We start from the raw sequence: 72089 nt of genomic DNA, 5'->3' as shown, positions 1-72089 counted from the left end.
CAATTTACATATGAAAATGTGAGTGTCACATGATTACCTTTAAATTATGTGCCCAGTGCAAATGTTCCACAGTTGGAAACTTAGTTAACACAGATATGAGTGCACAGCCTTGAGGCCATGGCGTACATATATCCATGCTGGAATCGAGATTTGGTATGAGTGAAATCCCTAAGCATACCACTGTATCATGCATCACTTATTATACATGAAACATATCTTTTCACACACAGACATGTCACATACATACCTACAATTACACTTCTGCACACCATCTCCAACATTTTGCATGCCTGGGGAACTATACGTTACACATGTTGCTTTGCATCATGAAGTCTGGCAAGTACAGCACACCAGTGTGAACATACTTAGACACACATTGTCATGGCTTACTGGATCTTAAGCCAGCCTTAGTCAACAGAATCCTTTGTTAGAGATTTGTGAAGGGTATATTATGCATGAACATGTATTGCACATGGCCCATCCTATCGTATGGGGTGTTGTCAAATGTACAGTCAGAATTCTGACATGAAAATGTGGTAGACCCACAATGTGAGTACCTTCACATATGTACACCCAGTACACATATGTAAACATGTATGGGGCTAACAGTCTTCAAACACATCTGAAAACAGTAGCAGTACTCCCATGCATCAAACACACCTACAAATATATGGTAACACATTCCTATGTTACCAGTATACAGTGAAATACACATGCATACACATATTGCCATACCATATAAACAATAAAGATGCATAGCCCCTGTAACTATGTATGTGAATCTGGGTGCTGTGTCAGCCTACTCTCCAAAATCCATGCATGCCTGTCATGCATCAAACAAAAGGCGCATATGGTAGTTCTCTATACATCGCTAATCAATAAAATGATGCGTCGCACCATGCGTGTCTACTCTAAATCGTCATGCCTTGTCAGCCTTCAAAGATAAATCTACGCATGACCATCATGCATCAAAAAAGATGCATATTTTAGGCCTTCAACCACTGCATATGACAAAAATGACGCCTCGCACCATGCGCATCCCATCCAAGTCAACAGGACTTGTCAGCCTTCATAGAAAAATCCGTAAAAAAAGACGCATACTGAAGTCTTTTATACATCGCAAGTAGCATAAAAGACACCTCGCACCTGCGCGTCGAATCTAAATCGACAGGCCTTGTCAGCCTTCATAGAATAATCCACGCGTGGCCGTCATGCATCAAAAAAACAACGCATATCAGAAAACATGACGCATACGCCCAGGAAATGATGTAATGTGTCTTCCTTACTGTACACATGGAAAACTGAAATTTCTTTCACTTTTACTTTTACTTTACAGTCTTGTAGTTTGTGTTAGAGAGAGGTTGTGTGGTGCTTGTGCTGGTGTGAGGGTGTTGGTTTTAGAGTGTTTTGTGCTGTGTCCTGTCTACGTCCAGTCCATTTTGTAAATTTTGCACTTTTTTTGTACATTGCTGTCCTGTTATTGTATAAGTATTGTTGGGTGTCTGTCTTGGGGTAGTTAAGTTTGTTGGGGTATTTTGGGTTAGGTTGGGTATATTTTTATTATTTTTGAGGTAAATATTTTGCAATGGAGGGAAACTGCTAGATGTCAGGGAAGGGCACATAGGATGAGATGTGATGAACTGGGAGGGTTCATATAGCTGGTGTGCCACTACCTCCTCAACATGGTGGCTATGGGTGGCCCGGTCATCATGTGCTACCCAACAGAGACAAGGAAGCTGCGGTGGGTCAAGGTGCTCTGCCAGCTTCATGGGATCTTCTTGGTGGAGCGTACAGACCACCAGCTGAAACACCAGTGGGTAGACCTCATGGCCCATGAAGGGGATTTCCTGGATCGCATGGTGATTCGGATTTGCCGACCTGTTGGTAAGTACCCCTTTTACATAGCAACATCCTCATTTCCATAGGCAACACAGTAGGACATAAGGATGACTGCAGCATGTCATGACAAGGGTGAGGATAGCAAGTTTTGTGTCTCAACCAACCTGCATTCATGAGAGATCAGCAATGCACCGGTTGCAGACAATTTGCAAATTCCTCCATGTGTACATTGTGTATTGCATATACATATTGAAGCGCTGAAAACGGTACACACATGTGCAATGGTGCAAGGGTTCATGTTTCCCAAGCACAAATGTACATCTCCATCATAAGCTTTGCAATTGTGGAAATGTGCTAAGTAATGTTTAAGAGATGACAAACATGACACAGGAGTATTAGCATTCATGGGTGTGTGTGTTCCTTGAGTTATGTATGTGCAGAGTGACACAAGAACACAAATGTAAGAAGGACTAATTAGCTCCTACTGCAACATCAGTGTCATAGTTTGTAGGAGGCTGGCCTGGCTTATAGTGGGTACCTTCTGGTACTTACACCTTGTACCAGGTCCAGTTATCCCTTATTAGTAGATTAGAAGTGTTCTAGCAGCTTAGGCTGATAGAGGTAGCTATAGCAGAGCAGCTTAGGCTGAACTAGGAGACATGCAAAGCTCCTACTATACCACTTATATCATATAGCACTATATCATAAGAAACACAATACTCAGAGTTACTAAAAATAAAGGTACTTTATTTTAGTGACAATATGCCAAAAGTATTTCAGAGGATATACTCCCATAGGAGGTAAGTAAAATACACAAAATATACACACAAACAAAAATCAGGTAAATAAAGCACTTAGAAAAGTAGTGCAAACACTGTAGAACACAATAGAATGCAATAGGAGACAATAGGCCTAGGGGCAACACAAACCATATACTCCAAAAGTGGAATGTGAACCACGAATGGACCCCAGGCCTAGTGTAGTGTTTAGAGGGTTGCTGGGAGTGTAAGAAAACACTAAGGGTGTCTAAGATACCCCACCTCAAGACCCTGAAAAGTAGGAGTAAAGTTACCCTACTACCCAAGAAAGACAGTAAAGTCGAGATAGGGGATTCTGCAAAGACAACAACTGACTCCAAAGCACTGAAGACGGATTCCTGGACCTACGGACCTGCAAAGGAAGGGAACCAAGTCCAAGGGTCACGCAAGTGTCCTGGGGGGCAGGAGCCCACTAAACCCCGGATGAAGTTGCAAAAGGGCTGCCTCTGGGTGGAAGATGCTGAAGATTCTGCAACAACGGAAGGTGCCAGGAACTTCTCCTTTGGTCAGAAGATGTCCCACGGCGTGCTGGAGGATGCAGAGTTGTTTTCACGCAGAAAGACCGCAAACAAGTCTTGCTAGCTGCAAGAGTTGCGGTTAAAGATTATGGGTGCTGCCAGGGCCCAGGAAGGACCAGGATGTCGCTCCTTGGAGGAGGAGACAGAGGGGGCACTCAGCAACATAGAGAGCCCACGCAGAAGCAGGCAGCACCTGCAGAAGCACCTCGAACAGGCATTCAGGTAATCTGAGCGTGGCAGTCGTCTCAGCACAACAAAAGAGGGTCCCACAAAGTTAGAGGTCAACTCAGCGAGTTGGGCAATGCAGGACGGAGTGCTGTGGACCTGGGCTGTGCTGCGCATGAAGGAAGTCTTGCAAAAATGCACAGAAGCCCTAGCAGCTGCAGATCACGCAGTACACAGGATTACTGTCTGGCGTGGGGAGGCAAGGACTTACCTCCACCAAATTTGGACAGAAGGACCACTGGACTGTCTGGGTCACTTGGATCCAGCTCCTGTGTTCCAGGGACCATGCTCGTCAAGATGAGAGGGGACCCAGAGGACCGGTGATACAGAAGTTTGGTGCCTGCGTTAGCAGGGGGAAGATTTCATCGACCCACAGGAGATTTCTTCTTGGCTTCCAGTGCAGGGTGAAGGCAGAGAGCCCTCAGAGCATGCACCACCAGGAAACAGTCGAGAAAGCCGGCCGGATTAGGCGCTACAATGTTGCTGGTAGTCTTCTTGCTACTTTGTTGCGGTTTTGCAGGCGTCCTGGAGCAGTCAGCAGTCGATCCTTGGCAGACGTTGCAGAGAGGAGTGCAGAGGAACTCTGTTGAGCTCTTGCATTCGTTATCTGAAGAGAAACCCACAGGGGAGACCCTAAATAACCCTCAGAGGAGGATTGGCTACCTAACCAGGTAAGAGCCTATCAGAAGGGGTTTCTGACGTCACCTGCTGGCACTGGCCACTCAGAGGTCTCCATTGTCCCCTCACATCTCTGCAGTCAAGATGGCAGAGGTCTGGCACACACTGGAAGAGCTCTGGGCACCACCACTGGGGTGGTGATGGACAGGGGACTGGTCACTCCCCTCTCCTTTGTCCAGTTTTGCGCCAGAGCAGGGGCTGGGGGATCCCTGAACCGGTGTAGACTGGTTTATGCAAAGAGGGCAACATCTGTGCCCTTCAAAGCATTTCCAGAGACCAGGAGAGGCTACTCCTCTCAGGCCCTTTACACCTATTTCCAAAGGGAGAGGGTGTAACACCTTCTCTCAGAGGAAATCCTTTGTTCTGCCTTCCTGGGACTGGGCTGCCCAGGCCCCAGGGGGGCAGAAACCTGTCTGAGGGTTGGCAGCAGCGGTACCTGCAGAGAAAACCCCAGAGAGCTAGTTTGGCAGTACCCAGGGTCCATGCTGGAGCCCCGGGGATGCATGGGATTGGCACCCCAATACCAGATTTTGCTTTGGGGGGACAATTCCATGATCTTAGACATGTTACATGGCCATGTTCGGAGTTACCATTGTGAAGCTACACATAGGTATTGACCTATATGTAGTTCACGCATGTAATGGTGCAGTGGCAGTCCTGTGTAAGAATTGTCTGAGCTCCCTATGGGTGGCAAAAGAAATGCTGCAGCCCATAGGGATCTCCTGGAACCCCAATACCCTGGGTACCTAAGAACCATATACTAGGGAATTATAAAGATGTTCCAGTGTGCCAATCAGAATTGGTAAAATTAGTCACTAGCCTGCAGTGACATTTTAAAAGCAGAGAGAGCATAACCACAGAGGTTCTGGTTAGCAGAGCTTCAGTGATACAGTTAGGCACCACACAGGGAACATATACAGGGCACAACTTATGAGCACTGGGGTCCTGGCTAGCAGGATCCCGGTGACACAGGCCAAAAAAACATACATACAAGTAAACATGCCAGGCAAGATGGTACTTTCCTACACAACCCCCCCCCCCCCAAACAAGGGACAATAAGGCTAACCTTGCTCAGATGAGTGGAAATATCTGGAGAGTCCATCTGCATTGGACTGGGTACTCCCAGGTCTATGTTCCACTGTATAGTCCATTCCCTGTAAGGAGATGGACCACCTCAACAAATTAGGGTTTTCACCTTTCATTTGTTTTAGCCAAAGTAGAGTTTTGTGGTCTGTCTGAACAATAAAGTGAGTACCAAACAGGTATGGTCTCAACTTTTTCAGTGCCTCCCTCTCTATGGCAGACCAACGCTTTTCTCTAGGGGTCAACCTCCTGCTGATAAAAGCAACAGGTTGATCCTGGCCCTAAGTATTAAGCTGTGATAGCACTACCCTAACCCCCAATTCAGAAGCATCAGTCTGGACTATGAACTTTTTGTAGTAGCAAGAGCTTTTTAGGACAGGTGCCGAGCAGATGGCCTGTTTGAGCTCATCAAAAGCTTTTTGACAGCTAGCTGTCCACATTACCTTTTTAGGAATGTTCTTACTAGTGAGGGCATTAAGAGGAGCTGCAATGGAGCCATAATCCTTAATAAACCTCCTATAGTACCATGTGAGGCCTAGAAAGGCTCTCACCTGGGTTTGAGCTGTAGGGGAGCCCATTCCATAATGGTCTGGAGCTTCCCCTGCAGTGGTGCAATCTGTTTCCCATCGACCAGGTGGCCCAGATAAACCACTTCCCCCTGCCCTATCTGGCACTTTGAGGCCTTGATAGTGAGGCCTGCCTTTTGCAGGGCCTCCAAAACGTTCCACAGGTGGACCAGGTGATCATCCCAGGTGGAGCTAAAGACAGCTATATCATCCAGATATGCTGCACTAAAAGCTTCCAACCCTTGCAGGACTGTGTTAACCAACCTTTGAAAAGTGGCAGGTGCATTCTTCAGACCAAAGGGCATCACAGTGAATTGATGGTGCCCTCCAAAGGTTGAAAATGCAGTCTTGGGTTTAGCATCTTCTGATAATTAAATCTGGCAATTCCCTGCAGTTCAATCAAAAGTGCTTAGCTGCTTGGCAGAAGCCAGTGTATCTATCAGCTCATCTGCCCTGGGTATAGGGTGAGCATCTGTCTTGGTTACTTGGCTGAGCCCTCTATAGTCAACACAAAACCTCATCTCTCTTTTACCATCCTTATTGTGAGGTTTTGGAACAAGTACCACTGGGCTAGCCCATGGGCTTTATGAAAGCTCAATCACTCCTAAGTCTAACATTTATTTTCTGAGCCTCTTGTTTTATGCAGTCCCTGACATGGTCAGGCTGCCTATAAATCTTACTTTTGACAGGTAAACTGTCTCCAGTATTGATTGGATGCTCACACCAAGTAGTGGTACCTGGTATTAGTGAGAAGAGTTCAGAAAACTGATTTAAGAGATTTACACAGTTGTCCTTCTGCTCTGCAGTAAGACAATCTGCAAGTACTACCTCCTCCACTAAGCCATCAGCTTCAGTGGTGGAGAAGAGATCAGGGAGAGGGTCACTCTCTTCTTCCTGTCCCTCATCAGTTGCCATGAGCAGGGTGAGATCAGCCCTGTCATAGTAGGGTTTTAGGCGGTTGACATGGAGCACCCTAAGGGGACTCCTGGCAGTGCCCAAGTCTACCAAGTAGGTAACCTCACCCTTTTTCTCAACAATTAGATGGGGTCCACTCCATTTGTCCTGGAGTGCTCTTGGAGCCACAGGCTCCAATATCCACACCTTCTGTCCTGGGTGGTACTGGGTCAGGACAGCCTTATGATCATGCCATTGCTATTGCAGCTCCTGGCTGGCCTGAAGGTTTTTACTGGCCTTTTTCACTCAGCCATTCTTGATCTTAGGCCAAGTACATAATCCACAATGTCCTGTTTAGGAGCTTATAAAGATTGTTCCCAACCATCCTTAACAAGTGCAAGGGGATCTCTCACAGGGTGCCCAAAGAGGAGTTCGAAGGGGCTTAAGCCCACTCCTTTTTTGGGGTACCTCCCTGTAAGCAAAAAGGAGGCAAGGTTACAGGACATCCCATCTCCTTCTGAGTTTTTCAGGGAGTCCCACTATCATACCTTTGAGAGTTTTATTAAACCTCTCAACTAGACCATTTGTTTGTGGATGATAAGGAGTAGTGAAGTTGTATGTTATACCACACTCCTTCCACATTGCTTTGAGGTATGCAGACACAAAGTTACTACCTCTGTCTGACACCACTTCCTTAGGGAAGCCCATCCTGAAAAAGATTCCCAGGAGGGCCTTTGCCACTGCAGGAGCTGTAGTGGTCCTTAAGGGGATAGCTTCAGGATACCTAGTGGCATGGTCCACTACCACAAGGATAAACCTATTGCCTGAAGCTGATGGAGGGTCAAGAGGGCCAACTATGTCAACCCCTACCCTTTCAAAGGGCACCCCAACAACAGGGAGTGGAATTAAGGGGGTCTTTCGAGTGCCACCAGTCTTGCCACTGGCTTGGCAGGTCACACAAGAGCAACAAAACTCTTTGGTGTCCTCTGACATATGAAACAGGGGAACAAGCCTGTCCCAAGTTTTACTTTGCCCCAAATGTCCAGCCAAAGGAATGTCATGTGCCAAGGTTAGAAGAAACTCTCTGTATTGCAAAGGGAGGACCAATCTCCTGGCAGCTCCAGGTTTAGGGTCCCTTGGCTCAGTATCCAGGAGACTGTCTTCCCAATACTCCTGATGGCTATCACTGACATCCCCATTCTGCTGTTTGACAGCTTGCTGTCTCAAACCCTCTAGTGTGGGACAGGTCTGCTGTGCCACACTCAGCTCTTCCCTAGCAGGCCCCCTTGCACCCAAAAGCTTAGCAGTGTCTGCTGCCAGCTCATCTGGTGTAGGTTCTGCAAAGGGAGAGGATTCCTCTTCCTCAAAAGGGGAATCTTCTGGTGAGGGAGGGATAGAGGGCAAGGATTTACCCTTCCTACCCCTAGCTTTTGAGAGCACTTGGTCCATTGTTCCAAGATCCAAGTTTCTCTGTCCTTTTTGCTTTTTGGCCTGAGCCCTGGTTAAAGCACACATATGCCCAGGAATGCCCAGCATTGCTGCATGAGCCTCCAACTCCACTTCAGCCCAAGCTGATGTCTCCAAATCATTACCTAGTAAGCAATCTACAGGTAATTCAGTGGCTACCACAACTTTCTTTGGACCAGTTACCCCCCCAGTTGAGATTCACAACAGCCATGGGGTGGCTAAGTGTGTTATTGTGAACATCAGTCACTTGGTACTGCTGACCAAGTAGGTGTTGATCAGGGTGAACCAGTTTCTCTATAACCATAGTTACACTGGCTCCCGTGTCCCTGTAGGCCTCAACCTCAACACCATTAATTAGGGGTAGTTGCTTGTACTTACCCATATTAAGGGGACAAGCAACCAAGGTGGCAAAGTCAATGCCACCATCAGAGACTAAAACAGCCTCTGTGATCTCCCTAACAAGACCAACCCCAACTACACTGCCAATAGTGAGCCCAGCTACACCCTTGGATTGGCTATTTGTGGTAGACTTCCCACCACCACTGCTATTACTAGGGGCACTAGAAGTTGCAGTTGGGGATTGTGGTAGTGGGAGCCTTAGTGTTTTTATTTGGACAAGTGGCATCACTTGCCCAATGGCCTTTTACTTTACATAAATAACACCATGGCTTTTTCTGATTGTGAGAAGATGATTTGGACCCACCACCCCCAGAGGATTTTTGTGGGCATGATGAAGACTCAGAATGTTTTTCATCTTTGTCCCCACACTTGTCAGAAGACTTACCATCCTTTTTCTTGCCATCCTTGTCACCCCTATATGAACTTTTCTGTTCACTCTTGTTCTGACCCATTTGTCTGCCATCTTTCCCAATTCTTGGGGAGAGGTCAGATCTGAGTCTACCAAGTACTGGTGCAACAAATCAGATACACAATTGTTCAAAATATGCTCTCTCAGGATTAGATTATACAGGCTTTCATAGTCAGTCACCTTAATGCCATGTAACCAACCCTCCAAGGCCTTCACTGAACAGTCTACAAAGTCTGTCAAGTCTTGAGAGGACTCTTTTCTGGTGTCTCTGAACTTAATCCTGTATTGTTCAGTGGTTAAGCCAAATCCATCCAATAGTGCATCCTTCAAAACTCTGTAATAGTTAGCATCACTTTCTCTGACAGTAAGGATCCTAGCCCTACCCTTACCAGTGAAAGATAGCCACAAGATAGCAGCCCACTGCCTTTGAGGGACCAACTGTACCATACAGGCCCTCTCAAGTGCAGCAAACCACCTGTTAATGTCATCCCCCTCCTTGTAAGGGGGGACTATCTTATGTAGGTTTCTGGAATCTTGTTCTCTCACAGGATTACTATCAAAACACTGCTGCTGCCACCATGGGGAACTAACCCCAACCTCTGCCTTTCCCTTTCCACATCCAGAGATTCCCTGTCTATGGTCAGCTGCTGCTGTTTAAGCTTCAGCCTGGCCTCTTCCAACCTCAGCTTTCTGAGTTCCCTGTCCATTACGTTATCCTCAGGGTGGGATGCTTAGGAATTGTGAGACACAGAAGAAATGTGGGAATTGGCAGAGTTGGACCTGTCCCTAACTGGCTGGACCCTAGTAACCTGGCCTTTAGGAGTGAAAGGTGCCCTACTAGTGTGTAACCCCCTCCCACTACCAGTGTCACTAGGTGGCCTGTTAGGTGGCAGGTCCTTGGAAGAACCCTCCCCAGCATCCTCAGGGGACTTCTATGAGTCTGGCTGGGTACCCCCCTCCTCTACCTCCTGATCCTGGGGTGGGCCAGACTGGTTCTGGTCACTTTCTAGGAGAAGGCTAAGGAGAAGGTCTTTTGTAGGATTCTTATCAATTGCTAAACCTCTTTCAATGCAGAGATCCCTCAAACGTTTAAAGTATAGATTCACATATGTTGCCTGGACAACCGTGGGAGTAAGCTCTACTGCAGATATGTCAGAAAAGGTTTAGAACAGAGAGAAAACAAGTTATTAGAACTTTTTAAAGAACAGAGAAAAACTTTTTCAAACCTTTGAAAACTTTTGAAAGTTTTCGGAAACTTTTCAGAAACTTTTTAGAAAGTTTTAGAGAAGGAAAGTTAAACTGTTTAGGTTTCTGTGTATATTCTGATGTATTTGGTATATGTTTTTCTTATGAAAAGCACCAATGACAAAGTGGTAAAGCAGTTACAAGTACTTATCCCACCGCTGCACCACCAATGTAGGAGGCTGGCCTGGCTTATAGTGGGTACCTTGTGGTACTTACACCTTGTGCCAGGTCCAGTTATCCCTTATTAGTAGATTAGTAGTCTTCTAGCAGCTTAGGCTGATAGAGGTAGCTATAACAGAGCAGCTTAGGTTGAACTAGGAGACATGCAAAGCTCCTACTGTACCACTTATATCATATAGCACTATATCATAAGAAACACAATACTGTACTCAGAGTTACTAAAAGTAAAGGTACTTTATTTTAGTGACAATATGCCAAAAGTATCTCAGAGGATATACTGCCTTAGGAGGTAAGTAAAGTACATAAAATATACACACAAACCAAAATCAGGTAAGTAAAACACTTAGAAAAGTAGTGCAAACGCTGTAGAACACAATAGAATGCAATAGGAGACAATAGGCCTGGGGGCAACACAATCCATATACTCCAAAAGTGGAATGCGGACCACGGATGGACCCCAGGCCTAGAGAGAGAGAAGTGCAGAGGAACTCTGGTGAGCTCTTGTATTCATTATTTGAAGAGAAACCCACAGGAGAGACCCTAAATAGCCCTCAGAGAAGGATTGGCTACCTAACAGGTAAGAGCCTATCAGGAGGGGTCTCTGACGTCACCTGCTGTCACTGGCCACTCAGAGGTCTCCATTGTGCCCTCACACCTCTGCATTCAAGATGGCAGAGGTCTGGGACACACTGGAAGAGCTCTGGGCACCACCCCTGGGGTGGTGATGGACAGGGGAGTGGTCACTCCCCTTTCCTTTGTCCAGTTTCACACCAGAGCAGGGTCTGGGGGATCCCTGAACCGGTGTAGACTGGTTTATGCAAGGAGGGCACCATCTGTGCCCTTCAAAGCATTTCCAGAGGCCAGGAGAGGCCACTCCTCTCAGGCCCTTAACACCAATTTCCAAAGGGAGAGGGTGTAGCACCTTCTCTCAGAGAAAATCCTTTGTTCTGCCTTCCTGGGACTGGGCTGCCCAGGCCCCAGGGGGGCAGAAACCTGTCTGAGGGTTGGCAGCAGCGGTAGCTGCAGAGAAAACCCCAGAGAGCTAGTTTGGCAGTATCCGGGGTCCATGCTGGAGCCCCGGGGATGCATGGGATTGGCACCCCAATACCAGATTTGGCTTGGGGGGACAATTCCTTGATCTTAGACATGTTACATGGCCATGTTCGGAGTTATCATTGTGAAGCTACACATAGGTATTGACCTATATGTAGTTCACGCATGTAATGGTGTCCACGCACTCACAAAGTCCGGAGAAATTGCCCTAAACAATGTGGGGGCACCTTGGCTAGTGCCAGGGTGCCCTCACACTTAGTAACTTTGCACCTAACCTTCACTAAGTGAGGGTTAGACATGTAGGTGACTTATAAGATACTTAAGTGCAGTGTAAAATGGCTTTGAAATAATGTGGACGTTATTTCACTCAGGCTACAGTGGCAGTCCAGTGTAAGAATTGTCTGAGCTCCCTATGGGTGGCAAAAGAAATGCTGCAGCCCATAGGGATCTCCTGGAACCCCAATACCCTGGGTACCTAAGTACCATATACTAGGGAATTATAAGGGTGTTCCAGTGTGCCAATCAGAATTGGTAAAATTAGTCACTAGCCTGCAGTGACAATTTTAAAAGCAGGGAGAGCATAACCACCGAGGCTCTGGTTAGCAGAGCCTCAGTGATACAGTTAGGCACCACACAGGGAACACATACAGGGCACAACTTATGAGCACTGGGGTCCTGGCTAGCAGGATCCCAGTGACACAGGCAAAAACAAACATACATACAAGTAAAACATGGGGGTAACATGCCAGGCAAGATGGTACTTTCCTACATAGTTGTTTAAGGTAATGTGGCTGATGGAGACAAGTATTACCACACCATATGTCAAAAGTTACACAATGAAAGCATTGTGACAGCTGTAAATCCTGGTGCCACATAATGGCAGTGCCAGGCCTGAACAATGCAAGGTGTGTATTCCTGTGGTAGGTGGCTGTGACAGATTGAACAATATACAAATGATGACGAGATATGCGTTTAGTTTATTGTGGGATTTATTCTAAGATTAAGGTCGAATACAGAAAAAAAACTTGAAGTATATAACCAGGCGGGCGGGGTTTCCTTAGAGTTTTCAGTGTTGTTGTTCAGTTTCCTGTATTGTTGATTTAGTCTCAATGTTTCTTGCTTCTTTTTCAGGGTGACTTCTGGCGGGTCCCCTCAGGTGGATTCCCGGATACCGGAAAACAAAGGAAAACAACACCCGGGTAAGTATGGGGTTTCACCAAGGTTATTTCAGTCTTTCTCTGCAGTCTGACTGGGTATGGGTAGGAATGATATGGAGGGGTGGGTGTCTGTGCGGAGTTGGGGAATAAGTGTTCTCAATCTCTAGTTATAGAGTTGTGGGGTGCTCATATGTGCTCGTTATCGTGCCCCTTTCGGTTCCCTCCCTTTCCTCCTCTAGATTCCCTCCCCCCCCCTCCCTAGTCTGGTATGGCCTTTGTTTTGGTCCACAAGGACCGTACCTTGGTGAGCCACGACCCTCCTGGGTCGTGGCTGGCGTTGCGGCGTTCCTCTGCTGCGGTTTCTTCTCCTGCGGTCTTTTCTGAGGTCTCCCTCTCCTGGGCTCTCCTCTCCTGCTCCTCCGGTCTCCTCTCCTGGGCTCTCCTCTCCTGCTCCTTCTCCTGGGCTCTCCTCTCCTGCTCCTTCTCCTGGACTCTCCTCTCCTGCTCCTTCTCCTGGGCTCTCCTCTCCTGCTCCTTCTCCTGGGCTCTCCTCTTCTGCTCCTCTGGTCTCTTCTCCTGCTCCTCCGGTCTCTTCTCCTCGGCTCTCCTCTCCTGCCCCTCCTCTGGTCTCTTCTCCTGCTCCTCCGGTCTCTTCTCCTCGGCTCTCCTCTCCTGCCCCTCCTCTCTTGCTCCGGTGCCGTCTTCCCTTTTGTTTACGCCGCGCCGGGAAACCCATCCGGTTTCCCAGGCAACGGCCCTCCCCCTGCCTCGCTCGGATCGCGTCGCCCCGGCAACGAGGAGACGCGGACATGACGCATCGGCCTGGTCCGATACGTCATGTCGAGCCGCGGCTGCCGGGGACGCCCGGTCACACACCCCTTCCCAAGAACGGTCCTGATCGAGGACCGAGGTAGAGTCTGGGTATCTGGAGAGATAATCAGCCGGGGCCTGCTGGGGACCAGGGATGTGACGGACCTGAAATGAAAAGGGTTGGAGTTCAAGGAACCACCTCAAGATCCGTGAATTCGTATCTTTATGAGCCGATAACCAAGTGAGGGGAGCATGATCTGTATAGAGAATAAAAGGGCGACCCAAAAGGTAATACTGCAAGGTGTCTACAGCCCATTTGATGGCCAAACACTCCTTTTCGATCGTGGGATAATGGCGCTCCCGAGGAAACAGTTTCCTGCTAATATACACTATCGGGTGATCCCTACCGTCCTCATCGGGCTGGGTCAGTACCCCTCCTAGCCCGACATCAGAGGCATCTGTATAGAGGTTGAACGGTTTCGAGAAATCTGGGCACCGTAGGATGGGCTCCCTAGTCAGAAAGGATTTTAGCTGGTTAAAACTAGTCTCCTGTTGATCCGAAAAAGGGGCTAATTGATTAGGACGAGACTTAGCCAGGAGATCCGTAAGGGGGGCGGCTAGTGTAGAATAATTGGGAATGAATCTTCGATAGTAGCCGACCAACCCTAGGAAGGAACGCAAATCTTTCTTTGTTGCAGGGCTAGGTGCATTGAGAATAGCTTCTACCTTCTTAGATTGGGGTTGGAGGTTCCCTTGACTGATTTTGTATCCTAAGTATAATATGTCAGGCTGTCCGATAACGCATTTTTTTGGATTGGCAGTTAACCCTGCCTGTCTCAGTGTATGGAATATCTGTTGCAAATGCCGTAGATGATCATTCCATGTTTCACTGAAAATAACTACGTCATCTAAGCAGCTGAAAACTGTCGGAAGGGGTTTAGGAGGCTGTCCATTAACCGTTGAAATGTCGCTGGGGCTCCATGCAGTCCGAACGGCAACACTGTGAAGTGGTACAGACCGGACTGCGTGGCAAAGGCCGTTTTCTCTTTATCTTCTGCGGCTAGTGGAATCTGCCAATATCCTTTAGTTAAATCTAGGGTGGACATGTATTTTGCTTTTCCTAATTTTTCTAATACATCATCCACCCTGGGTATCGGATAAGTATCGAACATGGAATGTTCGTTGAGTTTCCTGAAATCGATGCAGAACCTAATAGTTCCATCAGGTTTTGGTACCAGGACAACTGGGGAGCACCAGGGACTAGTCGAAGGCTCTATTACTCCTAATTCTAGCATCTTTTGGACCTCGTCCTCCATAATCTGTTTCCTGGCTTCTGGGATACGATATGGTCGTAACCGGACAATTGTACCTGGTGCAGTCCGTATTTTATGGGCAATCAAAGAGGTTTTGCCTGGCACTATGGAAAAAAATGATCTGAAATGTTCCAGTAAACTGTATACCTGTTCCCTCTCTAATTTTGTTAAGGAGGCGTTCACTGTGGGCAGACTCTCCTCGATAGTGGTCTCGGTCGGGCAAAATTAAATTTGAACCCTCCCATTGGGACATAGGAACCGGCCTATGGCTTCGTTCGAGTTAGAGCTCTCGGGTTCTTCCCATTTCTTTAAGAGATTTATGTGATAAATCTGGGTTTTCTGCGGCGTGGTCGAGATTTCAATTAGGTAAGTGACCGGGGAAACGGCTCGTAGTACTTTATGTGGACCCTGCCATTTTGCAACCAATTTGTGTTCAGACGTGGGGCGCATTATAAGTACCTGATCTCCTGGTAGTAGAACCCTTAATTTACTCCCTCGATCGTAATACTGTTTTTGGTTCTGTTGGGCATGTTCCATATTTACTCGGACTGTGTCCCATAACCCTTGCAACTGAGACCGTAAGTCATGGGCATATTCTAACAGGGGTTTCCCCCCTTCCTCCGCCTCCTCTTCCCACGCTTCTATGGCCATGTCCAGCAGGGATCGGGTCTTCCGAACACGAGTTCAAAAGGACTGTGTCCGGTGGACGCCTGTTCATGTGTACGTATAGCATACAATACCAGGGGCAATTTTTGATCCCAGTCTCTACCTGACTCCTCTACTACTTTCCTTAGCAGGGTTTTTATGGTACGGTTGTACCGTTCCACCAGTCCATCGGTCTGTGGATGGTACACCGAGGTGCGAATTTGGGAAATGCCTAACGTTTTGCACACCTGCTTCATGAGTGTAGACATGAAAGGAGTTCCCTGGTCCGTGAGTATTTCATGTGGAAATCCTACTCGAGAAAATACATTAATCATTGCTTGGGCTACTGTTTTGGTTTTTATACTTTTTAAAGGAATGGCCTCTGGGTATCGGGTGGCATAATCCACCATGACTAGGATATATGTGTGTCCTTTCGTGGAGGGTACTATGGGACCTATCAAGTCCATTCCCATCCTACTAAATGGAACGTCTGTGATGGGTAATGGCATGAGAGGCGCTTTTCTAGGTCTACCGGGTTCGGTAAGTTGGCACCTGGAACATTGGGAGCAAAATTTTCGTATGTGGGCGAAAACCCCCGGCCAATAAAACCGCCGGAGGAGATACTCCTCTGTTTTTTCCCTTCCGAAATGACCTCCCCCGGGTTGACAGTGGGCTAAGGTTAGAACATGTTCTCTATAGTGCTCGGGCACTAACAACTGTTGCTTACGGTCCCCGGAGCGATTAGTGGTTATGCGATATAAGAGGTTTTTTCTAATTAAGAAGTAGGGACCCACCTCTTCGGTTTCTTCTGATTTTGCCGACTTCCAAGCTTGGGCAAGAGAAGGATCTTCTCTCTGTCTTTGGGGAAACCCGACAGGTACCTCATGTGTCTCGGCAATCAGACCTGAGGGTGTGTTATGTGCCTCTTTCTCCCGGTGGTTTGCTTTTTCTACACGCTTCTCCCTACGTGACAGTTTCCTACGGGTAGAGGGGGGCTCTAGGTCGCTGTCAGAAAAAGGGGCACCCCTCCACCAATCCTGGGTCAGGGTTGGTTGTCGAACGTGGTCCAGGATCTCCTGAAAATGTTCGTAATCCGTCCCAATAATACATTCCTCTATCAGATCTGACATTATACCCATAGGAAGGATGTCCCTGTAATTCCTCCACTCTACTGTCAGGGCCTGTAAGGGGTATCTCTCCTTATCCCCATGAATGCAGCAAATAGTCACCCAATGTTCGACTTCCTGGTCTGCTAGGGCTAGGAGATCTTTTCTTATCACGGATTGACTGCATCCGGAATCTATAAGGGCGCAAACCACTCTACCATTGACGTTTAAGGACTGTTTAAATTTGGGGTTGCCCCGGCCTGTACACAGCACCCGTCGTCGGGTAACTCCAACCTCCATGGGTTCACTAGTGTCTTGTTTTCTTGGACACATACGGGCAATGTGCCCCCATTCCCCACAGTTATAACACTGAGGACCTGGTACTGGTGGATGCTCGTAGGTTCTGCGAGGTATGGGTTCTTCGGGAAGGACTCTGGGAGTGCTTTTCGGGTTGGGGAGCCCCGGTTTTATGCTGGGGCGGGTTGGCATATTTCGCACATCCACCGAACGATGGTAGGCACATGCTAAGTCAATTGCCATCTCCGTATTCACCTTGGGATGTTGACGGATCCAGTGTTTTGTAGCCGTAGGCAAGGCATCTAAATATTGTTCGAGGACAATTGTTTGGATTACGTCTTCCCGGCTATTCCCTGATGGACCCAACCATTTTAAAGCCAAATTGTTTACCCGATAGTAGAAGGTTCGGGGATCCTCGTTCGGTCCCCATTTGATTTTCCTGAATTTGATTCTATAATATTCTGTGTCATGCCCCACCCGCTCTAATATACTGGTCTTAATTTCGGAATATGGGGTTGTGCCCCCGGGGTTCGCTGCTTGATATGCGGCCTGTAGGATTCCTGTAAGCAGGGGGGCGACATACTGGCCCCATCTATCTTCCGGCCATTGTGCGGTTGAGGCCACCCTTTCAAAATTAGTAAAAAAGGATTCGGGATCCTCCCCTTCTTGATATTTTTGCAAGACGGAACTTGGGACATTGGGGTGTACCTTAGTGGTAGCAATAGTCTCCGTTAGTTTCTTCATGGCCGTCTCGTGGACCAGTTGATTATTGGCCAGTATGGTTGCCTGACTTTTCAAAGCCGACTGTAAGGCTTCCTGGTCTTCCTTAGCCTCCCTCTGGTGGGCCTCCCACACCAGTTGTAGGTGTCGTTGGCCTTCGGCCAACTGTTTTATCATGTCCTCCAGCGAGGGGGCGTCACTCATTGTGTATACTTGTTCGATTGTCGAGGAGGATCTAGAATCTGATCCCACTTCTGACACCACTGTGACAGATCGAACAATATACAAATGATGACGAGATATGCGTTTAGTTTATTGTGGGATTTATTCTAAGATTAAGGTCGAATACAGAAAAAAAACTTGAAGTATATAACCAGGCGGGCGGGGTTTCCTTAGAGTTTTCGGTGTTGTTGTTCAGTTTCCTGTATTGTTGATTTAGTCTCAATGTTTCTTGCTTCTTTTTCAGGGTGACTTCTGGCGGGTCCCCTCAGGTGGATTCCCGGATACCGGAAAACAAAGGAAAACAACACCCGGGTAAGTATGGGGTTTCACCAAGGTTATTTCAGTCTTTCTCTGCAGTCTGACTGGGTATGGGTAGGAATGATAAGGAGGGGTGGGTGTCTGTGCGGAGTTGGGGAATAAGTGTTCTCAATCTCTAGTTATAGAGTTGTGGGGTGCTCATATGTGCTCGTTATCGTGCCCCTTTCGGTTCCCTCCCTTTCCTCCTCTAGATTCCCTCCCCCCCCTCCCTAGTCTGGTATGGCCTTTGTTTTGGTCCACAAGGACCGTACCTTGGTGAGCCACGACCCTCCTGGGTTGTGGCTGGCGTTGCGGCGTTCCTCTGCTGCGGTTTCTTCTCCTGCGGTCTTTTCTGAGGTCTCCCTCTCCTGGGCTCTCCTCTCCTGCTCCTCCGGTCTCCTCTCCTGGGCTCTCCTCTCCTGCTCCTTCTCCTGGGCTCTCCTCTCCTGCTCCTTCTCCTGGACTCTCCTCTCCTGCTCCTTCTCCTGGGCTCTCCTCTCCTGCTCCTTCTCCTGGGCTCTCCTCTCCTGCTCCTCTGGTCTCTTCTCCTGCTCCTCCGGTCTCTTCTCCTCGGCTCTCCTCTCCTGCCCCTCCTCTGGTCTCTTCTCCTGCTCCTCCGGTCTCTTCTCCTCGGCTCTCCTCTCCTGCCCCTCCTCTCTTGCTCCGGTGCCGTCTTCCCTTTTGTTTACGCCGCGCCGGGAAACCCATCTGGTTTCCCAGGCAACGGCCCTCCCCCTGCCTCGCTCGGATCGCGTCGCCCCGGCAACGGGGAGACGCGGACATGACGCATCGGCCTGGTCCGATACGTCATGTCGAGCCGCGGCTGCCGGTGACGCCCGGTCACAGTGGCACAAAAAATGAGCCTTTAAATCTACTTCAATTTCAATTCAAAGGAGCTTTATTGCGGCTACAGGAGCCAAAAAAGCGCAAGCAGTAATAAATACAAATAAATACACAAAATGATGATTACAATAATAAATATAATGATAAAAGGGAGTAAAAGATAAGGAAAGATGGAATAAAAATGGAATAAAATGCACTCGCACAGGGCGATGGGACAGTCTTAGTTGGAGTCTTTATACAGAAGGGATTTCCCTCTAACAAGCCAGTTAGCTCTGAGGAATTTGGCGACGGCGGTCACTAGCGTTGGCCTAGTGTCTGATCTGAGGATTCGCAGGGCTAGCTCAGAGCTGCGGACTCCCAGTGGTCTGCATGCCGGGGCCAGCCATTTCCTGCGAGGGGCGGTGTACGCGGGGCAGGCAAAAAGGACGTGAGGGAGATTCTCGACGGGGGCTTTGCAAGCTGGGCATGCAGTTGATTCGTTGTGTGACCAGCTGCTGGTGAGAAGTCTTAATGGGAGTGTTCCAATGCGGAGCTGGAAGTACAATTTCCTTTCCCTTGGGGCCGTGATTAGGTCCCAAAAAGCTTCGTACTTGCATGACTCTTTTAGGTTGGCAAAGTCACAAGATAGTGTGGTGTGGAGTGCAGCCCTTGTGTCTTCGTAATTTACCATTTGCCAATATAGTTTCTTTAGTTCGCTTTTCGAGGGGAAGACGGACGTGGTTGGTGAGTTCCAGAGATCATCTAGCCTGAGTGAGTACAGTGAATCCTTGATGTGTCGTAGCCATGGGATTCTGTGAAGATGGTCGGCTTTTGGAATGACTTGTAGAGCTTCAGTGAAGATGTCGAGCTCAGGGGTGGTCCAGAGACACTGCCAGTACAGCAGAGGTCGCAGGCAGGCTTTGTGTCCAATGTGTTTGATACCGAGGTCCTTAAAAAGGGGGAACAGTGGGGAGCTTTGCGGAAGGGACACAAGGTTTCTAAGGAAGTTATTTTCAGCGGTGGTTAGGTCTTGGGTTTTGGTATAACCCCATAGTTCAGCCCCGTAAAGCGCTGAGGAGACGGCCTGGGCTTCGTATAACTGTAATGCTGGGCGAATTGGTTTTGTGTGTGAGAGGTGAAAGTTTTTTAGTAGTACCCCTGTTGTTTGTTTTAGTTTTAGAACTTGTTTCCCTATGTGTGGTTTCCAAGACATGTTGTCAGTGAATGTTATGCCCAGGTAGCTGAAAATGCCCACCTTCTCAAGTGTGGAGCCCTCTAAAGTAAACTTCCCTTTAAAAGATCTATGGGGGATTGAGGGTCATTAGTTTTGTTTTCGAGGCGTTGATCTCGAGTCCCTGTGATGAGCAGAATTTCTCGAAGCACGTAAGGAGTTTGCTTAGGCCGCTAGGGGTCTTGGATATCAGAAGAGTGTCATCGGCAAAGAGTAAGACTGGGATTTTTTGTGTGCCAAGTGAAGGTGCGTCAGCCTGCAATCTGAGGAGGGAGGGGACGATGTCATTGATATACAGGGAAAAGAGGGTCGGGGCAAGGACATACCCTTGCCGCACACCCCTGGAAACGTGGATTCTATCAGTTAGTTGGCCCTTGTTGCCCCACCTGACTCGTGCGCAGTTGTCCTCGTGGAGTCGTATCAGTATGGCAAGGATGTGCTCCGGGATTCCCATCCGAGAGAGAGTGTCCCATAATTTGTTGTGAGGTACTAGGTCAAAAGCAGATTTTAGGTCCACAAAAGCTACATAAAGCTACATAAAGGCTGCCTTTACCAATGAGCACTGTTTTTCAATATAATAATAGGAATCTGAGGGCTTGATCAGTGGTGGAAATTTTCTTCCGGAAACTGGCTTGGAGGGGGCTAAGGATATCATGTTCAGTCATCCATTCTTCGATCTTTCCTAGGAGGCAGTGGCAGAAGACTTTTTGGACACAGTCAATTAAGCTAATAGGTTTATAGTTGCAAGGAAGTGATCTGTCGCCCTTTTTAAAGATTGGAATATCAATAGCCGCTTTCCAGGACTCGGGGATTGGCGCCCCAGATGCTATTGCGTTTGCTATAATGGTGAGGTATCTTGACCAGGATGCTAGGTCTGTTGAGAACAGGTCTGCTGGGACGCAGTCCGATCCAGGGGCCCTGCCACGTTTTAAGGTGCTTAGGGAATAGGTTATGTCACTTAGGGAGAACAACAGGGGTGCTGCGGTGCCACTGTGCCATTTTTGGAGTTAACTTGAATCTGTGCCTAAGGCATGTTGGTTAAATGACAATTCCATTGTTATCAAAATGCCTAATTTCACTTAGCAGCTTTAGCACCTTCATGTATGGTGCAAAGCATGGTAAGTGCCACAATAATGTCAGAGTTTACAATGTCAGTGTTATGAGTTGTGGAGTTCAATATCTGTCGCGCCGCAGCGCGCGGCATGGAGACGCACCGCCCCCCCCAGCCTGCTGTGCACTCTATGAGGCCCCAAAGTGGGCATGGGGCCTCGTTCCTTCATAGCGCGACACGCTACCATTCAGGTCTAACCCTCCCCCACTCACCTGTTCTTGTTATCTTCTTCTTTTTCTTCCTTTTCATTGTACCTCCCTTTATGTTTTTTCTTTTTTCCCATATTACCCCTCTCTTCCCAGCATGCTTTAGTTTCCTACTCTCTATGGCTCCTAGTCCATTATGTTCTATGTGTTTTTCCCCATCTAAGATGGTGTCCTTGCACTTCCTGTTGGTTGCTTCCTGTTTTTTTGGTATTTAAGGGCTGTGATTCTTTGTCTCCTTGCGCTGCAACACTTTCTGTTTGGATGGTGTCTTCGCTCCTGCTTCCTCGTATCCGATACTGATTAACGTCTGTTCCAGTGTTGTTTCCTGTTCTTTTTGATGTTGTATTTACCTATTCAATTTGCTCCTGTTTCAGGAACTTTTTCTTTCTGGTGGTTTTTTTCCCCTTTCAGGTTTTTTTTCCCTCTGGCACTATTTCTGAAGGACACGGCCTGCCCTTGGCGATTCCATTGCCTGCAGCACCGTGGCTACCAGAAAGAGTCGCCCCTACCTGGGCCAAGGCCGAACATTCAGGAACAAGATCTGTATGATCAAGGTATGAGTGCGTCCCATGTCTGTATATGTTTTTGTAGGCTACCTATGTCTTTCTGACTGCCATGTTATAGATGGCAGTTGTCCATTCCTAACACTAAGTTGACTAGGTCACTAAGATAAACAAGTGGAATGTAGAACCATTATCCATGCTTTTCTTTGTTCAACAATCACAAAGCTATGTTTTCCTGTCATGTCTTGCAGGCGGACTTCCACCCTACACAATTGGCGAGGTTTCTCAGTTTGAAGACCCCGATGAAGCCAGTAAGTGTCTCCTTGTATGTCACAAGTTTCCATCCAGGGTTGTGTGTGAGAGGGTATGATGTATGCAATGCCTTGGTAAAATGGCATGTATGTTAATTAAGATACCATCATCTATCCTTGGGTATCGACATTATGGCCCTCATTCTGACCTTGGCGGTCGGCGGAGAGGCGGCGGTTGGACCGCGAACAGACCGGCGGTCAAAAAAATGGCATTCTGACCGCGGCGGTCACCGCCGCGATCGACCGCCACTTCCCCACTCCGACAGCCACAGCGGTCATGACCGACGGGCTGGAGTCTGCGCACTCCGGTCCGGCGGTCGACCCAAGACCGCCAACGGTATCATGACCCTGCTTACCGCCGCGGTTTCTGGCGGTCGGGAACCGCCATGCGAACCATGGCGGTAGGCACTATCGGGGCCAGGGAATTCCTTCCCTGGCACTGATAGGGGTCTCCCCCACCCCCCACTGCCCCCCCGAGTCCTCCCCCCACACCCTCCACCCCCCTGCCACCCCCCAGAGGTGGTACGAACCCCCTCCCCACCCCCACCCCGACATGCACATACACGCACCCCGACATGCACACACCCCCAACATGCACATATACACACCCCCTACACACACACATACACAACGGGGACACATACCCGCACACATACATGCCGACATGCGCACCCGCCGAACTACACACATTGCCCATAGGCACAGCAGCACTCCCCGCCCGCATGCACGCACTCACACACCCCCTCTACACACTCACACGCACACCCCCATGCATGCACACATCACACAACACCCCCCACCCCCTCCCCTCACGGACGATCAACTTACCTTGTGCGTTGGTCCTCCGGGAGGCGACAGGAGCCATGGGGAGGTGACCGCCAACAGAAGACCGCCAACAGAAGACCGCCACACAGAAATGTGGGTTGTAATTCTGTGGGCGGTGTTCTGCTGGCGTGGCGGTGGAGGTTGACCAGTCTCCACTTTCCCGCCGACTGCCAGTGTGGCTGCTGGCGGTTTTCCGGCGGAACGCTCCCAGCGGTCGGAATGCGCACAGCGGCATACCGCCGCGGTCGGAGGTCTTCACCGCGGCGGTAACTCGGCGGTCTTGCGAAAAGACCGCCAAGGTCAGAATGACCCCCTATGTCTGAATGTTGAATGAGTTGAATGGTGCACAGGTGCCAACGTGTGTTGCAATGGATTTGAGGGTCTTAGGAAAAGTTAATTATGCCCACAACCACAGAGGTGTCAGTCAAGAAATGTGTCAGAGGTGCTGGCTTTTAGAATTGCATGGACGTTGCAAAACATATCTGTCACAGCACATGTAACTGCACTGTGTGCCACATTTTTCACTAATGTACACTGGACATGGTACAAATTATGTACATGTGTTGAGGTCTCGAAGGGGCTTATGAGTAAGACACTTGCACCACCGGTGCTTCACTACTCTTCAGAAATTAATTGAGGCACTGACCCTGCAAGGAGCTTTTTGTGAAGGGCAGCAGTCAGTTGAGTACACATAGAGATTTCAGCTCTTCTTCTGATGGATGTGGGACATGTCTACGGATTGTAGCAAACAAGATGTGTGCAGATTAACCTACACGATCTACCCATCATGATAATTGTGAGTGAGCATGGTCACATCACGTGTGTATGAGATGTGCATGGTGCGTGTTTACCTGGTACTTAGGAGATGTAGCAAGCTTGTGCACAGATAGGTTAAGTTTAGGAAAAGTGGTGCTGCACCCAACGCAGGACTGCTTTTCCTGCGCCCCTTCGCACCCCCTACCACCACTATGTGTGCGCCGTAATTGAAATACGGCAGACCATGGTGCAGGGTAGGGGGCAATAGCATTACAAAAAAAAAATTACACTATTGATGTAGTGTCTAGGGTTAGCGCCAAATAATTTGGCGCTAAAGCTGAACTGGGCATAGTGGTCCATTGTAATCAATGGTGTGCCCCCTTGTAATGCCTGCTTTGTGCAGGCGTTCAAAGTAGCCAAAATAAATTACCCTGTGGAATCTCTTAGATTCCCCTGCACCATGTTTGCACCCCGCCCTCTACTGGGGGAACCCCCCCTTGCATACATTATGTCTGTCCAAGGCATAATGTGGAGCAAGGGGTGAAAAAGTGGCCCAATCCATCCATTGCACCACTTTGTTGATATGGCACAGGGAATTTAGCCTTGTTGGGCCACATCAGCTTCACAATAATGATGATGCCAATGTGGCACAAGGAGGCACTAGGCCCTCTTAAATCTAGGCTCTAGTGTGCAACATTGGATAGCCGTTATCCCTGTGATATGAACAAGATACTGTAGATGCCTGGTAGGCAGCTCTGTAAAGACTTGACATTGTAGTATGGCTAGTAGACAACATGTGTCATCTGAAGATGCTGTTTACATAGCATGCTTGATCTTCCTCTACCCAACACAGTTTTTGATGACATGTTCTCCTCATGTTTTAGCAGCCACAATAACCCCAGCACAGAAGCATGCCTTTGAGAAGCGGGCTGAGCGTTTCCATCACATCTGTGAAGTCCTGACAGGATAACGCAAGATGGCCAAGAGGTACCATATGGAGAAGGCAACAGGGTCGAGCAGGCGTTCCCACATGAGGGGGCTAGCGAAACAGCCTGCAACCAGTGCCAAAAAAGGTGTGACCTCAATGCTAAGGGTCAAGGGTGCCTCAGCAGGTCCCACCCCCTCCACAAACACTCCATATACAACACCGGCAGCCCAGCAACAGCCACCACCAGGTTCGCCAAACTGGAGGCAGACAATACCCATAACTTTAAACTCCTAAAATACATCAAGAAGAAGCTAAAGAAACTGTGTGGACAGTGAACACTTCTCAGTTCCTTCCCTTCCCCTAATTTCCATTTTAAATAGTTTTGGTGGGTTTTAGGTGGGTAGACATAGGTTAGGTTAGTTGTTGGACATAGTTACAACTGTTAGGGGGTGGGTTTTAGGTATTTTTTGTTTGTTTTGAGGGGTGTTTGGTGCGTTACGTTTGGGGTTCTATGTTTAATAATATATATATATATATATATGTGTGTATATATATATATATATATATATATATATATATATATAAAATACAAACAAATATATATTTATTTATGCTATAGGTTTAGTTACTCTATCTGCAGCTTTAGTTCATGTTGTCCTACTCATCAATTGTCTCTTAAGGGAATTGGGGGAACAATGTTTATTGTGTGGTGTTACATATATAAGTGAAGTTCAGATTAGGATAGATAGATGTAGGGATAAGTTAAGATAAGTTAGTATAGGTTAGCTTAGTGTAGGTGTGCCCAGTCGAACTGTGGTGGAAATATGTAAAACAGTGTGTCTCCTGACATTTGGCGATCTATACAAGGATGGTATCCTTTTATCGTTTGAAGTACTCCAAGATGGATTTAAGATTCCTATTGGTATTTTCCTAACATATTATGCGCTGCGGCGATGGTTACTAACCTCATGGGGGGAGGAAGGTAAGGAGCCTCTTTGCTCCCAAATATTGTACACTTTGCTCACAAACGGGGACACCAGACGCGCAATCACCATAATTTACTTGGCATTACAGAGCACATCTGCCAAAGGGATCACACATGCACTGGAAAGATGGGATGCAGTATTGTCTGCTCTGTTAACTGATAGTCAATGGACACAAGCGCTGCAACAGATAAAAGACGTTTCTCGCAATGCATGCTTTCGTTATGCATAGTTCAATTACCTGCATCAGACATACTTATCCCCACACAGAACAGCACGCATGTTTCCAGAGGCGAGCTCGACATGTCCCTGAAGTACATCTAAGGGGGAACATTTTTACCATATGATTTGGGATTGCCCGACTTTTCAGCATGCTTGGGAGATAATAGTAAAAAACATTAGTGAATTTACCGAACACACCTTGTCACTTACCCCGGAATCCTGCATAATGGGAATCCGAAGGCCAAACGCACTCATAGATTCATTGAATGGGCTCTAATCTTATTTAAACTTCAAGTAGCTATGCAACGGAAGGAACCAGCTGCTCCAGAGGTAAGGGAGTGGCAGAGAATACTTCTGATATGGACACAAGCTGAAGCTGCTTACTATTCAACTATGAAACTCAAAGGGGTACCAGTAAAGGGTGGGAAATGTTGGGATGCTTTTGTGGCGAAAATAGAAGCCAAGAACGACGAGTGCCCTCCCCGAGATTAGCCCTAGGGGAGACGTAATGCAATGTCTCAACACCGGTAATCCATGTACAGCAAGACTCAGGAATGTCAGGGGATATTTGCTGTGCTTGTAACGGAAAAACTATATGTAATAGGAACAGGTATGAACCTCTAACGGCATTAATGACCAGACTTTAAAAACCAAGTCCCTTGCTCTGATGTCAGACATGCTGTTGACGACCAGCGTTGATAATATCAGCGATAATATTATGATTTATGTAATATGGAAGAATACAGTTAACTTTCTCTCTTATTTCTTTCTTACTCTTTTTTTATGAATACTTGATGTGCATGTGCCCAATCTGTTAGTAGTGATATTTATGGAACACATACAATTAGAAAATGACATGCTAGATATACCTCTACAATGAAACAACATGTTGTTATTGTAACATATGTCAAGTTGGCTATTGTACGAAAAATCATATAAACAAAACAAAAGGTTAGCTTAGTGTATGTTAGTGTGTATTTTATGTTTTTGATCTTTAGTGTTTTTTAGTATTAATAAATCCTGTTAGTTGTTGACAATATGGTGTCCATGATGATTGACTCTCTGGGTGTTATCATGTCTGCACTGACCATGTTGGACAAATGCCTTTGGGTATGCATTCAGTATTGATTTACATGTGTGACTATGTGTATCCCCTATGACCAAGGACCTGTCTGATTAGCAGCAGTATGACATCAGCTAACCAAGACACTTTTCAGAGCAGTTCCTGACACTCGGATTGCATATGGATACAAGTTCTTAAACAGGTAATCATGCAACATCAATTGTTAGTGCTAAGTTCTGTAACAATCACTGTTGAAAAGTTTAGCACATTGCACTTCACCTTATTTGGGGAATGGATACTGGCACACTAATGGCTGCCCCTCACAGTCTTACATATGCCTATTTTGTTGCTCACATCAATATTGTACTAGTACAATCATCAGGGAAATTTCCAGGCATGTGTGTTCTGAACAACATATGCCATATGTCAACTTGCAAGGACAACTGTTTAACCCCTTCGCTGCCAGGCCTTTTCCCCCTCCTGTGCCAGGCCTTTTTTTGCCTATTTGGGGCAGTTCGCGCTTAGGCCCTCATAACTTTTTGTGCACATAAGCTAACCAAGCCAAATTTGCGTCCTTTTTTTCCAACATCCTAGGGATTCTAGAGGTACCCAGACTTTGTGGGTTCCTTTGAAGGAGGCCAAGAAATTGGCCAAAATACAGTGAAAATTTCGTTTTTTTTAAAGAAAATGGAAAAAGTGGCTGCAGAAGAAGGCTTGTGGATTTCCCCCTGAAAATGGCATCAACAAAGGGTTTGTAGTGCTAAACTCAGCAGCTTCCTAGCTTTCAGGAACAGGCAGACTTGAATCAGAAAACCCAATTTTTCAACACAATTTTGGCATTTTACTGGGGCATACCCCATTTTTGCAATTTATTGTGCTTTCAGCCTCCTTCAAGTCAGTGACAGGAATGGGCATGAAACCAATGCTGGATCCCAGAAACCTAACCATTTCTGAAAAGTAGACAAAATTCTGAATTCAGCAAGGGGTCATTTGTGTAGATCCTACAAGGGTTTCCTACAGAAAATAACAGCTGAAAAAGAAAAATATTGAAATTGAGGTGAAAAAAACATAAATTTTTCTCTACGTTTTACTCTGTAACTTTTCCCTGCAATGTCAGATTATGGAAAGCAATATACCGTTACGTCTGCTGGACTCCTCTGGTTGCGGGGATATATAGGGCTTGTAGGTTCATGAAGAACCCGAGGAACCCAGAGCCACTAAATGAGCTGCACCCTGCAGTGCGTTTTCATTCTATACCGGGTATACAGCAATTCATTTGCTGAAATATAAAGAGTAAAAAATTGCTATCAAGAAAACCTTTGCATTTCCAAAAAGGGCACAAGATAAGATGCTGAGGAGCAGTGGTTATTTGCACATCTCTGAATTCCGGGGTGACCATACAAGCATGTGAATTATAGGGAATTTCTCAAATAGATGTCTTTTTTACACACTCTCCTATATTTGGAAGGAAAAAATGTAGAGAAAGACAAGGGGCAATAGCACTTATTTTGCTAATCTATGTTCCCCCAAGTCTCCCGATAAAAATGATACCTCACTTGCGTGGGTAGGCCTAGCGCCCGCGACAGGAAACGCCCCAAAGCGCAACGTGGACACATCCAAAATTTTGGGAGAAAACAGAGGTGTTTTTTGCGAAGTGCCTACCTGTAGATTTTGGCCTCTAGCTCAGCCGGCACCTAGGGAAACCTACCAAACCTGTGCATTTCTGAAAACTAGAGACCTAGGGGAATCCAAGGAGGGGTGACTTGCGGGGCTCGGACCAGGTTCTGTTACCCAGAATCCTTTGCAAACCTCAAAATTTGGCTAAAAAAACACATGTCCCTCACATTTCTGTGGCAGAAAGTTCTGCAATCTGAGAGGAGCTACAAATTTCCTTCCACCCAGCGTTTCCCCAAGTCTCCCGATAAAAATGATACCTCACTTGCGTGGGAAGGCCTAGCGCCGGCGACAGGAAACACCCCAAAGCGCAACGTGGACACATCCTAAATTTTGGAAAAAAACAGAGGTGTTTTTTGCGAAGTGCCTACCTGTAGATTTTGGCCTCTAGCTCAGCCGGCACCTAGGGAAACCTACCAAACCTGTGCATTTCTGAAAACTAGAGACCTAGGGGAATCCAACGAGGGGTGACTTGCGGGGCTCGGACCAGGTTCTGTTACCCAGAATCCTTTGCAAACCTCAAAATTTGGCTAAAAAAACACATGTCCCTCATATTTCTGTGGCAGAAAGTTCTGCAATCTGAGAGGAGCTACAAATTTCCTTCCACCCAGCGTTCCCCCAAGTCTCCCGATAAAAATGATACCTCACTTGCGTGGGTAGGCCTAGCGCCGGTGACAGGAAACACCCCAAAGCGCAACGTGGACACATCCTAAATTTTGGAAAAAAACAGAGGTGTTTTTTGCGAAGTGCCTACCTGTAGATTTTGGCCTCTAGCTCAGCCGGCACCTAGGGAAACCTACCAAACCTGTGCATTTCTGAAAACTAGAGACCTAGGGGAATCCAAGGAGGGGTGACTTGCGGGGCTCGGACCAGGTTCTGTTACCCAGAATCCTTTGCAAACCTCAAAATTTGGCTAAAAAAACACATGTCCCTCACATTTCTGTGGCAGAAAGTTCTGGAATCTGAGAGGAGCTACAAATTTCCTTCCACCCAGCGTTCCCCCAAGTCTCCCGATAAAAATGATACCTCACTTGCGTGGGTAGGCCTAGCGCCGGCGACAGGAAACACCCCAAAGCGCAACGTGGACACATCCTAAATTTTGGAAAAAAACAGAGGTGTTTTTTGCGAAGTGCCTACCTGTAGATTTTGGCCTCTAGCACAGCCGGCACCTAGGGAAACCTACCAAACCTGTGCATTTCTGAAAACTAGAGACCTAGGGGAATCCAAGGAGGGGTGACTTGCGGGGCTCGGACCAGGTTCTGTTACCCAGAATCCTTTGCAAACCTCAAAATTTGGCTAAAAAAACACATGTCCCTCACATTTCTGTGGCAGAAAGTTCTGCAATCTAAGAGGAGCTACAAATTTCCTTCCACCCAGCGGTCCCCCAAGTCTCCCGATAAAAATGATACCTCACTTGCGTGGGTAGGCCTAGCGCCGGCGACAGGAAACACCTCAAAGCGCAACGTGGACACATCCTAAATTTTGGAAAAAAACAGAGGTGTTTTTTGCGAAGTGCCTACCTGTAGATTTTGGGCTCTAGCTCAGCCGGCACCTAGGGAAACCTACCAAACCTGTGCATTTCTGAAAACTAGAGACCTAGGGGAATCCAAGGAGGGGTGACTTGCGGGGCTCGGACCAGGTTCTGTTACCCAGAATCCTTTGCAAACCTCAAAGTTTGGCTAAAAAAACACATGTCCCTCACATTTCTGTGGCAGAAAGTTCTGGAATCTGAGAGGAGCTACAAATTTCCTTCCACCCAGCGTTCCCCCAAGTCTCCCGATAAAAATGATACCTCACTTGCGTGGGTAGGCCTAGCGCCGGCGACAGGAAACACCCCAAAGCGCAACGTGGACACATCCTAAATTTTGGAAAAAAACAGAGGTGTTTTTTGCGAAGTGCCTACCTGTAGATTTTGGCCTCTAGCTCAGCCGGCACCTAGGGAAACCTACCAAACCTGTGCATTTCTGAAAACTAGAGACCTAGGGGAATCCAAGGAGGGGTGACTTGCGGGGCTCGGACCAGGTTCTGTTACCCAGAATCCTTTGCAAACCTCAAAATTTGGCTAAAAAAACCCATGTCCCTCACATTTCTGTGGCAGAAAGTTCTGGAATCTTAGAGGAGCTACAAATTTCCTTCCACCCAGCGTTCCCCCAAGTCTCCCGATAAAAATGATACCTCACTTGCGTGGGTAGGCCTAGCGCCGGCGACAGGAAACACCCCAAAGCGCAACGTGGACACATCCTAAATTTTGGAAAAAAACAGAGGTGTTTTTTGCGAAGTGCCTACCTGTAGATTTTGACCTCTAGCTCAGCCGGCACCTAGGGAAACCTACCAAACCTGTGCATTTCTGAAAACTAGAGACCTAGGGGAATCCAAGGAGGGGTGACTTGCGGGGCTCTGACCAGGTTCTGTTACCCAGAATCCTTTGCAAACCTCAAAATTTGGCTAAAAAAACACATGTCCCTCACATTTCTGTGGCAGAAAGTTCTGGAATCTGAGAGGAGCTACAAATTTCCTTCCACCCAGCGTTCCCCCAAGTCTCCCGATAAAAATGATACCTCACTTGCGTGGGTAGGCCTAGCGCCGGCGACAGGAAACACCCCAAAGCGCAACGTGGACACATCCTAAATTTTTGAAAAAAACAGAGGTGTTTTTTGCGAAGTGCCTACCTGTAGATTTTGGCCTCTAGCTCAGCCGGCACCTAGGGAAACCTACCAAACCTGTGCATTTCTGAAAACTAGAGACCTAGGGGAATCCAAGGAGGGGTGACTTGCGGGGCTCGGACCAGGTTCTGTTACCCAGAATCCTTTGCAAACCTCAAAATTTGGCTAAAAAAACACATGTCCCTCACATTTCTGTGGCAGAAAGTTCTGGAATCTGAGAGGAGCTACAAATTTCCTTCCACCCAGCGTTCCCCCAAGTCTCCCGATAAAAATGATACCTCACTTGCGTGGGTAGGCCTAGCGCCGGCGACAGGAAACACCCCAAAGCGCAACGTGGACACATCCTAAATTTTGGAAAAAAACAGAGGTGTTTTTTGCGAAGTGCCTACCTGTAGATTTTGGCCTCTAGCACAGCCGGCACCTAGGGAAACCTACCAAACCTGTGCATTTCTGAAAACTAGAGACCTAGGGGAATCCAAGGAGGGGTGACTTGCGGGGCTCTGACCAGGTTCTGTTACCCAGAATCCTTTGCAAACCTCAAAATTTGGCTAAAAAAACACATGTCCCTCACATTTCTGTGGCAGAAAGTTCTGGAATCTTAGAGGAGCTACAAATTTCCTTCCACCCAGCGTTCCCCCAAGTCTCCCGATAAAAATGATACCTCACTTGCGTGGGTAGGCCTAGCGCCGGCGACAGGAAACACCCCAAAGCGCAACGTGGACACATCCTAAATTTTGGAAAAAAACAGAGGTGTTTTTTGCGAAGTGCCTACCTGTAGATTTTGACCTCTAGCTCAGCCGGCACCTAGGGAAACCTACCAAACCTGTGCATTTCTGAAAACTAGAGACCTAGGGGAATCCAAGGAGGGGTGACTTGCGGGGCTCTGACCAGGTTCTGTTACCCAGAATCCTTTGCAAACCTCAAAATTTGGCTAAAAAAACACATGTCCCTCACATTTCTGTGGCAGAAAGTTCTGGAATCTGAGAGGAGCTACAAATTTCCTTCCACCCAGCGTTCCCCCAAGTCTCCCGATAAAAATGATACCTCACTTGCGTGGGTAGGCCTAGCGCCGGCGACAGGAAACACCCCAAAGCGCAACGTGGACACATCCTAAATTTTGGAAAAAAACAGAGGTGTTTTTTGCGAAGTGCCTACCTGTAGATTTTGGCCTCTAGCTCAGCCGGCACCTAGGGAAACCTACCAAACCTGTGCATTTCTGAAAACTAGAGACCTAGGGGAATCCAAGGAGGGGTGACTTGCGGGGCTCGGACCAGGTTCTGTTACCCAGAATCCTTTGCAAACCTCAAAATTTGGCTAAAAAAACACATGTCCCTCACATTTCTGTGGCAGAAAGTTCTGGAATCTGAGAGGAGCTACAAATTTCCTTCCACCCAGCGTTCCCCCAAGTCTCCCGATAAAAATGATACCTCACTTGCGTGGGTAGGCCTAGCGCCGGCGACAGGAAACACCCCAAAGCGCAACGTGGACACATCCTAAATTTTGGAAAAAAACAGAGGTGTTTTTTGCGAAGTGCCTACCTGTAGATTTTGGCCTCTAGCACAGCCGGCACCTAGGGAAACCTACCAAACCTGTGCATTTCTGAAAACTAGAGACCTAGGGGAATCCAAGGAGGGGTGACTTGCGGGGCTCTGACCAGGTTCTGTTACCCAGAATCCTTTGCAAACCTCAAAATTTGGCTAAAAAAACACATGTCCCTCACATTTCTGTGGCAGAAAGTTCTGGAATCTGAGAGGAGCTACAAATTTCCTTCCACCCAGCGTTCCCCCAAGTCTCCCGATAAAAATGATACCTCACTTGCGTGGGTAGGCCTAGCGCCGGCGACAGGAAACACCCCAAAGCGCAACGTGGACAATCCTAAATTTTGGAAAAAAACAGAGGTGTTTTTTGCGAAGTGCCTACCTGTAGATTTTGGCCTGTAGCTCAGCCGGCACCTAGGGAAACCTACCAAACCTGTGCATTTCTGAAATCTAGAGACCTAGGGGAATCCAAGGAGGGGTGACTTGCGGGGCTCTGACCAGGTTCTGTTACCCAGAATCCTTTGCAAACCTCAAAATTTGGCTAAAAAAACACATGTCCCTCACATTTCTGTGGCAGAAAGTTCTGGAATCTGAGAGGAGCTTCAAATTTCCTTCCACCCAGCGTTCCCCCAAGTCTCCCGATAAAAATGATACCTCACTTGCGTGGGTAGGCCTAGCGCCGGCGACAGGAAACACCCCAAAGCGCAACGTGGACACATCCTAAATTTTTGAAAAAAACAGAGGTGTTTTTTGCGAAGTGCCTACCTGTAGATTTTGGCCTCTAGCTCAGCCGGCACCTAGGGAAACCTACCAAACCTGTGCATTTCTGAAAACTAGAGACCTAGGGGAATCCAAGGAGGGGTGACTTGCGGGGCTCGGACCAGGTTCTGTTACCCAGAATCCTTTGCAAACCTCAAAATTTGGCTAAAAAAACACATGTCCCTCACATTTCTGTGGCAGAAAGTTCTGGAATCTGAGAGGAGCTACAAATTTCCTTCCACCCAGCGTTCCCCCAAGTCTCCCGATAAAAATGATACCTCACTTGCGTGGGTAGGCCTAGCGCCGGCGACAGGAAACACCCCAAAGCGCAACGTGGACACATCCTAAATTTTGGAAAAAAACAGAGGTGTTTTTTGCGAAGTGCCTACCTGTAGATTTTGGCCTGTAGCTCAGCCGGCACCTAGGGAAACCTACCAAACCTGTGCCTTTCTGAAAACTAGAGACCTAGGGGAATCCAAGGAGGGGTGACTTGCGGGGCTCTGACCAGGTTCTGTTACCCAGAATCCTTTGCAAACCTCAAAATTTGACGAACAAAAACCCATGTCCCTCACATTTCTGTGGCAGAAAGTTCTGGAATCTGAGAGGAGCTACAAATTTTCTTCCACCCAGCGTTCCCCCAAGTCTCCCGATAAAAATGATACCTCACTTGCGTGGGTAGGCCTAGCGCCGGCGACAGGAAACACCCCAAAGCGCAACGTGGACACATCCTAAATTTTGGAAAAAAACAGAGGTGTTTTTTGCGAAGTGCCTACCTCTAGATTTTGGCCTCTAGCTCAGCCGGCACCTAGGGAAACCTACCAAACCTGTGCATTTCTGAAAACTAGAGACGTAGGGGAATCCAAGGAGGGGTGACTTGCGGGGCTCGGACCAGGTTCTGTTCCCCAGAATCCTTTGCAAACCTCAAAATTTGGCTAAAAATACACATGTTACTCACATTTCTGTGGCAGAAAGTTCTGGAATCTGAGAGGAGCCACAAATTTCCTTCTACCCAGCGTTCCCCCAAGTCTCCCGATAAAAATGATACCTCACTTGTGTGGGTAGGACTAGCGCCCACGAAAGGAAAGGGCCCAAAACACGTGGACACATCACATTTTTTTATAAAAAGCAGTGCCTACCTGTGGATTTTGGCCTGTAGCTCAGCCGACACCTGAGGAAACTTAGCAAACCAGTGCATTTTTGAAAACTAGAAACCCAGGGGAATCCAAGATGGGGTGACTTGTGGGGCTCTGACCAGGTTATGTTACCCAGAATCCTTTGCAAACATCAAAATTTGGCCCAAAAAACACTTTTTCCTCTAATTTCGGTGACAGAAAGTTGTGGAATCTGAGAGGAGCCACAAATTTCCTTCCACCCAGCGTTCCCCTAAGTCTCTCGATAAAAATGGTACCTCACTTCTGTGGGTAGGCCTAGCGCCCACAAAAGGAAATGGCCCAAAACACAACGTGGACACAACATATTTTTTCACAGAAAACAGAGGTGTTTTTTGCAAGGTGCCTACCTGTGGTGTTTGGCCTGTAGCTCAGCCGGCCCCAGGGGGGGGGGCAGAAATGCCCTAAAATAAATTTGCCCCCCCAACCCCCACCCTCCCCGGGAGCGACCCTTGCCTACGGGGTCTTTCCCCCTGCGTGACATTGGCACCAAAAAACAAATCCCCGGTGCCTAGTGGTTTCTGCCCCCTTGGGGGCAGATTGACCTAAACTCTGCCAATCTGTCCCCAGGGGGGCAGAAATGGTCTAAATACAATTTGCCCTCCTGGGGAGCGACCCTTGCCTGATGGGTCACTCCCCATCTCTAAAAAAAAAAACAAAAAAAAAAAAAAAAACACAAAACAAAATTTGCCCTGGCGCCTAGAGGTTTCTGCCCCCCCCCCGGGGGCAGATCGCCCTAATAATAGGCCGATCTGCCCCCAGGGGGGGCAGAAATGGCCTAAAATAAATTTCTCTCCCCCCAACCTCCACCCCCCCCGGGAGCGACCCTTGCGTGACATTGGCGCCAAAAAACAAAATCCCCGGTGCCTAGTGGTTTCTGCCCCCTTGGGGGCAGGTTGACCTAAACTCAGCCAATCTGCCCCCAAGGGTGGCAGAAATGGCCTAAATACAATTTGTCCCCCAGGGGAGCGACTTTTGCCTGATGGGTCGCTCCCCATCTCTAAGAAAAAAACCAAGAAAAAAAAAAAGAAAATAAAAAAATTCCCCTGGCGCCTAGAGGTTTCTGCCCCCCCCCCCGGGGGCAGATCGGCCTAATAATAGGCCGATCTGCCCCCCGGGGGGGCAGAAATGGCCTAAAATAAATTTGACCCCCCAACACCCACCCCCCCCCCCGGGAGCGACCCTTGCCTACGGTGTCGCTCCCCATCTCTAAAAAAATAAACAAAACAACACACAAAAAAAACACAAAAAAAAAAATTGCCCTAGCGCCTAGAGGGTTCTGCCCCCCCCCTGGGGGCAGTTCGGCCTAATAATAGGCCGATCTGTCCCCAGGAGGGCAGAAATGGTCTAAATACAATTTGCCCCCCCCCCAGGGGAGCGACCCTTGCCTGATGGGTCGCTCCCCATCTCTAAAAAAAGAAACAACAAAAAACACAACAAAAAAAATTGCCCTGGCGCCTAGAGGGTTCTGCCCCCCCCTGGGGGCAGTTCGGCCTAATAATAGGCCGATCTGTACCCCGGGGGGGCAGAAATGGCCTAAAATAAATTTGCCCCCCGGGAGCGACCCTTGCCTGATGGGTCGCTCTCCATCTCTAAAAAAAATAAACAACACAAAAAAAACACACAAAAAAAAAAAATTGCCCTGGCGCCTAGAGGGTTCTGCCCCCCCCCCGGGGGCAGTTCGGCCTAATAATAGGCCGATCTGTCCCCTGGGGGGGGGCAGAAATGGCCCAAAATAAATTTGCCCCCCCAACCCCCACCTCCCCCCGGGAGCGACCCTTGCCTACGGGGTCGCTCCCCCTGCGTGACATTGGCGCCAAAAAACAAATCCCCAGTGCCTAGTGGTTTCTGCCCCCTTGGGGGCAGATTGACCTAAAATTGGCCAATCTGCCCCCAGTGGGGCAGAAATGGTCTAAATACAATTTGCCCCCCCAGGGGAGCGACCCTTGCCTGATGGGTCGCTCCCCATCTCTAAAAAAAGAAAAATAAAAAAAAAAAAAACACAAAAATAAAATTGCCCTGGCGCCTAGAGGGTTCTGCCCCCCCTGGGGGCAGTTCGGCCTAATAATAGGCCGATCTGTCCCACGGGGGGGCAGAAATGGCCTAAAATAAATTTGCCCCCCCAACCCCCCCCCCCCCCCCCCGGGAGCGACCCTTGCCTACGGGGTCGCTCCCCCTGCGTGACATTGGCGCCAAAAAACAAATCCCCGGTGCCTAGAGGTTTCTGCCCCCAGGGGGGGCAGAAATGGTCTAAATACAATTTGCCCCCCCCCCCAGGGGAGCGACCCTTGCCTAATATTAGGCCGATCTGTCCCCCGGGGGGGGCAGAAATGGCCTAAAATAAATTTGCCCCCCCACCCCCCCCCTGGGCGCGTCCCTTGCCTACGGGGTCGCTCCCCCTGCGTGACATTGGCGCCAAAAAAACAAATCCCCGGTGCCTAGTGGTTTCTGCCCCCTTGGGGGCAGATTGACCTAAAATTGGCCAATCTGCCCCCAGGGGGGCAGAAATGGAATAAATACAATTTGCCCCCCCAGGGGAGCGACCCTTGCCTGATGGGTCGCTCTCCATCTCTAAAAAAATAAACAACACAAAAAAAAAACACAAAAAAAAAAATTGCCCTGGCGCCTAGAGGGTTCTCTGCCCCCCCCCTGGGGGCAGTTCGGCCTAATAATAGGCCGATCTGTCCCCAGGAGGGCAGAAATGGTCTAAATACAATTTGCCCCCCCCCCAGGGGAGCGACCCTTGCCTGATGGGTCGCTCCCCATCTCTAAAAAAAGAAACAACAAAAAACACAACAAAAAAAATTGCCCTGGCGCCTAGAGGGTTCTGCCCCCCCCTGGGGGCAGTTCGGCCTAATAATAGGCCGATCTGTCCCCCCCCGGGGGGGGCAGAAATGGCCTAAAATAAATTTGCCCCCCCCAACCCCCCCCCCCCCCGGGAGCGACCCTTGCCTACGGGGTCGCTCCCCCTGCGTGACATTGGCGCCAAAAAACAAATCCCCGGTGCCTAGTGGTTTCTGCCCCCTTGGGGGCAGATTGACCTAAAATTGGCCAATCTGCCCCCAGGGGGGCAGAAATGGAATAAATACAATTTGCCCCCCCAGGGGAGCGACCCTTGCCTGATGGGTCGCTCTCCATCTCTAAAAAAATAAACAACACAAAAAAAAAATTGCCCTGGCGCCTAGAGGGTTCTGCCCCCCCCCGGGGGCAGTTCGGCCTAATAATAGGCCGATCTGTCCCCAGGAGGGCATAAATGGTCTAAATACAATTTGCCCCCCCCCCAGGGGAGCGACCCTTGCCTGATGGGTCGCTCCCCATCCCTAAAAAAAGAAACAACAAAAAACACAACAAAAAAAATTGCCCTGGCGCCTAGAGGGTTCTGCCCCCCCCTGGGGGCAGTTCGGCCTAATAATAGGCCGATCTGTCCCCCGGGGGGGGCAGAAATGGCCTAAAATAAATTTGCCCCCAGGAGCGACCCTTGCCTACGGGGTCGCTCCCCCTGCGTGACATTGGCGCCAAAAAACAAATCCCCGGTGCCTTGTGGTTTCTGCCCCCTTGGGGGCAGATTGACCTAAAATTGGCCAATCTGCCCCCAGGGGGGCAGAAATGGTCTAAATATAATTTGCCCCCCCAGGGGAGCGACACTTGCCTGATGGGTCGCTCTCCATCTCTAAAAAAATAAACAACACATAAAAAAAACAAAAAAAAAAATTTGCCCTGGCGCCTAGAGGGTTCTGCCCCCCCCGGGGGCAGTTCGGCCTAATAATAGGCCGATCTGTCCCCCAGGGGGGTCAGAAATGGCCTAAAATAAATTTGCCCCCCCAACCCCCACCCCCCCCCCCGGAGCGACCCTTGCCTACGGGGTCGCTCCCCCTGCGTGACATTGGCGCCAAAAAACAAATCCCCGGTGCCTAGTGGTTTCTGCCCCCTTGGGGGCAGATTGACCTAAAATTGGCCAATCTGCCCCCAGGGGGGCAGAAATGGTCTAAATACAATTTGCGCCCCCAGGGGAGCGACCCTTGCCTGATGGGTCGCTCCCCATCTCTAAAAAAAGAAACAACAACAAAAAAAAACCACAAAAAAAAAAATTGCCCTGGCGCCTAGAGGTTTCTTCCCCCCCTGGGGCCAGATCGGCCTAATAATAGGCCGATCTGCCCCCAGGGGGGGCAGAAATGGCCTAAAATAAATTGCCCTCCCCCCCAGGGAGCAACCCTTGCCTAAGGGGTCGCTCCCTTTGCGTGAAATTCACGCAAAGAAAAAACTCCCTGGTGTCTAGTGGTTTCTACCCCCCTTGGGGGCAGATTGGCCTCATCAAAATAGGCCAATCTGCCCCCAAGGGGGGCAGAAATGGCCAAAATATAATTTTCCCCCAAGGGGAGCGACCCTTGCCTAAGGGGTCGCTACCCACCAAAAAAAAAAAAATATAACACAAAAAACAAAAAAAAAAAAAAAAGGTCCCTGGTGCCTAGAGGTTTCTGCCCCCCAAGGGGGCAGATCGGCCTAATAGTAGGCCGATCTGCCCCCGGGGGGGCAGAAAAGGCCTTCCCGAAAATATGCCCCCCCTGGGAGCGACCCTTGCCCAAGGGGTCGCTCCCTTTTGTCAATAACAATAAAAAAAATAAAAATCCCTGGTGTCTAGTGGTTTCTACCCCCCTTGGGGGCAGATTGGCCTCATCAAAATAGGCCAATCTGCCCCCAAGGGGGGCAGAAATGGCCAAAATATAATTTTCCCCCAAGGGGAGCGACCCTTGCCTGAGGGGTCGCTCCCCACCCAAAAAAAAAAAAAAATGAAACAAAAAAAAAAAAGGGTCCCTGGTGCCTAGAGGTTTCTGCCCCCCCTGGGGGCAGATCGGCCTAATAAGGCCGATCTGCCCCCAGGGGGGGGCAGAAAAGGCCTTCTCAAAAAAATGCCCCCCCTGGGAGCGACCCTTGCCCAAGGGGTCGCTCCCTTTTGTCACTTTCAATAAAAAAAAAAAAAAATCCCTGGTGTCTAGTGGGGTTTCAAAAGCCGGATTGCAAGCAATCCGGCTTTTGAAACCCTCGGAGGGACTTCAAAGGGAAGGAAATACTTTTCCTTCCCTTTGAAGCCCATCCGGGCCTCCCAGTGATTGAAAAAGAAATGCTTTTGCATTTCTTTTTCAATCGCGCTGGAAGCAGAGCTTCCAGCGCGACTAGGGAGGCCCCTGTGACACATCAGCGCGTGCGCGCTGTGCGCTGACGTCACAGGGGGGGTGGGGGGGGGGGTCGGGGGTGTAAGGGGAAGGTCTTCCCCTTCCATCCCCGACTTGGGGGGGGGAGGGGGGTGCACGGGGGCGCGCTAGCGCGCCCCCAAGTTCCCCTGTGCCTAGGACGAGATGATCTCGTCCAAGGCACAGGGGAACTGTAGCCTTGTACGAGATCATCTCGTCCAAGGCACAGAAGGGGTTAATACTTGCTTTGAAGACTCATAAAGTTGATTGTAGTCCACAATGCTATCAGTCACTTTAATCATGTTTGCGTCCTAGTGTGTGCCTTTGTGTCTGTCAGAAAGCCACACATGTGCTTTGGTTCTGTAGTCGTTGACATAGCTTAACACAATGTATACATTGTTGACAGTTGATGGAACACTGAAGAAAAGCAGAACACGTGATTCTGGTGATTTATTTACATATGCAAGTTTTGTTTCCAAGGACGTACAATATACTATTCACTGACCCCATGAGATATCCAAAGCCACTGAATGTCCAGTCAGAGTCCAAGGGTGAGGGACATGTCATGAGACATGTGCAGGAGAGATTAGCATTAGTGAGGAGGTGTTCAAATTGACAATAGGTAGGGATTGAGACAATGACGGTCCATGCATGATAAGTCAACAGCGGTAGAGTGAAGAGTCCATGTTGGCAGCTGTCACAACACTAGCATGATCCTAAGCACAGGACTAAAGAGATACTGTCCATGTGGCTCACACTGTAGCCACCGGGTGCTTTTTTGTGTGAAAGATGTTCCTTCCACATCTTCATCTTCTGATGTGTGTGGTACCTCCTGTGCCATGGGTCGTGATGTGTTGAAGTGGAGGGGGGCACACATCGATCAGGGGATGGAGATGTGGAATCAAAGGTCCTAGCAGCTGCCATTTGTGGGAATGTACAAGGCATCACTGCAGCAAGGAGGAACTGCTGGTATCACAACACAGCAGCAACATTACTTTGGTGAACAGACATGTTTTCACTGAGGGAGGACAGATCCTGCTGCATGGACTCCAGGACATTCTGTATCGCCCCCAGCCTGTCATCAATCATGGTGCCGGCACTTTGCTGGGGCAAATGGTCGAGCCTCTGCCTCATGACAGCGGCTATGTCGGCCAGGGACTGCTGGAGTCCATGTAGCGGAGAGTGGGTGCCTCTGATGGCAGCAGGGTTGTCCTTATTCAGACTGAGGCACCTCTGCACTCCCTCTATTCTGCCCTCCATGGTCTCCATCAGCACCTGCACTTGCTGTGCCAGCTCCCGCTGACTCCTACCACTGTCCTCTGAAAGGTAATATCTGGGTCCTAAGAGTTCAGTGCTGTGGCAGGACTAGTCGGTGCTGTGTGTTGGTAGTTGTGTGGTTCATGTGGAGGCCCCACAATGCTGTGTGTCCTCCCTGTGACTGGAGATGGTATCTGGAAGGAACCCAGAACATCCTGGAGAGTGTCAGCATTGATGGTCAGCAGCTGGTCATCCATATCATCTGTGAAATCCAGGAAAGGCAGGTCCGCAGTAGGTAAGACGTCATCCTCTGCAATGGGATAGTGAAAGGTTAATCTTTGACTGTAGTAGCTGTTGACATGGCTCATCATTTACTTTCTACTGGTGGCTCAGTGACATGGTGCTGACCTCCACATCAATGCACACATTTATGGACCCCCAATGGCACACTGTGCCACCTGAGCATCATATCTGGGAAGTCCCCATTTGCACAATCTGCCAGTCCACAGATCTCAGTGTGTTACACCCAGCTTGATTGTTTAATCATGCCCTTAGACATATGTACCCCTTCCATTGACTTGACTGTGTTAAATATGCATGCCATGGGTGTTGTTCCAGATTTATGCTCACACCACAAGTAGATATGGACAGAAATACTTGGAATTTGTTTTTACAGATATCTGAGTTAGTAACTGACTTATCTGTCACCTATAAGCGTGTTGTTGGGGTGACGGTAGGGAGTGAGCTGTCCACATGCATTCTCCTAGCCACTTTGAGTGGGGTGTCCAGCATCCTGCACCACCCATTGTGAGATTCAACCACCTTGTGTGTATGTGTGCAAACAGGATTTTCACCCTATCTGCAAGGCAATACTCATCCGTGCATCTCAGGTTTCCTTGTTGTATAGCTGCTGCACACGTGTGGTGGGAGGTGGACCTGATAAATTTTGAGGCTTGTTGATGTTTGGATGCCTCAGGTTGGGGCACCACATCAGGGGTAGTACTGTAGTTGTGGTACTAAGGACTGACATTGTTGTAATCCTATTATGGACTACTTTCAATGTGTGTTGCAATCATCTCCAAACATTGTAAGTGGCAGACAGCATTCTTGTTAGTAGATTTAGCAGGATGTGCTCCTTCCTGCAGATGTTCATTTAGACCACAAGAGGGACACCACTATACCATGAAGACTGTGTGGCAAAGTTGGTATTGTCCATCATACCTTTAGGCATTACCAAGGTTAGTAAAGTGATGCATTGACTCTTGGTGACAAGTACACATCCCTGTACATTTGAAATGATGCTGCACATCAGAGTAAGCTGAGCTGTTTCTCTGCATGTTTCTTTATAAATGGGTAATTATGTGCCACTATATCCAGACTTAGACATCATAGTGCTCTACTCAAGCATATCTTTTTACTTCTATTCCAGTGGTGGATAGTGATAGGTCATACTTAACATGCCAAGGTGAGGTACCTTGCATACCTTATCCTGGCGTATTTATCATGTGCCTCTTTCACATCTGACACTGCATGTAGTAGGCATTCCATGTGTATATTTGTGACCTTCCCATGCAACACATGTGTGATAAACCCAGCTTCTTATGCCTTTGAAAAGATCTGCACATCTGGATTTGGTTAAGTGTATTCCAAGAACTCAGGTTGGTGTGGGAGTGACAAATGGGTGTGTGAGAAGTTTGTATTTCTACAGATTGTAGTTGTTTATTGTGTGTTGCATTGTGCATCACACATAGGGCAAAGCTTCAATGTATTTGGTGCACTGATCCCACACCACAATTTTCCTTGCAGGTCCCTTGCCCCAGTCACCAACACCATGGAAGCACATTATTTACATTACTGGTCACCAGGGTGGACATTCCCACAGTAGTCTAATGAGGTTTATCACTATAGTGGTGCTTGACTGCATTGGTACCATAAATGATGGCACTAGTGCATTGTTTACAATGCTTGCGTCACTTTGATATCTGCCTTTGGCAGGCCTCACACATGAGGTTATCTGAAAGCACAGTGAAACCTTTATGGACTATCTGCCTCATTAGTTATTTTCTCCGTGCATAAGGGATATTTCCTTTCATACATCATATCTGGCACAGGCATATTGTGGTGGAAGGAAGTGCAAAGTGGATCTATGCATACATGGTGTGACTTTGTTAATGTAGCACAAGGGGAAAGGGTAGTTTGAATCCACATTGGCATCAATTGGTATGATGCTAATGTTGCATTATGGCGTGTAAAATTGGGACCCAAGTGCAACAATGTGACCACTTGTAGCTGTTGTTATGCTGAAGGTGTCCATTTGTGCACATCACCAACCATTCCCACTACACAGGCAACCTTGCTACATGGTGAAATGGAAGCTACTTGTACAGCAGCACAGATGATGATCACAGACATGCCCCATATGTTGCATATGTTCACTTTTGTGCCCATTCTTAATGGCGCATGGAGGTGTGTGGCAGTTCTTGTTGGGCCACCCTGTGCAACAGGCGCAGTACATGTCGCCTACTGAGTGTTACACATGGGCAGGTGGATCAGTGGCATCAGTAAAGCCATTGCTGTGAGGGATGAAATATGGTTGGTGCATATAGGAGGGAAAGTGTGGCGCATTTGAAGTGTTTGTCCATTATGGCCCAGAGTTAAACGAATATGACGGAGCACAACGCTGTACCACATTTGGCAGTGCAATGCTCCTTCTTTTTCAAAACACAGGAATGCGCAGTATTTAATCGAATATGATGCACCCCTGTGTTGCCCCCTGCGCCGGTGCTATTTTTGCTGCCGAGCGCCAATGCAGACTCCCTTGCTGTGGGAGAGATTGTTTTTGTGCAGAAAGGGATACCTTCATGCACAAAAACAATCTTCAATTGCGATTTGCTCTTTTTATGTGTGCTGCTGATGGAGCACTCATAGGAAGAGCATAAAACAAGGAGGAATTAAAGCATTTCTCCTTATTGCAACGTGCTAATGCCACACCTGCGGTTGGTGTTGAATTTTGGTCCTGCCACAGGTTTACAAAAACTTGTAAAACTGGGGCATCATCAAAATGCAATGGGGTCATTACACGCCCCTTCCACGCAAAGTGCTGCATGTGAAGGGGCGTATTTACAAGGTGGCATTAGGCCACAAAAAGTGGCTTAACGCCACCTTTTAAATACGGAGCATTGCGTAGCGCCACCAGAGCGTCAATAAAAGTGATGTTCTGGTGGTGATAGGGCATTTTAAATCTGGCCCTCTGTGTCCCGATGTGACCATTTTGCATGCATTCTGTGTGTCCTATGTGCCTCCTCCTTCTGTCATTTGTTAATTTATAGATTGTCCCCCACTGCAACTTACCGTGTATTTGTGGTAGGTCTTGGAAGTCTGCGCTGTCCTGCGATTTCGGTGACTAGCTCTGTATGAATGACCGCTGCCACCATCTCCTCAAGCTCATCCGGGTCCTCCTGGGGTGTGGGACTTCCACCTCCAGTCTGCAGTGCTGCCTTTCGGTGCCTGGCCAGTTTCTTTTTAGTTCTGTGCTTGCAATCGTGCCTGTGCTTCTGACAATCGGTGACAGTCCTCCTCACCTCTGCCACACTGTTGACTTTTTCGACTATTGCCTGCCATTTAGACTCCTTCCTACCTATTGGCAATTTGGAGGTGACAAAGAGCTGGTGTTGGTGTTCCGTCACCTCTCTGACCAAGATGTCATTCTCCTCCTCACTGAAGCGACACCTCGCTTCCTTTTCTCCTTCTCCTGTGATTTGGCTGGTTCATCCTGGCTTGTACTGGGCTGATTGGGGTGTATCTGGGGTCTCCCCTGGCCTGCATTGTCCATCTTGGGTCCTTGTGGGTTGGCTAGCTGCCTGGCTGACTTTTTTTTACGCCAGTGCTGAAAAAATAGCGGTAAAATGATAAGCCTAAAAAAAGTGTTGCTAATCATCCTAACGCCACTTTTGAAACATTAGCGCCATTTTTCTTTACGGCGTGTTGTAATGGTTAGCATTATTTATTTTTTACGCTAACCTTTCCTTTGCGCCATGGTGCGTTGTTTCCTAACTATGGCACATGGAGGGGGCACGGTAATGTTGTTACGCAGTGGTATTTTTTTATGCACAACTTCGCTAGTGCAGTTGTGCGTCATTTTTCTTAAATCTGGGCAAATATGTCTTAAGGTTTAGCAAAGACACAGTTGGGGCATAGTTGCTCATGCACACATATGCCCTCACATGCATTTTAGTGCACCCTGCTTTAGGGGTGTAAAGCCTGCCACAGGGGTGACTTATGTATATTGCATGCAGTGTTAGTAAGCATGGCACTTTGGGTGAGTGCCATGTTGAGTTTGCAACTTTAAATTCACCTTGTCATGCACTTGCAATTGCAGTCTGCATGAGGCTGGTGTTGGTCCTCTCAGAGTGGCACAGTTGGTGCTGCAGCTCTGAGGGGCCCGCTTTAGTACCCATGAACCAGGTACCAGGGGTACCATTTACTGGGGAGTTAGAAAGGTGGCTAAAGTGCCAAACATTGTACAGCTTTGGAGAAAGAGATTTGGCCATGGGAACCTGTTTAGCAGGGGCCCGGGCACTTACAGTTTGAACCCACATCATTTTCCAGTCAAAATGTGAGTACTACCATGTCAAAAGAGGATCTTTGACCAATTGGCATCTCCCTTTATATGCACATATGCCTAGCACTCATAGCACTCAGGGATAAACGTTTCAGTTTTCTGATCTGTGAAACCTTTCTTCTGGTGGCCCAATTGGGATTGAGACCCTTTCACCTGTGAACTGATTGGGGGTCCTTGAAAGAGCTCCTTGATTTTATTAAAAGTCCTCAATTTTATTTTTATCTCCCCCCCCCATTTCTTTTGTTGGGAACCCTGACCACCCTTTTGGGAATCTCCCCTGGATGCCGTCTGAGACACTCTTGTGCTGACTCAGGGGTCTGTCACCACAGCAAGCTTTCTGGGATCAGTAAGCCTGCTATCCACTAGGTGTTGGCACAGCTCTGGAATACAGGTATTGATCATGTGCTCCATCACAATTAGGTTATACAGCCCAGTAAAATCATCATCCACTTTGCTGCACCTCACCCAGCACTTCAGTGTCTTGCTGGCATAATCTAAGAAATCAACCCAGGACTGATTTGGGAGCGTGTGGCTGTCCCGGAACATCTTATGATACTTCTCAAGGGTCAGTTCAAACTTAGCAATAAGGATTGCCTTAATGAGGCCCACTGTGGACATGTGATTCCACAGGCTATGCACTCAGTACTCCTTTGGGACTTTATGTACCCTTTGTGAAAATTCATAAGCAGCAAACCACTTGTCTTTATTATCTCCCACCATAGAGTTAGGCACCAGCTCCTGAGGTATGTAGACTCTCACCTCTCCAGCAGATACTGTTGGTACACTGCCACCATCACTGTCAGGTACTGTACTTTGTCTCGCCTTTAGCTGCAGCTCCCTCATGCTTCAACAGTAGCTTTTTCTCAGCTAAGGCCCTCTTGGCTTCAGCCTTCTCCTTTGCCAAGGCCAATTTCTTCTCCAGCTGTAATGTGGCCAGCTCTAACTTGAGCTTCCTCTCCTCCCTCCTGTTGTCCAACTGATCTGGAGTTAGGGCCCCTGAAGACATGCTGCTGTCTCCATGGGGAGAAATTTCTAATTCTGAGAGCAGGTTACGCCAATCCTCAACAGGCTGGTTTCCAAGATCCTTGGTTCTTCTCTAATACTTCCTCTCCCTACCGGACACCCACTTCTCCTTGCAAAACTCCTTGAGCTCAGCCACAGAGTAGCTCTCCAGGTTGGCAAGTTCAAGCTCAATCCTTGCAGGTAGGGTCACAGACAACCAGGTAGAGTAGTTAAAAAAGGCCAATCAAGGAAATTTTAAAACTCAAGTTAGTCTAAAATACAGGATGGTAGTGCACCAAATCACTGTATGGCACTGCACAAACACAACCCCTATTCTTGCCACTGATCACCAATGTTAGAAATTGGGTTACTGGGAGACTAGGGTGTGAGCCCTGGTCAGGAGGACCAAATAGTAAAGAGACAATTTTCCCAGATTTCACTGTTGCTATCCAGCAGCAGTGAGTTTCATGCATTGGAGTAAAGAGAATTCTCTGAGAAATTGGGTTATTTTGCATTATTGTTCCCAGGAAAGCTAGAAATAGCAGAAAAGGAAGCCTTGTTCTTTAGCTGTGAAGAGGAAACATGGAACTAGATTGATACACTGTTGGATTGGAAAGGTAGTAAATAGGAAAACCGTCATTTCCGGAAGCAGGCATGCAGGAGATGAGACAAGCAACTCAGGCCATGGAGCATAATCACACAGGTCAAGCAGTCTGGACATCTGGTAACATGACAAGCAGCTTTCAGATGACCAAAAACCTGGAGCACCACAGGAAGTTCTAACTTCAAATTCCAGCACATGGCTGTCCATCCTTTTGCAGAAAGGTTCTGGCTTGCCAGGAATGATGCTGGCAACGTCAGCAATGTCACATTACTGTGAACACTTACATTGAACTTCAGCAGGCAACACAGTGGGAAGTGGGGACCGACTGAACACTTGGTAAGGTCTAATTACAACTGAGATCCAAGTGCGGTTGGGGCAAGCAGGGGGTTTTGGTGCCTGATTAGGGCTTTATGAAGCACTTCTTGCTTGCTCTGACCCCGGCAACTGCCTGACAGACTGTTTCCTGCAAAATAGGGCATTATGATGGGAACATTTAGGTTTCAAAGTTTGGACGGGGGCCTTTGCCCCACATCCAGTGATAAGTTTTTTGTGGAAATGTTTGTGGTTCATGATTATATATATTGTTCTGGAAGAAACGGTTGTGTGGTTGGTGGCTGCTGGATGGAGGGATCAGGTGTGTGGAGGTCACTAATAAAGAGAAAATACAGACACAAGCAGGGAAACAGAAGGGTAGATGGCAACATGTCCTGAGAATAAAATGGACACTTTGAAGGTACTGTTAGTGCGTCTGACCTTAATAAGTGAACTTAAAAGAAGACACGAATAGGTTGATGAACCTTTTTACTCGCAATTAAGATGTTCTTACGATAGATCCAGTACATAATCAATAATCAATACACACTAACCAATAATCGTTAGCAATCACTAATCAATTGAGTCAGTAATTATCACACACCATGACCTTTCAGTCATGAATAATCACACCTTTAGTAAAAGTTTAGAATGTTTATTTCCCTATATTAACAGTGCTAAGGTCATGTACATTAATCTAAAAATCAAATGAAACACATATAGAAACAACACTGGCTGCCCGAAGCGGGGGAGGAAACATAATCTAATCAAAGCTTGAACAACAACACATTCTAAGGTTATGGTGCCAATCAGTAATAAATTCAGCTGTGCCAATGTGATAACATACATGAAGTTTAGCAGAGAATTTCATCAAGCATTAGTCGCTGTTATCCTAATTTTCATTTACGGAGAATCCTTAACTTTTATCCTTAATATCAGATTAGCATCAACATGTTGGGCTTCATGCAAAACAATTTAGTAACACAAATTTGGAAAAACATCTAACTATGGCTCTATCAAAACAGCACAGTTGGTACCTAGAAAGAAAAAGCAAATATGCATAATTATCACAGTTTAGGATATCCCTATCCTCATGGTGGATTAGTAAAGCAGAATCAGTCTTCGTCCTCAGGACATCAATAAATCAGCAAGGTATCAGGATTCAGCATAAGAATTTAAAAGGGCAAAGTCTTTAAGTGGTAAAGTTACAAGACGCATAAGAAAGTAGTAACCTCTCAGTCAGGAAAAATGGGCAAAAATGTCTGTCTTCTCTCTGTGCAGTGTCATTAAGTCAAAGCTACCTAAACTACCCCACAAATTCCTATTGGTCAGTTAATCATATGTTCACACTTTATGCAATAAAACTAAAATCCCAAATCTATTAATTGTAATATTACTCCGTTCACATGTCGTTGATTGGTTTGTCTTGCAATGTCCTCATCATCCGGCTTGTCAGGTAACAATATTGTTGCAGCTTCTACTCTAGTCAGTATCTTCATTGTTCTTGTCCTGGGAAAGTCAGTCTCACACACATTACATATAAAATGTTGCATTAGCAGGAACATCATCTCCTAGCAGTCGTTACACACGGAAAGCTTCCGTTATGAGCACATTTACACAATACAATAGAAATTCACAGTTTAACTTTCCTTGGTCAGCTATTTTATTAAATGCTCAGAAATACAGCTTTTACATGAGGTCTGGCAAGTAGGCCAAGACACTCGCTAAGTTAAGGCCTACAATGAATAAAAATAAAGCTTAATTCATTACCCTTAATATGACATATTACTGCATTAGTCTAACACATATTCAACATTTCATATTATTAAATCATTGATTAGTACACTTCGTTCACATTGATGGCCAATCTTCGTGATACATTTTCAAATGCATGTATTATTTTTCTACGTTATTATATTTTCTACATAAACTTATTAGTGAAAAACAGATGTCAGGGCACTCATGAATCCATAATTAGAAGTTAATGATGTATCCAATCCTCATTGTATATTGACAACAACCTCACGTAGATCTCAAAGTCCACTTTATTCATATATTATAAAGTTCAACATAAAAAGGTCATCCTTGAAATCAAAGCCTTGTGTAGTAATCACGGCCAATATTCTAATAATCACCACAGCCAACACGTGTTTCATCCTTTGAGAAAATGTTCTCTTAAGGACTTCATCAGGGCTGAAAATGAATGAGAGCAATGTCTACATATGTAATGTACATCAATGTTTATGAGCAGAACACGACCAATTCAAAAAGTGACAATAGTGAGAAAAGAAAAACATGCTATATTGTGACTTATGTGATATTTATGACAATAATGAAAACTAAAATATATCATACACAATACAGACCAACATGTATGAATACCAGGGAATGCCCAAGTCAGTTAAATATTGGAGCCTTAACATAAGAGTACCCAGTGCAATGTCAATAGGTGCCAAAGGTCCATACAGTAAAGTGTGCACGTCTCCATCAGAAAGCCAAAATTAAGTAGAACCTATTGTGAGTATAAGGATAAAACCCGGGGTAATGTGAAGCCTAATGCTAATCCCTCCAAAAAGCACAAATTCGTTGAAAGGGAAAAACTATTGATAGCCGATGGTATAACCTCCAACAACTCATCCAGGACCTACCTTAATTGCAGTTTGCAATGTTAAGTGCAAATAATCCTCTAATAAACTGCAATACCTGCAGAAACAGAAAGTACACTCTGTAGTTTTCAAATACACCTATAATGTCCGGGATACATGACCGCCACCGGAATAACTAGATACAGACAAGGCAAATAAGCCCCAACTAACCATGCATAATATAATCAATCCACAATTAATAACGATTCGAAGTAATCTCCATTTGTACCTAGAGTAAAGTAAATATAAAAAAGACATCTATGTGGTAAGCCCAAACCACGTAAGTAAGAAAGTCAGAAATCTGTGTAGTATGAAATAAACTAAACGAAAATATCTAAGTCATACCAAACTTATTACGGTCACTCACCTATCTAGTAATGGTTATCAGAGTATAGGTGGGGAACCTCAACGTGGTCAAATCATCCCGCAGCGTTCCCAGTAACAATGAACAATGTCGAAGCCGACCGACCGGGGAAGATTCTTTTTACAGCGTCACCGCGTTGATTGCTAAAAAAATGGAAAGGGGACTAAAATAACAAAAACGGGCGCCATCTTGGAAGTATATAGTTATTGGATTATGAAGACAGCAACTTCAACGATGTGAAAATCGAGCGGACCTCTATTAAATGCGAAGGACGAGATAACACTGAGTATATATCATAGTGAAAGGTGAAAAGGCCGTAATCTGTCAAGAAAACTATCGATAAAGCAACCACTTGGTTGTTGGCAAAATAGCACCACACGTAGTAGATGTTAAAAATTGCCACCCCATGTAAGAGTCTTAGAAACCTTAATGTCAATACTAACCACCGACCCAAACAAATTAGTCAACACGCCATTACTAGTCAAACTGACGAAATATGTTATACAGTAATACAAAAAAAGTTAGATATTCGAAAGTAACACAAAAAAAGGGTTATTTATTTCAAGCCTCCGGGTGGGCTAAGTCCCAGGGGGAATGTTAATTTCTAACAGGGGCGCCAGGCTCCCACCGCTAGCTCTGGGGAACACCACTGCCCGGGGCTTTATTTAAATTATGTGGGGGAGGTGGATTGATTAACTAAATATGTGCGGTGGGCTAAGCATACGCCCGTGCCCCGGGGGCCATCACCCCCGGGGCAAAGTTATTTTAATAAGTGGGTGAGGTCCGATGGCCTCCCCCAAAGCCCCAGGGTCCACCACCCCCCCGGGACATTATAGAAATTGGGTGCAGGGGGCCACTTGGCCCTCCTTGCAGCCCCTGGGATCACCACCTCCCAGAGGCAAATACTAAATAATGTAATGGGGGTCCGTTTTGCACCTCCAAGTCCCGGTGACCGCCACCTCCCTGGGGCTATCTACACGTTGGAGGAGGGTCGCATGGCCTCCCTCGAGGAGCCACAGTTGGCCTTGGGGACCACGACCCGCTAGGGCCGGCTCCTGCTTTGTCCCGGGGTGCCCACCCCAGGACTTAGTGGTTTGCTGTGGCTTGGCTGCTGCTTTGAAGCTGCGTCCAAATCACAGCAAACACTCCTGCTTCTGACAGCTGGACCTGTAAAGCAGGTCCCGCTGTCAGAAAGAAGAGCTTTCATCTCTGTTCCCTGCATGCAGGTAGGCATGCAGGAAACAGAGATGAAAGGTTTGCTTCAACAACCATAAGGCTGCTACTTAAAGCAGCTTCTTGGTTTCTGAAGAAATGGGCTCATGGGGAGGCCTTGAGGATCCCCCAGCGGGCCCAGAAATCCTGTAAATGGTTTGTTATAAAATACAAATAAAAAAGTATTTAGGGACCGCTGGGAAGCCCATGAGGGCCCCACTGTGGTCCCAGATAGCCCATAAAGGGCAAAAAAAGTTTTTTAAAAATAGCTCAGTTTGAAGGTCCCAGCCTCTGCTCTCCGCTACTGGGCCACCCCGCGAATCAGTGTTTTACCACTGGTTACAGTCCTCCATACCGTAGGGTGGCCCCACACGTCCCATCTCAATAGCACCTACTGTCAAAACACATAGAGCGCTCACCTTGCGGCTTCTTTGGGAGCCAGCCTCAGAATCAGTTACTGTTATTACCTCACAGGCGCCGCGCTCCAAATCTGGGCCTCACCGCATACCCGGCACCTCGCTGCTCTTCTATGGTGAGCTGTGCAGCTTCTTCACGATGTTGGGGACGGATCTTGGGTAGATGTTCCGAACTGGGTCCGGAGCCGCTGGATTAGGCGTCCGTCATGTTGGATGCTTGGCCACGCCCCCCCACTGTATATATATATATATATATATATATATATATATATATATATATATATATATATATATATATAAAGCATTTTTTGACTTTGCTATATCTTTGGCGCCGTTTGATGAATCTTTATGACATTTCCCCCAAAAAAAGGTGTCCCCAAGTGTCTTGTTGTACATGGGAAGTTTTGGGGTGATCCATCAATCAGTGACTGAGAAAAAGGGGTGGGAGGGTAAAAAAAGTGTTCTTCCCATTTTAATTCCCGTGGGGATTTTGAATATGACTAAAGACTGAACTGCTGGATGGAATTACACCAAATTTGGCAGAAAGGTAGCTTTGGTCCAGAAAGTACTCTTTTTGTTATTTGGTGTAACTCTTTCAGCAGTTTTGAAGATATTTAAAGAAAACAAAATTTTTATCTCTGGTCGGTACCTAAACACAGATCTAATGGTGAGATCGGATTGGCTGCCAGCACTTCATCCAGAAAGTGCTGGCAGCCATCTTGGGACCAAGATACATGATAGCACTCCACTGAAGTGCATTGTAGTGAATTGCTGGTTTTGATGGTCACAAACAGGAGAACATATCAAGGGTCATAACAAATTTCAGTTACAATATAAATAATTTGTTGATGGTACCATATTATTTATAGGAATAATGTGTATTCTATTGTGATTATATATTGTGAAAAAGCCTTCTGCTGGGATTTCATGAGACACGTTTGAGATACTCTGGAGCCATCCACAGTGATCGGCGCACGTTCCCAAGCGGCCCGAAGTAACATGTCTCTGTCTCTATAATTCAGTATTTTTGCCACTATTGGTTGCAGAGGGGCCCCGGGGATTATTTTTACGAATATTGTGTATTCTATTGTGATTTTATATTGTGAAAAAGCCTTCTGCTGGGTTTTCATGAGACACGTTTGAGAGAAAACTGTTTTCTCATAATTTTCCCATAGAGATGATGAAAGGTGCCCCAGAAACTAAACTGAGAGCATATTTTCTGTAAATCCCTGCAAACCTTAGGAGGTGTTGTGATGTAGTCTAAATTGTAGTAGAGTTGTTTGTGTCGCAAAAGTCATTGAAATGTGTCAGTTGATGTCTTATGCTAATCAAAGCACTAATGGTTTAAACATAGAAGCTGCACTGGCAGAGAATTTAAATGTGCATTTATTAACACTGTAGAAATTGACTTAGGTGGTATTTGAATTATATCATATCTTAGAAGGATTAAACGGACATTATAATGTAAGTTAGACTGTAGACTAACAGAATGTATTGAAACAATATTGAATTTCTAATAATTAATTAATAAAAATGTATGCAAAAATTAAACAAATGTACTTCTCTGTTATATCTAATGAAATACATTAACAAAGCTTTCTAGTTTAAAATTAAATGAATTCCTCATTTTAATGAAGAATTGTTAACGCTGAATGTACAAATATGCATATTATATGTGTTTTATCACAACATATTAATTGAATGTATTGCTGTAATTATTTTGCCTTAGCCTAAGTGGGGCCTTTTAAGCTTGAATTCCGTGACTGTACAGGAAATACTGATTCATTCCTCAAAGTGAGTTTTCTTTCAGACTACGTTCCCATGAGAAGACTAGATTTTGGTAATAGGCCCTATTGTTTAGACACAGAGAGAATGTATCTGTCGCGCCGCGCGGTGCGGCGCGAGCCGAGCGTTCGGCACAAGCCGCGCGTTCGGCTCGGGCCGCGCTTCGCGTCTTTAAGACGCGGCGTGCCCCGAGCCTTTCCTGCACACTACGAGGCCCCAGGGCTTACTTGGGGCCTCGCGCTGCTCTCTCCCTCCGTTTTGTTGGGGTCTCCTGACCCCTCTTACCTGTTTGGGCTCCTTTTCTTCTTTCTTCTGTCTTCTTCCTTTTTGGGTCTGTTTCTTACTCTTTCCTTTATGTCTTTTCCCCTTCCCAGGTTACCCTTGTCTTCCCAGCATTCCTCCTTCCCTATTCTCTATGGTTTCTGCTCCAGTCTATTCTATCTACTTTTCCCTATCCAAGATGGTGTCCTTTTTCTTCCTGTGGGTCACTTCCTGTTTTATGGTATTTAAGGGTGGTGCTTTCTTCTCCTCTTTGCGCTGCAACACTTTCTGTTCAGTTAGTGTCCTCGCTCCTGATTTCCTAGCCTTTAGCTCTGGATTTCGCCATTTCTGTGTTATTCGTCAGTTCTTTTGATTCCTGTTCCTCTGTTCTTGTTTCAGGAATCCTCTGCGAATCTTCTTGGAGGTTTTTTCCTCTTCTTCTGAAGGGGTTTTTTCCCTCTGGCGCTACTTTCTCACGGTCACGGTCTGTCCTTGGCGTTTCCCTTGCCTACAGCACCGTGGCTACCAGAAAGAGTCGCCCCTTTTTGGGCCAAAGTCGAACTCTCAAGATCCACGCCTCAAGATCTGCAAACTCCAGGCGCAAGCAGCACGTGAGTCGTGACAGATTGCAGCGCCCAACCATCCCGACGTCTTCTAACACCATGGAAGACACTGTGGTAGCTGCTGCAGATCCGGATCAAGCTCTTCTAACTACAATTCAGCAACAAGCTCAAGAATTACAGCAACTACGTAGTGAGAATGCTGCGCTGCGACAGGCTTTGGCTTTCCGCAGTGGTGATGTTCCGACGCTCTCCGCCTCTACCCATCGTTTTTCTGGTGAACCAACCAAGCTGCGTGAGTTCCTTGATTCCTTAACAGTGTACTTCGCCTTCCGACCCACCCAATTCTCCCATGACAGAACAAAGGTGGGTTATCTCATCAGTGCCTTATCTGGTCCTGCCTTGGCCTGGGCAACCCCGATGGTATCATCTAACGATCCGGTATTGTCGGATTATTCCGCCTTTGTGAACCGCTTCAAGCTGATGTTTAGTCGTCCGGGATTGGAGGCTTCAGCGGAAGAAGCCTTATGCGTTATTCATCAAGGTTCACAAGATGTCCTTCAATACATTACACGCTTTCGTCAACTAGCGGCAGAGACCACCTGGGTGGAACGTACTTTGGTGACTTTGTTTCGTAGAGGACTCAAAGAAGAAATAAAAGATGAACTAGTACATTCCACCAGAGTGGAAGATCTTCGTGGCCTGATGGATCAAGCCCTCTCCATCGAGTATCGCCTTCAGGAACGGAGAACAGAGAAGAGAAAGAGCAGAGGGTCTTTTCCACCAAGCACCTCACGAGTTTTTCCGCATCGTTCTGAGGAACCTCGCCCTCCAGTCAGAGACACCGAAGGAGAACCCATGCAGGTGGATACAACTCGAGGCCCTCTCTCCGCTAGCGAACGAGAAGATAGACGAAAGAAGGGTTTGTGTTTATACTGCGGTTCTGCCGGCCACATACTGCGTACCTGTCCAGTACGTCCATCAAGACCATCGGGAAACGCCGCTTCCCGTCCTCTGTAAGAAGGGAGGGGACGGGATTTGCAGCTATACCTTCCATCAGTTCTTTCAATGACAATACCACATCCTTGTTCATTTTACCAGTCTTGTTACAATTACCTGATGGCCGTCAAGAGAAGACTATGGCACTACTAGATTGTGGAGCTAGTGGTATTTATATGGATAAGAAGTGGGCCACTACTCAACAAGTTCCTATACAACCTAAGGAGATTCCAGAACAAGTACACACGGTGGACGGATCTTTGATATCATCAGGTCCAGTAGATACAACTACCCTGATGCTGAATCTACAGATCGGTAACCATCAGGAACACATCTCCTTTGATCTTATAACTTCCCCCAACCATACCATCATTCTTGGAATCCCGTGGTTCATCCGACATAATCCATATGTGAACTGGGCTACCCGGACGGTTTCCTTGTCTTCACAGTTCTGTCACGAGCACTGTTTTGCTTCAGACAAGTATTGGTCGCCTAAGAAATCAATAATCACGGAGGGTACTACCGGTTCGACCATAAATACAGTCCAAGGAGTTCCTGAACACTATTTGAATTTTCAAGATGTCTTCCAAAAACCTTCCAAACCTGGGTTGCCTCCACATCGAGATTACGATTGTGCTATTCCCTTGGAACCTGGCTCTATCGTTCCTTTTGGCAGGATGTATTCCCTCACGGAAACTGAAAAGGAAGTACTAAAGGAGTATTTGGATGAAAATATTCAAAGTGGTCTTATTGTTCCATCGTCTTCTCCGGCCGGGGCTCCTCTCTTTTTCGTACCCAAGAAGACAAAGGATCTTCGCCCTTGCCTGGATTTTCGAGGCCTGAATAAAATAACTATTAAAGATCGTTATCCTTTGCCTCTCATAAGGGACATTTTAGAGGCAGTCAGAGGGGCCCAACGGTTTACCAAACTAGATCTACGGGGAGCCTATCACCTCTTACGCATTAAAGAAGGAGATGAGTGGAAAACGGCCTTTAGGACTCCATTTGGCCACTTTGAATACAGGGTAAGGCCTTTCGGTCTTACTAATGCCCCGGCAATCTTTCAGAGATTTATGGACTCAGTATTTTCGGATCTCCTGAATCAGACAGTTGTAATCTACCTTGATGATATTCTTATTTATTCCAGAATCCCGAACTCCATTCTTCCCATGTGAAACAAGTCCTTCAACGACTCCGGGCACATCAACTATTTTGCAAACCCGAAAAGTGTGAGTTTGACAAGACGGAAGTCAAATATCTAGGATATCATTTAAGTACCACCGGTGTAGCTATGGATCAAGAAAAGGTACAAGCTATTCTAGATTGGCCTTCTCCATCTTCTATTAAAGAAACACAATGCTTTCTAGGATTAGCGAACTTCTATCGACAATTCATCGCAGACTTTGCAAAACAAACTAGCCATATAACTCACACTTTAAAGAAGGAAAATCTTATTAAAGGGTTTGTCTGGACTAAAGCTGCCGAAACAGCCTTTCAGGATCTAAAGAAGGCATTTACTCAAGCTCCCATCTTAAAACATCCAGATACCAACAAACAATTTATTGTCGTCACCGATGCTTCCGAAAAGGCCATTGGTGCCGTCCTACTCCAACAACAAGAGGAGGATGGTCTTGAACATCCTGTTTTCTATTTGTCTCACATACTCTCTATTGCAGAACAACATTACTCAGTACTGGAAAGAGAATTGTTGGCTCTGAAAACAGCTTGTAGTGAATGGAGACAGTTTCTGATGGGTTCCAAGGAACCTTTTGAAGTGAGAACCGACCATCGAAACTTACAATGTTTACGAAATTTCATATGCCAAAATAGTCGTCAAGCTCGTTGGGCCTTCTTCTTCAGCCAGTATGATTTCTACATTACATATATTCCTGGCTCCCAAAACATTCTGGCTGATGCTCTGTCGCGTCGTTATCCAGATTGTACTCCTGTCCCAGCTCAACCCCTACTGGAACCTAATAAGATCATTGGGGTAGCACAGTCTTTTCTGGAGGAGGTACAACTGGAATACCCCAATCTATCTGATGATGAAGTAGAGAACTTAAGGCCTCTTCTACATAAGAGACAAGGATACTATTATTATCACGATCTGTTATTCATCCCTACTAACAGAGTGAGAGAAAAGGCATTACAAATGTGTCATGATTCACCGGTTGCTGGTCATAGAGGCATCAAGGCCACACAAGAACTGTTATCACGATTTTTCTGGTGGCCTACTTGGAAACAGGATATTGAAACATACGTTCAGGCTTGTCCCACATGCGCTCAAGTCAAGATTCCCCGAACCAGACCTGCAGGATTACTCCAGCCCTTGCCGGTTCCGCCAACTCCATGGCACACCATCTCTACTGATTTTATGTGTTCGTTACCACTTTCAGCAGGAAACCGGGTAATCATGGTCACTGTGGACTCCTTTACTAAGATGGCTCACTTCACTGCCTTGAAAAAGCTACCTACATCCCAAGAGTTAAGCCAGATATTCATCGAACATATCTTCCGTCTTCATGGACTTCCTCATACTATTATATCTGATAGAGGACCTCAGTACATTTCCCGGTTTTGGAGGTATTTTTGTAAGACACTAAACATCGATAGAGCTCTGTCATCGGGCTTCCATCCTCAGACCAATGGACAGACCGAGCGTCTGAACCAAGGCTTAGAACAATACCTTCGTTGTTTTTGCAACTCAACTCAAAGCAACTGGAACACTTATCTCCCTATTGCTGAATTCTCTTACAATAATTCAGTCCATAGTGCCTCCAAGACCACTCCTTTTTTCTGTTCTTATGGTTTTCATCCTACCTCTTTTCCTACTTCTTCTCTGTCTCCCACTCCCTTGCCCGCTATTACTCATTTTTCCAAACGTCTTCTACAAATCCATAGACTAATTCGTTCTAATCTCTTACACACCAAGAGATATATGAAGAAAGTAGCAGACAAGAAACGTAGGGCCTCTCCGGACTACCATCCACAGGATAAAGTTTGGCTTTCTTCAAAGTTCTTACCCTCACGTCTTTCTCAGAACAAATTCACACATCGCTACTACGGGCCTTTCCGCATTCTCCAGTTGCTTAATCCTGTCACTGTCCGTCTTCACTTGCCTCACACGTGGAAGATTCATCCAGTCTTCCATGTCTCCCAACTCAAACCTTATGTACCAGATCCGTATTCTCGTCAGTTTTCCTGTCCTCCTCCTGTCTTAGTGGATGATGTTCCTGAATATGAGGTTCAGGAGATTTGTGACTCTCGTCTTTTTCACACCCGTCTGCAGTATCTGATTCATTGGAAGGGTTATCCTCTCAGTGAATGTTCTTGGGAAGATGCATCTTCTGTTCATGCCCCTCTCCTGACTCAGCGCTTTCACCGTTTATTTCCTTTCAAACCAGGGCCTTCGGGAGGGGGACCTACTGTCGCGCCGCGCGGTGCGGCGCGAGCCGAGCGTTCGGCACAAGCCGCGCGTTCCGCTCGGGCCGCGCTTCGCGTCTTTAAGACGCGAAGCGCCCCGAGCCTTTCCTGCACACTAAGAGGCCCCAGGGCTTACTTGGGGCCTCACGCTGCTCTTTCCCTCCGTTTTGTTGGGGTCTCCTGACCCCTCTTACCTGTTTGGGCTCCTTTTCTTCTTTCTTCTGTCTTCTTCCTTTTTGGGTCTGTTTCTTACTCTTTCCTTTATGTCTTTTCCCCTTCCCAGGTTACCCTTGTCTTCCCAGCATTCCTTCTTCCCTATTCTCTATGGTTTCTGCTCCAGTCTATTCTATCTACTTTTCCCTATCCAAGATGGTGTCCTTTTTCTTCCTGTGGGTCACTTCCTGTTTTATGGTATTTAAGGGTGGTGCTTTCTTCTCCTCTTTGCGCTGCAACACTTTCTGTTCAGTTAGTGTCCTCGCTCCTGATTTCCTAGCCTTTAGCTCTGGATTTCGCCATTTCTGTGTTATTCGTCAGTTCTTTTGATTCCTGTTCCTCTGTTCTTGTTTCAGGAATCCTCTGCGAATCTTCTTGGAGGTTTTTTCCTCTTCTTCTGAAGGTTTTTTTTCCCTCTGGCGCTACTTTCTCACGGTCACGGTCTGTCCTTGGCGTTTCCCTTGCCTACAGCACCGTGGCTACCAGAAAGAGTCGCCCCTTTTTGGGCCAAAGTCGAACTCTCAAGATCCACGCCTCAAGATCTGCAAACTCCAGGCGCAAGCAGCACGTGAGTCGTGACAGTATCATGTTCTCCTTGAGAGCAGAACATTGTGGAACATGGACTGTCATTGTACACAATATTTTCAAACTTACGAGGAGTCACACGGATGGAACATGTTTCCATGACAGACCTGGGGAAGGATGTAGATGTTTCAGCATGAAGTTGTGTGATCAATTTCTATTGGATGATGCCCCTTCAACGTGACATGGACTGATACCTTTGGCGAATCAGAATGCTTTATGAACTTTATTATACTGTTGGCCAGTTGGACTTTGGGACAGAAGATCCTCACATTCTCCAGAACCTTGCAGATGAAGAACCCAAAATGCTGTGCCCCTTGGAGAGGTATCTTCCTTTCAGCTGTTCCCTTTTAAAAAATGATACTTTGAGATTTAGAAACCTTTTCCAATCCACTTCAGAAGACTCTTGATCAAGCTTATGACATGCTGACGTTTTCCCTTTTTACCTGTCTCTTGTCTACCTGCACTCCAAGATAAACATTTTCCAAATTATTTTTGTGCTTTTTGTCTTTTGTCCACATGTGTTCCACCCCACATGTGTATTTCCCCGATTTGGTTAGCTGCAGGGTATCTTTGTGCCCGGCTAAAATGATGGCTCTGCTAAACTGAATTAACCGCTAAGTGTTAATCCTGAGCAAAGCTTAGGTTATGTAACTCAGATATTTCTTGTGATCATATGTACTGTCCTTCTTGATTGCTTAGTTTTGTTAACGTTAGTCCATTTGAACTTATGTTGTCACCTTGGGCAACCCTTGGTCCTTATGCAGCGTTATAACTTGGTTTGGCAAATTGTCTACATGACTTTGAGCTTGGGTTTGTAATAAATCCTTTAACTTTATTTCCGCTTAGAGTTTTCCTTAGTGGTCTCATTGGGCATAGTGTTTAAATTAATTGGGTAATGAAATTGTGTTAGTGATTCTACCACACCACTTACTGGGTCCAAAGATCCATCAACCTTGAAGTGCATTGATTCCTGTGAAAGTTATAGGGACATTATAGCTAGGTTCAGATTTTACACAGCAAAACCATGAAAATTTAGCTGTTACAGTTGGAGTTATTTCAAGTAACTCTAACTCATACCCTAAGGTACCTATAACACGTACCCTCGCCATGCACAGTTATCTCATCAATATTTGTACTGCAAATGATATCGTGATATTATCAGTTATGTCATTGAAGATGTCCTTAATGATGTACTATCTGGGGTAATTAGCAATGCATGGCGAGGGCAAGAGTTATAGTTACCTCAGGGCCTGGTGTGGCATTGTGCTGCCTGCACCCAAGCTTGCTGCTCCTGCCTCCCCCCTCCTCCTTGCCATCCATTGTCCAAATCCAGGCCCCTGCTCCCTCATTACAGCCTATTGTGGCTGTTGTTCTGCCACTGCCCTTCCTGCCTGCACTGAACAGTTAGCTTGCTGCCACAGCTACAGCCACCTCTTCCCTACCCTCTGTTGTTCAAGTCTATGCTCCAACACCATCCCTCCTGCCCTACATGGTCCGATGTGCTGCCATTGCCATCTCCCTCCTGCCCTTCATGGACCGTTATAGTGCAAATTGCCCTCCTTACCTCAATATTAAGGTTTCTCTCTACTGAGATCTACTTCCATAGGACACCCATGTTGGGTGGCTGGTGAACGAAGGCCCAGTTATTGGTATATAGGATTTTAGCAAACCCATTTTAGCAAATCCAAGGGCATTTTGTCAATTCACATATGTACTAATAGGTTAGTTCACAAAATATTGAATTGCAGTGGGTCAAAATACAATCTACCTTACGAATATCAATGAGGTTGTTCACAAATTGTGACCATGATTCACTGTTAACACAGGAATGGTGGCTTGCTGGGTCAACAGACCACTGTCTGTAATGGATTTTAAATAAAGCAAATTTGTTTCCACTAAATGGAAAGCAGGATTCTTTTACAGAAAAAAAGAGAAACGTTTGCAAAACTATTTTAAAAAATAGGCAGTGGTCCCATGGAAAAAAAGTTTTTTTAGGCAATTTCCAATGAGGAAAGCAGCCCATGCAAACAGGTCACCACCTCCTTTAACCTCTCTACTGCCAGGCCTTTTCCCCCTCCGGTGCCAGGCCTTTTTTTGGCTATTTGGGGAACTTCGCGCTTAGGCTCTCATAACATTTTATCCATACAAGCTACCCACGCCAAATTTGCGTCCTTTTTTCCAACATCCTAGGGATTCTAGAGGTACCCAGAGTTTGTAGGTTCTGCTGGAGGAGACCAAGAAATTAGCCAAAATACAGCAAAAATGGCAATTTAAAAAAAAAAAGGGAAAAAAGGGCTGCAGAAGAAGACTTGTGTTTTTTTCCCTGAAAATGACATCAACAAAGGGTTTGTGGTGCTAAAATCATTATCTTCCCAGCTTTCAGGAACAGGCAGACGTGAATCAGAAAAACACATTTTCAACACAATTTTGGCATTTTATTGGGAAATACCCCATTTTTACTATTTTTTTGTACTTTTACCTCCTTCCAGTTAGTGACAGAAATGGGTACGAAACCAATGCTGGATCCTGGACAACTATACATTTTTAAAATGTAGACAACATTCTGAATTCAGCAAGGGGTCACTTGTGTAGATCCTACAAGATTTTCCTACAAACAATAACAGCTGAAATAAAAAAAATATTGAAATTGAGGTGAAAAAATAGCCATTTTCTCCACGTTTTACTCTGTAATTTCTTACTGCAATGTCAGATTTTCGAAAGCAATATACTGTTACATCTGCTGGACTCTTCTGGTTGTGGGGGATTTATACGGCTTGTAGGTTCATCAAAAACTCTAGGTACCCAGAGCCAATAAAGGAGCTGCACCTTACAATGGGTTTTCATTGTATACTGGGTATACAGCAAGTCATGTGGTGAAACATTAAGAGTGAAAAATAAGTATCAAGGAAACCTTTGTATTTCCAAAATAGGCACAAGATAAGGCATTGAGAAGCAGTGGTTATTTGCACATCGCTGGACTCCGGGAAGCCCATACTAGCATGTGAATTACAGGGCATTTCTCAAATAGACATCTTTTTTAAACACTGTCTTACATTTGGAGGAAAAAATGTAGAGAAAGACAAGGGGCAATAACACTTGTTCTGTTATTCTGTATTGTGTCTCCCGATAAAAATGGTACTTCACTTGTGTGGGTAGGCCTGACAGGAAACGCAACATGGACACATCACATTTTTACATTGAAATCTGACATATTTTTGGGAAAGTGTCTAGCTGTGGCACCTAAGGAAACCTACCAAGCCTCAGCATTTTTTTAAACTAGACATCTAGGGGAATCCAAGATGGGGTAACTTGTGGGGGCTCTCACCAGGTTCTGTTACACAGAATCCTTTGAAAACCTCATAATTTGGCAACAAAAACACTTTTTACACACATTTCGGTGAAAGAAAGTTCTGGAATCTGGGAAGAGCCACGAATTTCCTTCCACTCAGCATTTCCCCAAGTCTCCCGATAAAAATGGTACGTCACTTGTGTGGGTAGGCCTAGTGCCCCCAACAGGAAATGCCCCAAAACACAACGTGGACACATCACATTTTCCCAAAGAAAACGGACGTGTTTTTTGCAAAGTGCCTAGCTGTGGATGTTGGCCTCTAGCTCAGCCGGCACCTAGGAAAACCTACCAAACCTGGACATTTCTGAAAATTAAATACCTAGGAGAACCCAAGATGGGGTATCTTATGGTGCTCTCACCAGGTTCTGTTACCCAGAATCCTTAGCAAACCTCAAAATGTGGCAAAAAAAACACTTTTTCCTCAAATTGCAGTGCTGCAAAGTTCTGGAGTCTGAGGGGAGCCACTAGCTTCCATCTACTCAGAATTCCCCCAGGTCTCCCGATGAAAATGATACTGCACTTGTTTGGGTAGGCTTAGTGCCCGCAAAAGGAAATGCCACAAAACACTATGTGGACACATCAAAATTATCAAATACAAAACTACCTGTTTTTGCGGGGGCGTCTGCATTTTTGGTCATGGACTCAATAGCCATATAGGGAAACCTACCAAACCCAAACATTTCTGAAAACTAGACACAAGAGGGAGTCCAGGAAGGTGTGACTTGCGGGGATCCCTCAGTGTTTTCTTACCCAGAATCCTCAGCAAACCTCAAATTTAGCTAAAAAAATCAAATTTTTCCCACATTTCTGTGTGGGACAAACACACCGGCACAAATTTCCTACCACCCAATGTTCCCATCAGTCTCCTGGTAAAAATGATAACTCACTTGTGTAGGTGGGCCAAATGCCTGTGACAGGGAAGAGCCAAAAACATGGCGAAAATGAGGGGGGACCAAAGCAGGTTCAAAAGGGCAGTTTGAAAGAAAAAAACGTTTATAGGCTGACAAGTGCAGCAGAATTTGTATCGGTATAGATGCGACAATGCTGGGTGTTAGGAATTTTGTGGATTCCTGCAGATTCCGGAAGGTTCCATCACAAAATTGTGGGGAAAAAGCATGATTTCCAGCAAAGTTGGAGGTTTGCAGGGGCATTGTGGGCAAGAAAATGGCGTGGGGTGCATGTGAAGCACACCACCCTGGACTCACCCAGATGTTTAGTTTTCAGATGTGTCTAGGTCTCGTAGATTTTTCTAGATGGCAGCGTCCCAAAGTCCAAAAAGTGCAGCCCTCACCATTCCAAGTGCGACGAGTTTGAGAACTAGACAAGCTCTCATAGCCCAAATGTAAAACCAAAATCCAAAATATGCAAATGTCCTCTTGCTTGCCGTGGGATAAGATGTTTTAGTGTGCGGGAGGAGAGCTGAAAGACTGTTATCCCCTTCAGTTGGGGTGGGGGCATAACCATGCCCATTCTGGTTGGTAGCCACCACCCTACTATGTTTATTTTTATTCCCTGGCATCTAGTAGGCCTTTGCCCCTTCCCCCCCACCCGGGAATGGATCAGGGTTAATTGCCCCATCTGTCCACCGGCGGGCAGAACAACTTTGTCCCCATTGCATGGGCATAGCCTCACCCTCTTTTTTTTAAACAAAAATCTTCCCTGGTCTCTGGTGGGCTTTCTCCACCCCTTGGGGGCAGATGGTCCTTACAAAAATATGCCAATCTGCCCCCAATGGTGGCAGGAATGGCCTAAAATAAATTTGCTTCTCAGGGGAGCGACCCTTATCAAAAGGGTCACTCCCCTTGCATGAAACTGTCACAAAAAGATAGAAATCCCTGGTGTCTAGTGGTTTCTGCCCTCGGGCAGAAAAGGCCTAAAAATGAATTGCCCCCCTGGGAAGCGGCCCTTGCCAAAGAGGCCGCTCCCCTTATGCATATTTTTTTTTTTTTAAATATTCGCTTCATGATTGGGCTGCAGAAATGCAGAGAGAGACATCAAAGGAAAGGAAAGGCCTTTCATTTCCTTTGATTCTTCTCCCCATCCCAGCCCGTGATCAGAAGAGAAATGCTTTTGCATTTCTCTTTCGATCCGCGCTGGAAGCTGAGCTTCCAGTGTGGTGGGGGCGGCCTCTGATGAGGTCAGCACGTGATCACACGCTAATATCATCAGACGTCGCTGGGAGGGGTCGGGGGTGGAGGTGGAAGGGGAAGTGATTCCCCTTCCATCCCTGCCCATGGGAGGAGGGTGCGAGGCCCTCAGGGGAGTGCTAGCGCTTCCCCTGAGGGCCCATACCAGGACGAGGACGAGGTGGTTACGTACAATGCACCTGAGCACCACGGACGAGGATGAGACCACCTCGCCCTGGGCACCCAAGCAGTTAAGATGTCTATAAAATATTAATGTTTTGTAACCACATTTGGGTCGCAAAATATTAATACATACCATAGGAAGTCACTATTTGGAACGAATGCCCTAAATCCTCCCCTTCCAAATAGCACCAAATAGCAATTACTTATGATTTTCTAAACCCATTTACGATTTGGTAACATGCTACTGAATCACTAAATGGATTTAGTACATTTGAGAACCCCGTTTTCTTGCAGCAAACCCTGCAATTTATTGAATCACAGGGTTTGAGACAAGAAAATGAGTTAGTACATCTGGCCCAAAGACCGGCGGCCCGCAGCTTCTTGCAGATAGCAGTATGAACATGGAAATCTGGGCATGCAATATAAAGGTACACAGCGTATGACAGAAGCTGGTGTTTCTTTTTTCACAGCAGGTTTGTGGCTTCTGTTCAATTGTGTAGCGAGAGTGCAATGGGCCAAGACAAGGAGGGGGAATGTCCTCGCTGTCCTATGCTTTTGAGGTAAGTCTTCACACCCCTGGGCGCCTGTGCCCCTGCATCCACTGCGATAATGTTACGTATGATTTTGCTTATTCTCCACGCTTTGAGTGGGAGACCTCAGCATCCCTCCTGCTCGTTAGGGAAACACAGTTGCAAGAGGTCACTCTTGTGTGACCTCCCACTGCTAGAGAAAGCCATTAAATGGGAAATGGCTACTGTGCAAAGCATCCTTTCTGCACAGGAGTGGTATTCCTAAACACAGAATAAAGAAAGCAATCGGGCTACTGCATCTTCGAATGTAGATAAAAAGTAGTGGCTTCAGAAATGGAAAGCATCGATATGCATAGAGATTAATCAGTACGCCAGGTTTACACTAATATGCAGTGCGCCATCTTGGCTGGAGCAATGATACATGAATCTTCTTTTAACTTTCTTTCCTATGTCTCGCTTTCATGTAACACCAAAGGAATACCCCTTCTTTCTGGTGGTGCTAAAGTATCTAACCATAAAATAAATTGGCCAAGTCAGTGAGACTGGCCTTCACATGATGATGCAGTATTTTTATTATAAGCATATGCTGCAAAAATGAAAAGATCAAAAATAAAAATCTGTCTTGGATTAAAAGTGTCACCCATGTGTTTAAAAAAGTGTCAACCTTGTCATTTAAAATCATTAGCTTCCCATATAAATGTAATAGAACATTATGAATGCTTCCTTGCAGGGACTGTACTTTAAATAGGTATAGAAATCGATGTTGGTTTTAATGCAAATGGTGGGAAGATTTGGATCGTACTGGTGAAAAGAAGCAAACTTGTGATTTTGAATTACCATAATCTGCAGACACAGCTGAAAGACACACAAGGGTGACATATATTTAACAAAGAATAAATAATGGAAAGAAGATAGCATCAGTAAAGTAAACAAGCATTAGCAAAGCCAATATGCAAGAGTTACTGACCTTGCTAATATGTTTTAGCCATTGTGTACACCAGCTTGACAGCTGTTCAGCCTGACTAAAAGTTACTAGCATAAATGAGAGTGGCATGGAGTGGGGTGGAGTGTCGTAAATTAGAGTGCTGTGGATTAGAGTGGAGTGTTATTGAGGAATGGGATGTTATTGAGTGGAGTAGAATGTTTTGGAGTGGCGGGTGGTGTAGAGTAGAGTTGAGTAGTGTGGAGTGAAATGGAGTGTCATGGAGTATCATTGAGTGGAGTAGCATAGTGTTGTGGAGTGTCATAGAGGGAATAGAGTGTCGTAGAGTTGAAGGGAGTAGAGTGGAGTAGAGTGTTGTAGAGTTGAGTGGAGTTTAGTGGAGTAGAGTGTCAGACCAGAGTACAGTATTGTACCATGGAGTGGCATAGAGTGTTGTGGAGTGGTGAAGAGCAGAGTAGAGTGGCATATAGGGTGTTGCATAGAGTGAAGTAGAGTATTGTAGAGTGGTGAAGAGTGGAGTAAATTGTAAGAGTAGCATGGCATAGAGTGGAGCAGTGTAGTAGAGTAGAAAGGCATAGAGTGGCATATAGTGGAGTGGCATAGAGTGTCAGAGTAGTGGGGTGGTGTAGTGTGGAATACTGGAGCGGCATAGAGTAGACTAGTGGAGTGGAGTAGACTTCAGTAGTGTGTTGTATTGCAGAGTGGGGTAAGTGGCATGGAGTGACATAGAGTGGAGCTAAGTGGCATAGAGTGGAGTAGGGTTTAATGGAGTAAAGAATCATAGAGTGGACAAGAGTGGCCCAGAGTTAAGTGATGTAAAGTACAGTGCTGCAAAGTAGATTGGCATAGAGTGCATTGGCTTAGAGTGCACTGGTTTTGAGAAACGTGGTGTAGAGTGCATTGGTGTAGAGTGCAATGGTGCAGACTGGAATGGTGCAGGTTGGAGTGTCTCAGGGTACAGTAAAATGAAATAGAGTGCAATGGTATAGAGTGCAGTGGTGTAGAATAGAATGCTTCACAGTAAAGTGAAGTGGTGCAGGGTAAAGTGGAGTGCAAGATAGAATCCAGAGGTGTAGAGTTGAGTGGCATAGAGTGCAGTAGCATAGAGTCACATAGAGTGCAGAGTCATGGAGTGCAGTGGTGCAGACTAGATTAGAGCAGCAGAGAGATGAGTGGCGGAGAGCAGAGTGCAGTGCATAGACCGCAGTGGTGAAGAGTAGCATACAGTTCAGTGGTGGAGAGTGCAGTCTTGCCGAATAGAGTGTTAGAGTGCAGTGGAGTAGAGTGCATTGATGAAGAGAACAGAGGCGTAGAGTGTTGCCAAGGAGAGTGCTGTAGAGAACAGTGGCATACAGTAAAGAGGTGCAGAATTTAATAGAGTGGAGTTGAGTGCAGTGATGTAGACTGCAATGGTGTAGAGTAGCATAGCAAGCAGTGTTGTAGAGTTCAATGTCAGAGAGTGCAGTCTTGCAGAGTAAAGTGTTTTAGACAGCATTGGTGTAGGTTGCATTGGTGTAGACTGCAGTGGCATATAGTACAGTGTTGCAAAGTAGAGTCTGTAGAGAGCAGTGGCATATTGTGCAGTGGTGCAAAGTAGAACTGAGTGGTGTAGAATGCAGTGACATAGAGTGCAAGGTGCAGAGTGGCATAGTGTAAAATGTTGCCGAGTATAGCGATGTAGACTGCTTTGGTGCAGAATAGTTGGCATAGAGTGGAGTGGCGTAGAACACACTGGTCTTCACTAAAGTGGTGCAGAGTACACTAGGTAGAGTAGAGAGCAATGAGACAGAGAAGTGTGGTGTAGTGTGGCATAGAATGGAGTGGTGTAGAGTAGATTATTTCAGATTAAAGTGAAATAGCGTAGATTGGAGTGATGCAAAGTAGAGTGAAGTGGCCTAAACTGGAATGGTGTAGAGTGCAATGGTACATAGTAAAGCAGGTGCAATGTCACAGAGTAGAGTGGTGCAGAGTAGAGTACATATGGTGTAGAGTGAAGTTGCGTAGATTGCAGTGGCATAGAGTGCAGTGGTGCACAGTAGATTAGAGTCACATAGAGTGCAGTGGCATAGATTGGCATAGAGTAGAGAGGTGCATTGGCAGAGAGTAGACTGGCACACAGTAGAGGGGCACAGAGTTCAGTGACAGCGAGTGCAGTGTTGCAGAGTGGGGTGTCATGGATTGCAATGGTGTAGAGTCCAGTGACTTAGCATGCAGTGGCATAGAAGACAGTGGCGTAGAGTACAATGACAGCGTAGAATGCTGCAGAGTAGAGTATAGTGATGTGCAGTGCAGTCCCATAGTGTGTATTGGTTTTGAGTAAAGAGATCTAGAGTGCCCTGGCATAGAGAGGAGTGGCTTAGAGTGGAATAGTGCAGAGTGGAACACAGTAGTGTAGAGTGCAGTGCCATGGAGTAAATGGTATCAGGGTAGAGCAAAGCTGCGGAGTACAGTGGCATAGAGAGCGTACTGTACAGTGCAGTATCATAGAGTGCAGTAGTGTAGAGTAGATAGAGTGGCTTAGAGCGGATTGGCGTAGATTGCAGTGGATTAGAGTGGAGTGGTGCAGAGAGGAGCAGGGTAGAGTGCAGTGGCATAGAGTAGAGTGATGCAGATAAGAGTGGTTTAGTGTGTAGTGGCATAGAGGGCATAGAGTGATGTAAAGAAATGTGGTCCAGAGGAGACTGCAGTGACATTGATTGCAGTTGCATAGAATTCAGTGACAGAGAGTGAAGCAGATTAGACTGTTGTACAGTGCAGTGGTGTACAATAGAGTGGCATAGCATGCACTGGCATAGAGTGCAGTGTAGAGTGGTGCAAGGTAGAGTGGCATAGAGAGCAGTGGTGCAGAGTACAGTGGTGCAGAGTAGAACAGAGTGGCATAGAGGGCAGTGGTGTAGAGCACAAGGGTGCAGAGTGCAGTGGTATATAGTGTTGAAGAGTAGAGCATAGTGGCATGGAGTGCAGTGGTGTAGAGTGCATTGTCATGGAGAACAGTGGTTAGAGAAGAATACAGTGGCAAAGAGTAGAGTGATTCAGAGTAGAATAGAGGGGCTGAGAGTGGAGTGGTGCAGCATAGATTGCAGTGACATAGATTGGAGTGGCATAGAGTAGATTGTTTCAGAATAGAGTGAAGTGCTCTAGAGGTGAATGGTACATGGTAGAATGGAGTGGTGCACAGTAGAGTAGTGCATGGTAGAGTGCAATGGCATACAGTACAGGTGCCTAGAGTGCAGTGATGCAGAGTGGAGTAGAGTGGATAGCATAGAGTGCACCTGCATAAAGTGGAGTAGTACAGAGTAGAGTGCAATGGCATAGAGTGCTGCGGTTCAGAGTAGAGTGGCATTAAGTGGAGAGGCATAGAGTAGGGTAGAGTGTAGTGGCAAAGAGTGCAGTGGTGCATAGAAGAGTAGAGTGAGGTAGAGTGCATTGGTGTAGAAAGATGCAGAGTAGAGAGGCACAGACTGAAGTGGCGTAGAGCAGAATGGTGCAGAATAGAGTGCAGTGACTGTGTGGAGTGGCATAGAGTGGACTGAGGAAGTCGTGGTATGAGGAAGAGTAGAGTGAAGTGAGGTAAAGTGGAGTAGGCATAATGTGGTTGCACAGTGCCATTACAGACAACACATCTTCAATTGAAATTAGCAATACATCTACACAGACACGTAGGTTTACTAATAAAGGTCTACAGTGCACAAACTATAATGTGTGGAAATGTCATCACCTACTATCATGATTTGTTTAATAGTATAAAAATATTTGTTTCCACCATACTTCTGATTTACCTTCAGTGGACAGCATGATTGTCACATAAATCCTCCCACTTTGAAGTCAGAGAAAAAAAAGTAAACACCAATCTCCTTCGGAAGATGGAGCCTTATGTTTGACCTCAGTCATTGAATGCACAGCAAATGTGACACGACAAGTTCATGATTTAAAAGTCTTTTTTACAGAAGGGGAGCATTCATAAGGATAGTGTGCATAAGATTTGGGCAAGGGGAGTGACAAACTGAAGTTGGACAGCCTAAAACAAATATACCCAGCAAATAAAAAGCAAGAAAATGCAAGTAACAAACAAAAAAGACAATAGTAAACAACGTGCAGAATGCACTTCCAGGGAAACTTTCCAAATGTCTCCAAGATGTCATTAACAAAGCAGACAGCTGCATTCTGGTAGGCTTTAACCTCAAAACATGATAAAGTTACCGTTCTCAATGAAGCACTTTTTTTACGTGGATGTGCACATGTGATCAGGTTAAATATTGTCAATCACAGTGCAGAGAGCCAATGGCTGAAGTGTCAATACTATTTAAACCTCAGTAAATCAATAATTTAAGTCTAGGGCAAGCACTGATCTCTGTGATAATGGTACTTATTACTTGCAGTTATTAAATCAACAGGATTATCTCTTATCCCTTCGGGAGTATTTATTAATCGAAACCCTGCACAAAACGTTATTTGTAGAAGAGTTATTCTAAACATAATTTTGTATTTTGTTTATTTTGAACTAATGCTGTAACAAACATTTTGAAGCAAAGCTGTTAATTCATTAGAGAAAACAATTCTCAAGGGTGCATGGAATACAAAAGTATAAATACATTTGATATAAATTTATACAGTATCAAAATCAACAATAAAAAACACATAATCAGAATGGGATCCAATAATACCTGAACGCACCATACTTACTTCCAAAAAAAAGAAGCAAACAACAAACAAATCGAAAACAAGAGACCAATGCACCATCCCTGGTAATACTTCGTGTCGTTACATCCGCAAAACAGCAAAACTTCCCTCAAAACAGGATTGCA

The sequence above is a fragment of the Pleurodeles waltl genome, chromosome 3_1 (assembly GCF_031143425.1).
Source record: "Pleurodeles waltl isolate 20211129_DDA chromosome 3_1, aPleWal1.hap1.20221129, whole genome shotgun sequence".
Classification (NCBI taxonomy): Eukaryota; Metazoa; Chordata; class Amphibia; order Caudata; family Salamandridae; genus Pleurodeles; species Pleurodeles waltl.
This window is presented reverse-complemented; position numbering follows the sequence as displayed.